The sequence below is a fragment of the Amblyomma mixtum genome, chromosome 2, assembly GCF_055824585.1.
Source record: "Amblyomma mixtum isolate Tamu chromosome 2, ASM5582458v1, whole genome shotgun sequence".
Lineage (NCBI taxonomy): Eukaryota > Metazoa > Arthropoda > Arachnida > Ixodida > Ixodidae > Amblyomma > Amblyomma mixtum.
The window spans coordinates 171,047,910-171,119,998 of record NC_143013.1 but is presented as its reverse complement, the minus strand read 5'-3'; the positions used below and the strand labels follow the sequence as shown (position 1 = coordinate 171,119,998).

Here is a 72,089-nt window from a genome sequence, read left to right as displayed (position 1 = left end):
GAGGAGTATTCCAAAAAAACTTGTAAATCATTTGATCAAAGTAAAGCACTTTGTGCGTACTTTTTTGAATGCAGGTTTCAGATCAGCTTCAAAAATTTTCATTTCTGCTATTCCATTTCGGCAGAAAAATCAAATACCACATTGAGGAGTATTCCAAAAAAACTTGTAAATCATTTGATCAAAGTAAAGCACTTTGTGCGTACTTTTTTGAATGCAGGTTTCAGATCAGCTTCAAAAATTTACATTTCTGCTATTCCATTTCGGTAAAAAAATCAAATACCACATTGAGGAGTATTCCAAAAAAACTTGTAAATCATTTGATCAAAGTAAAGCACTTTGTGCGTACTTTTTTGAATGCAGGTTTCAGATCAGCTTCAAAAATTTACATTTCTGCTATTCCATTTCGGCAGAAAAATCAAATACCACATTGAGGAGTATTCCAAAAAAACTTGTAAATCATTTGATCAAAGTAAAGCACTTTGTGCGTTCTTTTTTGAATGCAGGTTTCAGATCAGCTTCAAAAATTTTCATTTCTGCTATTCCATTTCGGCAGAAAAATCAAATACCACATTGAGGAGTATTCCAAAAAAACTTGTAAATCATTTGATCAAAGTAAAGCACTTTGTGCGTACTTTTTTGAATGCAGGTTTCAGATCAGCTTCAAAAATTTACATTTCTGCTATTCCATTTCGGCAGAAAAATCAAATACCACATTGAGGAGTATTCCAAAAAAACTTGTAAATCATTTGATCAAAGTAAAGCACTTTGTGCGTACTTTTTTGAATGCAGGTTTCAGATCAGCTTCAAAAATTTTCATTTCTGCTATTCCATTTCGGCAGAAAAATCAAATACCACATTGAGGAGTATTCCAAAAAAACTTGTAAATCATTTGATCAAAGTAAAGCACTTTGTGCGTACTTTTTTGAATGCAGGTTTCAGATCAGCTTCAAAAATTTACATTTCTGCTATTCCATTTCGGTAAAAAAATCAAATACCACATTGAGGAGTATTCCAAAAAAACTTGTAAATCATTTGATCAAAGTAAAGCACTTTGTGCGTACTTTTTTGAATGCAGGTTTCAGATCAGCTTCAAAAATTTACATTTCTGCTATTCCATTTCGGCAGAAAAATCAAATACCACATTGAGGAGTATTCCAAAAAAACTTGTAAATCATTTGATCAAAGTAAAGCACTTTGTGCGTTCTTTTTTGAATGCAGGTTTCAGATCAGCTTCAAAAATTTTCATTTCTGCTATTCCATTTCGGCAGAAAAATCAAATACCACATTGAGGAGTATTCCAAAAAAACTTGTAAATCATTTGATCAAAGTAAAGCACTTTGTGCGTACTTTTTTGAATGCAGGTTTCAGATCAGCTTCAAAAATTTACATTTCTGCTATTCCATTTCGGCAGAAAAATCAAATACCACATTGAGGAGTATTCCAAAAAAACTTGTAAATCATTTGATCAAAGTAAAGCACTTTGTGCGTACTTTTTTGAATGCAGGTTTCAGATCAGCTTCAAAAATTTTCATTTCTGCTATTCCATTTCGGCAGAAAAATCAAATACCACATTGAGGAGTATTCCAAAAAAACTTGTAAATCATTTGATCAAAGTAAAGCACTTTGTGCGTACTTTTTTGAATGCAGGTTTCAGATCAGCTTCAAAAATTTACATTTCTGCTATTCCATTTCGGTAAAAAAATCAAATACCACATTGTGGAGTGTTCCAAAAAACTTGTAAATCATTTGTTTTCATTTTCTTTCATCCGCTAAGTTAGGTTTTTTTCGCGTTGAGAGGAAGCCCGCGAAAATGGACAAAGCCCACGCGGTATTCCGCTTGCGCGCAGTGAGTGATATTTGTGTTCTAAAACCTCGAACTCGTGAACGTAGCAAAGGCGCCCACGCCTTTGCAGCTGGCGGGAACAGCTGCGACCTGGCCCCGCTCAGTGCGGAAAGCAGCGTTCATGCTAGTTCGAGGTAGCCTTATCCTGGCCAAAACAGTATAATTTAAGATCTAGCGCAATAGCGCACTTAAGGGAAATTAGGTTAGCGTGCCACAGGCACCTTATCCCCTCGAACAGTTTTAATATAGCGTTCCGAAAACGTTAAAAGCGATCTACTGCATGTGGAGGCAAACAATCCATTAAAAACAGTCGCCCTCGCCACTAATTTGCCAAAGTGTTAAATTTAAGCATCTTTTACAGACAGTTTATGGAATAACGTTTATTCCTGCCAGAAGAATGCCGAAGCAATTTTTCGACAATCGAAATTCTGTTAAATAAGCAATATGAACACTGTGGCGCCGTCTAGTCAAGGCAATGCTAAGCAAACCGCTTAGCACATGACCTGTTAAGCGCCATACACTTTGCATGTTTACTATCAATTGGCGTAGTAAATTATCTAAGTATATCAGACACCGTGAAAAAGCTCTAAAACGTTAAATTTTTGGCAGCTGTGTTACGTTACGAGCACTTGCAGGCTGTTGCAGCGCAGCTGAGGCTCCATTAGGCCGAGGAGCGCCAGAATCGAGGGTGTATCTCAAAGACTGGGCTGGATTACACCTTGCACTTTGTGGTCGAAGCACGGTCAGCCATGGCAAAAGGCGACAAGAGCAGCAGTTCCCGTCAAGTGTGCAGACTAGAACCGCAGCGACTGCTTATTGTTGTTGTGGCGACTGAGGGAAGGATGAAAAGGCAATTGCACGGGCCTGCCGACTGGCTGGAGCTGAGCCACCACCGCTGCCACCTGCAGGTAGAGGAGAGCTCCAAGATATGAAAGGAAAGAGTGAAAGAACAGAAGCGCGTCGCAACAACCGCGCCCGCCGAAGCGACGACGCCGGCGTAGATACCCCAGTGCCCCAATCCCTTCCCCGCTGCTTATTCGGCTGAAGCCGGACGCTTTCACTTCAAAGGACGCCGACAGGTTTTCACGCTAAGTGCGCAAAAGGCACAACACTAACTTCTGAAAATTGTGTGCGTACGCTAGCGCTGATTACCAGGACGGGTGGCAGTGCGCGCAAGATGCGCCTATAGTGTACGCACAGCTTAAACTGTCTAATTTCTTGTTAGCGTTTTCCACATGAGCACTGCGTACCAGTGATTCGGATAAGCACGCAATACTAAAGCTTCCTAATAATCAGCGTTTCTAGTCCCCGACTGGCGTTTCGCACCTGGGGTCGGACATCTGGAGTCTTTGCGCCCTGACGCCATACTTTGGTAGTGAAGTTAGTAGTTTCCCTGCGGCCGGACAGCCAAAATATCCGCCCGACGTCTACGAACGCTACTTTGTGCTTTCGCCTGCGCATCGCTATCGCGAACTGCCACGCCCACTCTCTGGAAGTGTGTGTTCCTTCTTCCTTGTCCTGTGCTCGGTAGCACTGTTTTTAACTAATTATAAAGATAGTTCAAGTTCCGCTCACCTATTGTTCCATGGTATTTTATAAACCTTGGCTGAAGTTAGTAGGGACATCTTGTAGAATTTTCATATTTAGTTGGCTTCCGTGCGAACTAAAACGGCCTACGCTGACATACCAAGCTTTCCAGACGAAATAGGAACCAGCAGGAAGAAAATTTTAATCGGGTATGTTTGTAGCAGTCATGTGATCAGATTTTCTTTCTTCATGAGCCGAGTAGGTCGTTGCCTTTGTCGCACATATTTTTGCCCTCTTCCAGTTGTTTATCGGCAGTATTTGTAATCTTCCGGTTCGGAAGAAGATCCTTCACAGAAAAAGGCTCTTCCCAGAAGGAAACATGCTGCGGGCAGAAGAGGCGATCTATGCATGGTATCAGTGCTTTACACCTGCCGTTACGGAAGCGCTACTACAATGGCACACTTGTGGAAGAAAGATCAAGAAAATCGGTTTGATTTTATGGCGTTTCAAGTCCAAAAGCCAACCATGATATGGCGACGCCGTAGTCGAGGGCTGCGGATAATTTCAGCCTCCTGGGATTCTTTAACGTGCACTGATAGCGCAGAGTACCCAGGCCTCCAAAATTTCGTACGGGGGAAAATGCCACCGCCGAGGCCGGGAGGGAACACACGCATTTTGGGTCAGCAGCCAAGCATCATAAGGACCGAGACAGCGCCGCGCCTTTCAAGGAAATTTAGGACAGCCTTGATTATAATACTGACAGCACCAACACCCATGAACAAAGCATAAGGTCACTTCTGAACAGTTTTAGACAGTGAAGCTAATGTGCAAACGCTAACGTTTAGCATGCAAAATAGCTCAGCATACCTAATCAGCACTATTCATTAGCTTGTAGTGGCCATTCCGACGCGGACCTACTCTTCTTGGCTGCTGAGTCGCACGCTTCGTCCGCTGGTAGATACATCTCTTGTCGTACTTCTAGAAATTCTCGCAGCTGGTTGTCGTACTGGAACCAGTGCGAGATTTTCTAGAAGCACTGAACATGAGCGCTGAAAACGCACTTTCTAGAAACACTAGACAAGAACTTTGCAATGCCGTTGCCCTGCAACAGCCTCGGGAGGGCACAGCAGTTCATAATTGGTAGCGAGGCGCTGGAAGTGGTAAGAGAATTCGCCTATTTCATCATTATCATCATTATCATCGTCATCACCCTGACTGCGGCCACTGCAGGGCAAAGATCACTCCCATGCCTCTCCAATTAGCGCTGTCTTTTGGCAGCTGCGGCCACCGTATGCCTCAAAATTCTTAATCTCATCCGCCCACCTAAGTTTCTGTCACCCCCTGCTACGCTTGCCTTCTCTTTAAATCTACTCCATTACACTTAAGAACCAGCGATTATCTTGCCTTCGCATTCCATGCCCCGCCCAAGCCCAATCCTTCCTCTTGATTTCGACTGAGATATCATTAGCCCACATTTGTTCCCTTACCCACTGTGCCAGCTTACGCTCTGTTCACGTTACACCTATCACCTTTCTTTCCATAGCTCACTGCGTTGTCCTTAACTTAAGCTCGACCCTTTTCGTTAGCCTCCATGTTTCTGCCCCAGAGGTGAGTACTGGTAAGATACAGCTGTTTTATGCTTTTATCTTGCGAGGTATCGTTAAACTGCCATTCATGATCTGAGAGAACCTGCAACATGCGCTCCACGCCATTCTTAATTTTCTAGTTATTTCTCTCACATGCCCAAGGGTACGGCCACTCAGTCCCAAGATGAGCAACAGGCCGCCAACTGTCCGCAGACTGAATCCAGGACGATACCGATGGCATAGACCTAGCTGACGCAGCAGGAGCTGAAGCTACATGAACGCGTGCGAGAAACACCCGGCCCATAGTTAACAAAAGGAAAAGGAAACGCCGGCCACATTCTGCCTTGGTGTCACCACCGCAGGCGCAACTAACCTTTAAGATGATATTTCGTCCGCAACTACAATACCGTGTCGCCAACACACCTCGGCAACGTTCTGCTGCAACGAGAATATGTTTTTTGTTTGGTTATGAGGCTCGAGTTTTACAGTTAATAGAATGACTGACACTGTAGTCAGCCTGTTTTTTACATCATTTTTTTTAAATTCTGGTGACGTCGTGCGATGCACGGCGTGGCTTCAATTTGGTGAATAACGTCTACAAACAGTTCTTATTCGTCAAAACTGTCACTGTCGGCTCGAAATTCGGATGAGGCATCTTACTGACCATGACTATGTACTGTTGCAGAAAGAAAAAAAGAAATCCCACTATGGGAGGCACAAAACACAAGCGAGTCTTCAACAAGCTAGTTTGGGCGCGCACTGGAACAAATGTGCTTATTCGTCGCTAGACGCTTAAAATAGTTAGGATGAATGCTTCGCTTACTGTTATCGGTGGGAGCATTGCGCGAGCAGATATTTCCTGTAATTTTTTATTTAGTCTTTTGCCAGTACAGCATATGCTGCAATGGTTGCTTGGAGCCTAACAGCAACGGCTTTATTTTGCGGGAAGGGCAACAGAGCTGGTTACAAAAGGGGCCTGGAAAGCGAGGCAGTAAATTAGCATCAGCGATAATTTTTTGCGCAGGTGACATCGCGCTATATCAACGTGCGTTTGAGGAAGAAAGTTGCAAATTACACAGTTTTTTTTCCTTCAGAGTCAAGTATCTCAGCTTATACAAGTCTTCAACATTCAGCCTTTTTCTTGGGAACCACAGATCTTGACAACAGCTTCTCCTGCTGCCAGGAGAACCTAATGCGGAGCCTCTGAACCAAAATTATGAAAATTAATGCAGTCAACTTTGTTTCACGGTATGTTTATTACGCATCACGGCTTGAAATTTGGAGGGTTAAATGATAGAAAACAAACGAAAAATGTGCTTTATTAATTAATAACTGCAGAGCCATGAAGAGAGCACCGAAAGCAGATTTCAATGGTGCCTTTCTGAACGCTCTAACTCTAGCAGACCCCGAGAAAAAGAATCAGCTACATCGAATAAATGCATGAGAGGTAGAGGGCCTACCGTGTCGCCTTGAAAAAACATGCCTTCTGTTCTTTTCACTCAAAAAGGAGGGAAACTGACATTGATACAGAACGTTCGTTACCGTTCCAGGTACTACCTATCATATGAACGTATTTTTAAATCGTTTTCCCTTAGCCATTTGTCCTTTACGTTACAGATGAGGCTATGACTTGAATACAGCGCTATTCTATGCTGAGAAGGTGTTAGCCGTTGCCTCTGGACAAAAACTGACTACATCTGGACGGTGTTGCGCCGTGTCTGCTCCGGTAGCGGACTCAACGGGTAGCGAAAAACCAAGTCAGAAGTCGGGCTGCAGGCACTCGGGCATCGGGGTTGAGGCCGATGCAGAGACGGGTCGAAGAAGAGAGAAACTTAGCAGAGATTTATTTACATGGTGATCAAGGAGATTTCGGTACTGAAGAATGAGCTCTGCGGCTCCTTTTAAAGAGAACCCTGGTCCCTAGGTCCCTGGTTAGGGAATTTAGCTTGATTAAAAGCGGCGAATCATTGTAGTTTAGGTCACGTGTGCAATCTTAGGGAACCGCCCACCAGGACGTCCCCGACACACTCTCGCCACATCCCGAAAAATGTTGTCCTGGCCGTTCTTGCAGAAGTAATGACAAGCACGGAAGAGATCCAAGTGGGGGCCAAGGCCCGACACGTGAGCTGCACAGTTCTCCGTGTGAACGGAATGCCGAAGCTTCTATCGCACTTGGGGTTCCGCAGAAGGCAAGAGGAGAAGTCTGTTCAGAAGCGCGAGTATACACGCGTCGTTGCTCGCTGTAAACAACCTCTGCCGCCTCCGCAGTGAATCACGCAGAGCACCGCCGTCGCCGCCAACGCACACGATACCATGCTGCTATGGCCCAAGTAGATGGCCGTGATGAAACTTCCCAGGCAGCGGACGGCCATCTCCACGCCGCGGTCTCGATGCACAGAGGAATTTGAAACGTAAGAGCACCGCCAGCCCGTGGGACCAGCCTGAAGGAATTTGCGCAGACAAGTGGATGTCCATCTGAAACCCACTGTCTCGAAGCTCAGAATAATTCGAAACGTAACAGCTGTCATTGCATAATTTTCAGCAGTTAGTTGAGCAACTTTCTAGTGAAAACTCTCAGCTGCGCGCGCGCCTGTCTGAACTTGAAGACAGGCAGCGACGCGATAACCTTCTGTTCTATGGCATACCTGACACGCAATCAGAGTCCTGGGCTCAGTCAAAAGAAAAGCTAGTCAAGGTTCTTTCATCCTGCTTGGAAATTCCGTCCTCTGAAATTTTGATCGATAGAGCGCACAGGCTCGGTGGGTTCGCATCGGAAAAATGTCGACCAATTATTGCCAAATTTTCATCTTTCAAGGTAAAGCAGAGAATACTGCTTGACTGTTCTAAGCTAAAGGATAAAAAAATTACGCTAAGCGAGGATTATTCTTTTGCCACCCGTCACGCTAGAAAAAAACTGCTCGAATTTGGCAAATCCCAGCCGCTCACTTTCAAGCTTCGCTTCATAAGCTTTACATAAAAAATAAATACTACTCCTACAATCACTCCGATGACTCCGTTCATGACATCCCAAGCGCCTTCCCGTTGCTAATCGACAGTTCTGAGGACCCTATGAATGATACCCACAGCGTCTCCGCGCCACCGACCGAACCTGTTACCGATTAGCAATGCGCGAGGGGCAGTGGAACTAAGTCCCCGGCCATTACCCCACTTTCTTTTTTGTTCGCAAATATTCGTAGCATAATACCTAAACGCGATGATCTTTGTTCTGTAATTGATGCTTGCGATGCTGACATTGTATGTCTCACTGAAACCTGGCTATCGGCGAAGATAGATAGCTGTGAACTTCTTACCTGTAAAAAGAGATATAGCATTTATCGGTGCGACAGGGGTTCTAGATGTGGCGGAGGCGTGCTTGTAGCTGTTGCTGATACTGTTGTGTCTTTTCCGATCCATTTTGTAAGCGCGTTGGAACTTGTGCTGGTTGAAATTCGCACATGCTCTAGGAAATTGATAGTGGGCGTTTGCTATCGTCCGCCGTCTACCTACCCCACCTTTGTAAGTGATCTTCATGATGTCATTCATATGATTACAGTCCGTTATCCGAGCAGTCCCTTTATTTTACTGGGCGATTTTAATTTCCCCAACATAGTGTGGTCTAATGTGAGTTCTTATTGTGAACCTTTTTCAAGTGAATGCGACATGTTCTTGAATGTGTGCAGTGATTTTAACTTATCCCAGCTTGTAACGCAGGCAACTCGAATCTCACCTACTGCGTCTAATATCCTCGATCTGGTACTCACCACATCGCCTGATTTTTTCCTGCCCATATCATACTTGCCAGGGTTAAGTGATCACCTACTCCTTCATTTTGCTTTGACCTGCGCAGTTCCCCATCAACGCAACCACAGTAAATATATCCATGATTACAAATATGCTGATTTTGGTGCTATTAACCATGAACTGTCTGTTTTTCTTGACCATTACTTGCTAAGCTTTCATGATCGCTGCGTGAATGCTAACTGGAGCCTGTTTAAAGAAAAAGTTGCTGCGCTCACTGAAAAATATGTTCCACGCTTAGTCATCACCTCTAACCGTCAATCACCATGGGTCACTAAATCGTTAAAACGGCTCTGTAATAAGAAAAAATGTATGTTCCGCTCTGCTAAACTAACCGGTTCTCAGGAACGTTGGACTGCTAATCAGGGCGCGGCCCTTGAATATAAAAGTGCACTGAAGGATGCCAAAGATTTGTTTTTCAATGACACATTACCTTCCCTTTTGATAAATAACCCTAGGCAATTTCGGAGCGTAGTTAACAAGAAAGACAATTTATCCATCAGCCTTAAAGACTCCAGTGACCAACTAATTCATCCTAATGAATGTGCAAATGTTAATGAATGTGCAACAGTGTATTCGTTTCAGCTTTTTCCAAAACTCAGTGTTCGGTAACCCCTGCATATAACAGTGCTGACTTTTTACCGATGGATTCTATTATCTTTGATCCTGCTGGAGTGGAAAAAATAATCGAAAAACAAAAGGTTTCTTCATCATGTGGTGTTGATAACATTAGTTCTAAGTTCTTGATTAAAACCGAAGTGTACAGCGCAATAATACTCTCTAACCTATTTCAGCAATCTCTTGAAACAGCATGCATACCTGATGACTGGAAGGTCGGGAAGGTGATTCCCTTGCATAAATCTGGTGATCAACATTCTCCGCATAATTATCGACCCATCTCACTTACCAGCATTCCGTGTAAAATTATGGAGCATGTTATTTACTCTCACCTTGCATCGTTCCTTGATTCTAATGCCTTTTTTACTGACAGTCAACATGGATTTCGGAAGAGGTTTTCTTGCGAAACACAGCTTTTAACCTTCACGCATGATCTAAACACATTCCTCGACAGGGGTTCCGTTGTCGACTGCATATTCCTCGATTTCTCCAAGGCGTTTGACAAGGTCTCTCATAAACTGCTTTTTTTTAAACTTAGTAAACTTAACCTCGACCCTAACGTTCTTAGGTGGCTGCATTTGTTTCTCACTAATCGTTCACAATTTGTCACCGCTAATGATCCTTCTTCCTTCACTTCTCCAGTTGGATCTGGAGTGCCACAAGGCTCTGTTCTAGGGCCTCTGCTTTTTCTTATATATATCAATGACTTACCTGACAATCTATGTTCAACAATAAATCTTTTTGCTGATGACTGCGTCATATACCGCGACATTAACAGTGACTCTGATATAGCTCTTCTTCAATCGGATATTGATCATGCTCTTGAATGGACTAACAAATGGAACATGGAACTAAACAGAAAAAAGTGCAAGTACATGCGAGTTTCTCGTCGTAACACCGTATTGCCTTCATATCGTCTTAATAATTGCAGCCTTGAGTCTGTGCCTTTTTATAAATATTTAGGTGTCTTCATTTCCCATAATCTTTCTTGGAAAGTACACATAGACCATGTAAGCAATAACGCTAACCGCATGCTGGGCTACATACGCCGTAACTTTAATCTTTCTTCTAGCTCCGTAAAACTGCTTCTCTACAAGTGGTTGGTTCGTAGTAAACTAGAATATTCTGCATCTATCTGGGACCCCTATCAAGAGACACTAATATACCAACTCGAATCTATACAGAACCGCGCGGCCCGTTTCATTCTCTCGAATTATCACCGTAACTCTAGCGTCAGTGCCATGAAATCAAGCTTATCACTCCCACTACTATCGCAACGTAGAAATATATCCCGCCTTTGTCTATTCCATAAGTGTTACTACGATAACCCCATCCTTAAGAGAAAATTTATAACGCCACCTTGCTACGTTTCAGCTCGGATTGATCATCGTTATAAAGTTGGTATTCTTTCATGCCAAACAAATCACTTTTACATCTCATTCATCCCCAGCACATCGGCACAATGGAATCACCTTCCCCGATCGGTCGTCGAAATAAGTGACCATTCTGTGTTTAAATCGGCTTTAACTAACATCTTGGTAACATAGTACATGTAATTCTTGCACCCTGCCGTTCATTCTTTTAAGCTTATGTGGTAGTTCAAACAGATCTGGTCTTTTTTTTCCCCTTCACAAATTCTGCTGTTTAAGGGAATGACAATGTGTGCACCAGTGATTTCCTGCCATTTTCAACAACTTCGTCGTGTTATTTTTTTGTTTGCGTGGTATGCTTACCTTTATTCTTTGCTCATAATTCCGTGTTAAATGACTGTTAATTTGTTTGATTGTATTTGCTGTAACCTACTGATTTGCGCGAGCAATATTTTTGCCCACATTTTGTATTACTTGTGACTGCTGTTCTTTTGTCATTTTGTCTATTGTACCCCACTCCCCTCTGTAATGCCCTCGGGCCCTGAGGGTACTGATATAAATAAATAAATAAATAAATAAAAATTACGCTTACACTTTTCATTAAGTTGCAGAGTTGAACAAAAAGCCGTTATTCTCAATTTTTAGTGGCAAATAAGAAAACGAGGAAACAAAATTTTAACGAGATAGCGCAAGGCTCCCGTTCTGCCAAAAATGCGCCGTCCTCGTCGGCGGCGTTGGGACAAGAAGAGCAAGTGACCCACTTGACATCCAGCGAACGTGATCTTATAAGGTCATCACATCCCGCTAACCATGGCAGGTGGCACCCGGCTCACCGGATTGTGAACAGACTACCCACTGTATCAGTCGGAAGTTAAACTAATGGCCAGTCGCGAGATTTTGCTTGGGAAAAGCAACCTGTCTCTCACAAGCCCCACCGGTGGCATTTACGGTGGCTATGTTTGAACAACCACCTGCCGCGGCAGTGGTGCATTGCTTAACTGCTGCGCCACTGCGGAGTGGAGTGCTTTGATGACTCACCGTGACCTATGAACGTAAAGTCTGAAATGACCAATTCTTCATATTTGCGCATGTAGACAGAACATAGGCGACCGAAAAAGATTACTTGCGCGGGAGGGACCTCTAAAGCTATTGCATTTTACTCGACGGTAGGTTAAGTCTGATGTGATGGCTAAAGAACAGTGCCCTGTCTGCGAACCGATATGCAGAGATTATCCCAGAACCTGCATGGATGCATTAATGCTATCGAGTATGATCTTCAAGGTGGGGCTTAACTGTCCCTGCAAGGCTTCTTATTGCGCTAGCACTTACTGTGAGCATTCCCTGGATTTAGCCGTAGCAGGTTTGTCCATTGTCCTGCCCACCGGGCATGTCAGCAGCCTGCCACAAAACCTATTTATTGGCTTTTATTTGCACTTCCTAAACACACGTTGTAGTAATAATGCACACATCTTTTGCAGGCCTCGTAGTAGTTACTGTATGGGCCTTAAGCTTCTTTTCCATGTTCGTCCTTTCATAGCATTTCTAACTGCCATTGCTTTTGGACTGCCCTGAAATATAATCAGCTGATTCTCATGTTAAGTAACCAATTTCAGAACTCGGTTTAACCCTTTGTTGCATGCGGAATAATTACGTGCGCGAACTGTGATTCTTTTCTTGTTTCGTGTCTTTCTGCATCAGAAAAAAACGGAAAAATTTTTTCATCTCTTTCAAATGTTTATTTTGGAAGATACAGAATGTCCACTACAGTGGACAACATGAATACCAGCTCCGGTTGGGGAAAGTAAAAATTTTTATGTTTGCCTTTTCTACCAGGCAAAGTTCTTCCAATAACAAAAGGGCACTTTACTCTTCATTATGAAATAAAAAAACAGACACTTTTGCCGTCAATGCACAAGAACACTTTGCACTTCCCGCAGAGGTAGGTTGTCTCCCGCTTGCAGCCATTCATTTTGCACCTTTGTGCTGCACACGTTTGCTGGCGGGGGAAGTGGCTTACGCTGTCGTACCGCACGTCTGCGGACACCGAGCTTGCTTTCGCAGGCGGCCTTCGTTTCGCTGCGGCTGAGCATGCTAGTGCATTAGAAAAATCAGTTTCATCAACCGTGGTCCTTGATTCTGCCTTGATCAGTGCTATCGCCACCGATAACTTGAAGTGGCTTAGCTGCATCTTACACTCTGCTGCAACACAGCGGTATAGCAGCCATGCGTTTACGACAGCCAAATCGGTCAGGTGAAAAATTACTCTTTTGTACCATTTTTTTGTCTTGAGGTGGGTCCGGTACATAGAAAGCAGCATGTCTTACTTGTCGACGCCGCCCATATTTTCATTGTACCTTGCGATTAGTGCAGGGCTTTCGACCTAAACGTGTTTTTATTGTTTTCGGTCAAACCGCCTCACTTTTACAAGTGGGTTGACACCATGCACATTTGAGGCCACCATTACAAGCCTGTTATCGTACCACTCACAAACGATGATGCCATGCTCTCTATCGACTTTGTAGTCGAACGAGCCCCTGCCTTGTTTTCTCAGCTCTTTTTCAGACCTCAACGGGCATTTAGCTGCACTGTTTCTGCGCAGGGTGCATGTCGCATGCAGTCCCTTATTCTTTAGGTGGGCCAGGAGCTCTGGGGACGCAAAGAAATTGCCAAAAAAAAGGAACGTACTTGGAGGTACAGCTCTGGCAAGGCGCAGCACTACGCGTCCTGACGGGCCAATAGTCTGGGGTGCGTCAGGAGGGTCGGACTTCAGGTAGTCTCCGTGAAACTCTATTTCGTGAACATACCCGGACTGAGCGGCCCTTACCCAGACTTTGTATCCCCATTTTTTCGGCTTGTTTGCCATGTACACCTTTAGCGAGTGCCTTCCTTTGAAGGGGATGATCTGCTCATCTATTGCCTGGCAAGACTCTGGTTCAGCCAAATTCTTGAATGAAGCATTCAGTTGGTCGATCATTGGACGAACTTTCTGGAGGCGATCGAAGCCTTCCTCAGAACTCTTCTTTTCTAAAGCAGCATCGTTGAGGTGAAGAACTGATAATATTTCCTCCCATCTGTTCACCGTCATTGTGTCAGCAACCATGGCCTGCCTAGTGTTTGAGGACCAGTACGAACTCCTAAAGGAGATGTCGACTATTGACATGAACATGCATATGCCCCAAAAAACCTCCATATCATTCTTTGTTATCACCTTCATTTTTGGACGATTAGATATTCTGTGCCTGTTAGACTCAAATGTTAGCAGCTCAATGAGATCCTCACCATACATGAGCTTGAACATTTTCAGTGGAGTTTTGCCTTCAGCAGCTGCAGCCTTAGGCTTCAGCTCGTTGTGCACTTTGGTTCAATGAGGAATATCTCTCTTATCCCAACGCCATACCTTCGGCTTTTCCTTCTGAATGCGACGCTGTTTTGGTGCGCCCTCGCCTTCAGCATCGCTGTCAGTGTGAAAGTCTTCCTCCTCACTCGCACTGCTATCGGTTATATCACTCCATCTGTCCACTTCTACTTCGTTCTGACCATCATCTTCACTGTCAAGGCGATCATCGTCACTACCAGATGGCAAGTCTTCTCCAAGTAGCGCATTCACCTGGTCCCGTGGCAACGGGACATCCAATAGTTTATTGATTTCCGCATCGGTTAATTTCTTCTTTGAAGCCGGAATCCTCCTAATGAGAACAAAGTAAAGCTGCGTTAAAAACTATATAGAACATAATAAATAATGCACTCAAATCTGACCAGCAGCAGTAAACCATTACGAAAAGCCTCACATGGGCATGTCGTTTTCCCGCCATGCATGGTGTCCACCACAGTGGACATTTGAAAGAAGTTGTTCGGAAAACCGACCTATGTTTTACTCAGTCGTAATATCAATGGCGCGTACCTAACAGTATCTCTTTTCTTGTTTCCGCATAATTATACATCGCAAATTAGGGAAATGTGCGAATGGTAAGCCAAAAAGTGAAGACAAACGTCACTTACCCGCTCGAGCAGGGGGCAGCCATCTTCGTAGCAAAATTTCGAGGCAGCCGCAGTATGGTGGCGCCATTTAGCGCATCGAAAACGTACCTTTTTTGTCCACTGTAGTGATCAGCATGCACAGGAGCACCTGGCGTGCACTGAACTTTCTCTAAAAATCGCAGAAATTTGTCCACTACAGTGGACAGCATGCAACAAAGGGTTAAGCGTATACGTAACGCAACATTTTTACAGTTACACATAACTCAACCAAGATTGCTAAAATGACAATCGCCTTTGACGACCGCCCTGTTACGATGTGGCCCCAGGTTTCTATGCTGTTCAGAGTAGCGCATTCGATTGTTTCAGAAGTTTTGAAGAGATGTGTACTGAGAGGAGGTGACAAATTATACATATTTGTAGCTCAACCAGGACAGAAACACACAGAAAGAAAAACAAACACGAGCGCTATGGAGCGAGGAGGTCTTGGTATCTAAAATTCATGAAAGTGTACCAGGTTGCTCAAACAAGTTATCGGCAAGGATGTTATTCACGACCGATAAGAAAAAAAAATTGACGCACGATTACGATAGTACGCAATTCGAAATTTGACCGCAGCTCGATATCTTCGCCACCGCGAGCAGTATAAGGGTTGCCACCCTCCAGGATCTTCCCGTGAAAGCCATCTTCGGGTTGTCTGTTACTCAAATCTCGACGTTGCAGGTGGCCTTTCGCTCTGCTACTACCTGCCATGGCTGGCAGGAGGTTGTCACGCCGACAACGCCGACGCCAGACGACCACGACGGGGATTTAATGCAGGAACGAGTGCCTCAGAGCTGCGCTCTTCAAATGACGAACAATATGTCATGCTTAAACCAGTAGCGAAATAGGTGCGCTAGCGCTTCGATTTTTACTTTGGTTTTGGTTTAAGTTCAGAGCTTGGTTTCCAAGGTCAAGCAAGCTTCAGACAAAGGTGAGTAAAGTCGGTGAGTGAGGGCCTCAGTGCTAGTTCAATAAAACGGGAGCGGGAACTGAGTCCACCTTATGGGTATGATGCGATAGCGTTAATGTGTTAGTGCCCACATTATTGGAATAGGTCATTCTCTATTTACATTCATAGATTCCAGGGAATCCTCATACTATTTCAGGCGCCGTGGAGCAGTGGTTCAGCGATGTGTTACTGTCTTGCGATATGACAGGGTTTGCCACCGGTAGGGCTTCAGAAGCACAGCTTTCTCTGTTGGAGCAACCTCTCACGACAGATCATCAATTTTTCCTGCCACCTGCCACGGTGCGAAGTTTCCTCACAATCCAGTGGGCAGTTTCTGATGACGTCACACGGTGACGTGACCTAGGTGGCCCACCTTGCACTCAGGTGACAGATGGAGCCAGACAGACAGGAACGAAATCGTTGAGTGCGGGGATGAGTGCTAACCCACTCAGAGTAGTCCGTTCAGTGTCTCTTACCGACATTTCCCCGCCGCCGTTGGCCCATGTGTTGTACTGTAGACTGGCTCCCAGCCCTGTGAGACCTCGTCTCAACTTGTTGGGATAAACGCCAGGAGGTAACCCAGTAAACCACTCAGCAGCTAAAAAAAATGGCAGTGGCTTAGCTCTGGTTAAGCCTGGATATACAATCGAAAAGCTGCAGTTATGCTTTGTTTCACGTCATGGCTGTCGCAGTTCGCGCACAATGCACCGGGAGCACCACGATGACGGTGCAGGCAAGCGTGTTATATAGTCCTTTTTGCGCGTGCTTAGTAACTGTGGCAATCACGCGGCTGCAACACAAGGTCGAATGGTGGCGAGGAGGCGAGCGCTCAGTAGTAGCGGCGGTGAGGAGGCGGCGCACATGCGCAGTAGCGCGCAGCTGCGCCGAAAGGTCAGGGTGCGGAGTCAGCGAGGCGGCGGCTGCGGCCACCTGCGCCGCGCGGGACGTCGCTCGGTTTGGCGCTTGCGCAGCTGTGGCCATCTTGGCTCCGACGGCTCACGCGAAGCGCGGCTGTGGTACGGGTAGTGAAGCTTTTCGCTTCACAAATCGAGCTGCCAGTGGGTGAAGGAACACTTCGAGTGGACGGGTGACCTCTGGAAAAATGTAAAGTGGCAATCAAAGCTCTTGTTCCTTGGGAGTGGTGTAAATTAGTAAACGTGTCACTGAAAATTTGCTCTATGTAATCCTAGCAACCAATTTTTCATTGCCGCGATGGCGTAGCGGTAGAGCATCCGTCTCGCGTGCAAGAGGTCTGGGGCTCGACTCTCGGTGCCGGGCAATTCTGTACCGGGTTAAAAAAAAAAAACTCGGCGTGTTTATGGAATTTCATTACCAGGCCTGGGGTGCGGCGTGATCTTCGTTACTAGAACCAACAGCGCACTCCCTCACTAGAAGAGAATATGGCCACTCTGCTCTAGTACAGGCCACAACCTTCTATGAACAAACAAATTAACCTTCGGCCATCAGCGCCCAGCGGCTGCGGAGCAATTGACCAAAGCGGTGGTCAGACCAGTGACGCAGCAGAGGCTGCTAAGAGTCTCGAACTCCGGACAGATCGCCATTGGAAACTGTACCTGGCAAAGTTTGACGCTAGAACCTTATCTATTGAGGCTAAGTTAGCAGTGCTGTTTGCGGAACTAGGGGGTGTTAAATGGGATTAGTAGGACAGATGAGACGTAGAGAGCCCTTAACGGCGGGCATGTACTATGCTATCGTGGATTAGCGGACAGACAAGAACTAGGTGTGGAATTCCTCAGTAATCAGGATATAGCTGGGGACATATATGAGTTTTATGGTATTAACGAGAGGGTGACAGCTTTCGTAATTAGGTTTAAAAAAAAGAGGTACAAGCTGCAGGTGGTGCAGGCCTTCGCGCCTGCATCAAACCATGATGACCAGATCGTTGAAAGCTTCTATGAAGACGTGGAATTGGCAATGAACAAAGTAAATCACAGCACACTGTACTGATGGGCGACTTCAATGGCAAGAAAGTCAAGAAGTAGGCTGGAGGCCAGGCGGTAGGTGACTATGGCATAGGTTTTAGGAATAGCAGGAGAGATTTATGGTAGAGGTTGTAGATAGAAATAATTTACGGATCATAAATACGTTCTTCTTGAAACTAGAAAACAGGAAGTGGACGTGGAAGAGCCCCAATGGTGAGGCTAACAATGAAATAGACTTCATACTATGCGCTCACCCTCGCACCGTGCTGGATGTGGAGGTCCTCGGAAAGGTGCCCTGTAGAGCCCACAGGATGGTAAGATCTCATATTACCTTAGATTTAAAGAGAGAACGGAGGATCTAGTTAAGCGGAAGCCCATTAACGAGTCAGCGTAAAAGAGAAAGTAGAGGATTTCAGGATTTCGTTGCGGAAGAGTTAATCCGCTTTAACTGAGGAAGACGACCGTAATGTTTTAAAAATGAACGATAATCTCATAGCTGTTCTTACGCCGTGTGCCGCAGAAGTAGGCGGTAGGATGGTTCGGCAGGACACCGGCAAGCTGTCTCAGGAGACGAATGATCTAATTAAGAAATGCAAAAGCTCATGAGGGCGTCTAACTCTACAGACAGCAAATCCATCAAAATGAATAAATAAGCCCAAGGTAGCCGACATAAGGAAGTTTAATATGGGGAGAATCAAGTATGCTCTAAAGAACGGAGGCAGCCTAAAAGCGCTGAAGAGGAAAATTAGCCGTAGGTAGAAACCAGATGTATGCGTTAAGAGACAAAGAGGGCCATGCCATTAGCAATATGGTTAAGATAGTTAAAATAGCCGAAACGTTCTGCACAAATATATATAGTAGCTACTGCAATCAGAACGTTAATGAGAGAGCCAGTAGCTCACAGCAAAGGGAGATCCCGCCAGTAACGAAAGAGGAAGTAAGTCAGGATCAACGGAAAAGGGAAAGCAGCTAGTAAGGATCAGGTAAGAGCAGATTTGTTGAAGAATGGCGAGGAGATTGTGCTAGAAAAACTAGCAACCCTGTATACGCAATTCCTTGTGACCACGACAGTACCAGAAGCTTGGAAGAACGCTAACCCTATCTTAATTCATAAGAAAGGAGACGTCAAGGACATGAAACATACAGCCCCATCAGACCGATCACTAATAGAGTCAGGAGAACCGTAGACTTCAATCAAAAAATTATCAGGCAGGCTTTCGTAAAGGATACCCGAGAATAAAACATATTCAAACTATCAGTTAAGTAATAAAAAATTGCGCAAAATATAACCGACCCCTATACATAGCCTTTATTGATTACGAGAAAGCATTCGACTCTGTGGAAACCTCAGCTTTCATGCAGGCATTGTGGAATCAGGGTGTGGATGAGTGTTATGTGCAAATATTGAAAGATATCTATAACAACTCCACAGCTACCATAGTCATCCGTAAGTCAGCAATAAAATTGTAATAAGGAAGGGTGTCAGGCAGGAAGACGCAATCTCGCCAATGCTATTCACCACCTGTTTACAGGAGGTTGGGTATCAGAGTTGAAAATAATAGTTGAGGATAAAAGTTAGTGGAGAATAACTAAGTAATATGCGATTCGCTGATGACATTGCCTTCCTATGCCACCAAGAACATGTACTGCAAAGAATGATCAATGAGTTAGAGATGCAGATCACAACGGTGGGTCTAAAAATTAACGCGCAGAAAAAGAAAGTAATATTGAATAGGCTAGCAAGGCAGCAGCAGTTCTTAGGCGGTGGTGAGGGGCTGGAAGTAGTAGGGCTATATGTTTACTTAGGGCAGGGGCACTGACCGCTGGTCCGGATCATGAGAGGGAAATAACTAGAAGAATGAGAATAGGGTGGAGCGCACATCGCAGGTTTTCTCAGATCATGAATGACAGTTTACCAATAGCCCTCAAGAGAGGGGTATACAACAGCTGTATCTTACGGCACTCACCTGTGGGACAGAAACTAGGAGGCTAACAAAGGGGGTTCAGCTTACGTTAAGGACAACGCAGCGAGCTATGGAAAGGAAAATGATTGGAGTAACGTTAAGTGATCGGAAGCGGGCGGAGTGGGGGAGGAAACAAACGCGCGTAAATGACATCCTAGTCGAAATCGAGAGGAAGAAATGGGCTTGGGCAGGGCATGTAATGCGAAGGCAGGATAACCGGTGGTCTTCAAGGGTAACGGAGTGTATTCCAAGAGAAGGCAAGCGTAGCAGGCGGCCACAGAAATTTATGTGGGTGGATGGGATTAAGATAAGCAGTTTGCGGGGGTACGGTGGCTGCAACTGGCAAAGGAAGGACAGGGTTAATTGAAGAGACATGTGAGAAGCCTTTTCCCTGCAGTGGGCGAGCTAGGCTGTTGCTGCTGCTGCTGCTGCTGATGATGATGATGACGAATTTTCCGCGTTTAAGCATGGATGCGGGAGCGTCATAGATATTCTGGGTTCACAGATTTGGTCCTCTTCGCCGAATTCAAAGTACCATGAATAAAGATGCTTAAATAGGAATTGCAGAGAAGGTCACGTTTCCATGGGCACCCAATATTTTTACCGTGGATGTTTGTTTCTGCAGTGTAATGACCCTATGAACTCCTATAGACTTGAGAAACTATAGACATAGAAGAGGAGGGGTAAACTTACATATCAGCCAGGCCACTCTTCTTCTATACACTTGAACACCTCTAAAAAACTAATGCGTCATCTGAGGGATATAAAGGGCAGCACTCAACGAGAAAGTGGGGAGGATGCCTCGACAGCGGAAAAACGTAGCTGAGACGGTCATCGAAAGTTGGTGGACTTCATGCCTCATCGGTGTGCAGCGGTAAACGATGCGAAGAGCTTCCGTACTAGGAACTGATTGTGTTAGGCTATTGTGAAGAGCTGTTCTCTTAACTGATGCCTTAACATGCATTACCCATGCCTTCAAGTTACGCTGAAGGCAGCTTAGTTTATTCGTTTCGAGATCAAATTGCGGCTCAATATTTTGAAAGTTCGGTGCTGCTGGTTAAAAATTCTGGTGATTTCCTCCAGCATAGCTCTTACGCGAGTGTTAGCTCGATAAAACAGTTATACGTAAAAAACTCAACATTATCTTTATGTCAGCACAATAAGTATACTGGCAGCGAAGCAAAATGTTTCGAAATATGGGTTCAGATCCAACTTTTGCGCAATAAATGTGTGCTAGATGAACTAAACTTTACATGACTACCTGTATTGGCGTTTTTTGTGACCTAAGGGGGCCGGTTCACTTGATGTGATATCGCGCCGCTACGAATGGCTCCCTCCGGTTCATTCTAAAAAACTGCGCATGTTTTAAAATTTCGTGCGTGTAAAGTGCTCTTTCTGACGGTGTCAGGAAATAAACATGCTACAAGGAAGAAAACGCTTTCTCGTGTTGGAAGACGGCCGGAGTCAAAGCTGTGCGGCAGGCAGTCTGCGCGTACTTTCAAGAGATTTTTATGTCAATGTCTTCGACGAAGAAGGCGCCTTTGGAAGGGCAGGTAAGCAACGCCCAGGAGTTGTCAAGTTTTCATCTTGATTCGAAGGAAAGGAGCTAAAATTGTTGCCCTCACCACTGCTAGAGTTGTAGCAGATGAAGCGAAGCCGCATCTCGTTTCCTTCTCACCTATGAGCATGTGATGAGGAAAATATGAATATATATTTCTTAATGTGTCAACAGGCTAAAATTGCGAACAATGTGATCTATTTTCTTGCGTACAATCCCCTCGCAACAGTCAACCATGCCCTGAGCTCTCAATTATTAGAGAGGAGATAGAAGGCATGCAATGAATGCAGAGCCACTGTGATAAAATAGTTTCCACTTGATTGCATTCGAATGTTATCACTCGCCCGTCTGACTGACTGATCACAGTGAAAGTGAGTGCATGCGTTGATAATAAGTGCAAAATGAATCACAATCACATGGATCTGGCATGATATCATCCTACTACCATGACATTATAGAGGCCCTACATAAGCAGGGCGCTTGAATTTATTGTGCACTATCGACTTCATAAAATACATGCACAACCACTTCGGATGTGAAAAAATTTATTTGTGTTTGCGATTCTAGGACTCAAAATCATGAAGCAGTATCAAAAAATCCAAACTCTCGCTTTTATGCAATGCGCCCTTTTTCTGGTCAACTTTTGTTTCTTTCGGCAGAATCAAAGTAAGGAATTAGAAGAGCAGGGAGCTCCTCTGCTTCAGCCTTTCGGTCGTCCTGAGGACATTAGTTGGTCTCTCCTCCGCTAGTGGCGCTGATCGCATTAACGGCAGGGCTTCGAACCACAGACTTCCATTGACCCTGACATGCAACCATAATACTGCTATCCAAGTGAAAAAAATTGTTGGAACTGTTTCATAACATCAAAACCGTCGAAATGTTTTTGATTACGGACGTATGGCATCGCCTTCATGCTTTAATAACAGTACTTTCAAGAACTCTTCTAAAAACGACAGCTTTGAAAGAATCAGGCAGTAGACATTGCCTTACAGCCCATTTGACCCTTCGCATTGTTTCCTATTGGCTAAGGCTCACAAAGTAAGTAAATATAATAAAACATGTTGCAGGGCTCATTAAGTATGGATTGATGGCAGAAAAATAAGTCAGCGCTTCTTATTTAACACGAGCGCTCAGACAGACATTACAGGATGGGCGCTGTCTCCAACTATGTTTATTGAAACACACACTCATTACAATGATTTGGAATGAAGGTAGTGAGCGCATGCGCATTTATGACCACAGAAAAGAGGAAAACGTTGTGGATCGAGGGAAACAGAAAGGATTTTATCGCCTGTTTTATAGCATGCTTATTTGACTTCCCCGCAGGGAGACTGGAGTGGTGAAGGAGCAAGGCGACCCATTCACAAACATCCCTTCAGTTTTCCTTTCAGCAGGTAAAATCAGGCTGCTAGAAAATATACCACAACGTACTCCTTACTGTCCTTTACCTACAATGTTTTATTTATATTTCTTATCTGTGGAGTTGAATGCGCATGCGCCCTCTGCCTTGCTTCTAAATCAGTGTAACGAGTGTGCGTTTGAATAAACTTCGTCGCAGTAAGCGCCCATACAGTCTTGTCTGTCTTTGCGCTTTTCTGAAATAAGCAGTGTTTAATTGCGGGTATACGAACTAAGCAAAGTTATTTGCAGAATTTTATCATGGTAAAAATTAGGGTCGCATATATGTAAATTTATAACGTGAAATTTATATGTACGATGGTTGTTACGTGAGGATTGTTACGCAGTAGACCCGCGCAGAGCAGTGGGTCAACCGGGAAGAAAGTGGAGGGCGACTGAAGAACTAGAGATCATTATTTCTTTTCTTTTATTTACGGCCGCCGCGGTGGCTCAGTTGTTATGGTGCTCGGCTGCTGACCCGAAAGACGCGGGTTCGATCCCGGCCGCGGCGGTTGAATTTCTTTGGACGAGAAATTCTAGAGGCCCGTGCACTGTGCGATGTGCACGTTAAAGAACCCCAGGTGGTCGAAATTTCCGGAGCCCTCCACCACGGCGTCTCTCATAGCCTCAGTCGCTTTGGGACGTTAAACCCCATAAACCAAACCACTATTAGTTTTTTTCTGGTTTGGGTTTATTAAGAATTTATATCACCGGAAGTAACCGGACGTAGCAGTGCATCATTTTCAAGCGGCACCTTATCCTCCGCATGTTATTTTGTCTGCACTGAAGTATCTTCTGGCGGGCTAGTTGGTCTGAATCGTTCATATTTAAAACTGCGCGAACAAAACAAGGAACGAGCAAGAACACAGTAATACACACAAGCGCAGACTTCCAAGTTTTATTCGAAGAGATTGCCGCAGTCTTTTCATAATCTCTGTGGATACCATCTACACACCCCAAACCATCCGTAACATTTAAAACACGTGCGCTTATCTGCTCTGAACGTCCCAAACAATCCACGATAATGCCCAGGCGCCAAGCAGCACACAAGTGACTCAGAAACAAGCGCAAATTTTACCTCAAAAAGACGAAGATCGCGAGCCGCGTGCCTCACCCACGACATGTCGAACACGCCAAGAACCACAGATAAAACAACGAAATGAATACATAAACATGGTAAAAGGCAAAGGAGAGATCACTAACACCTGAGCAAAAAATGCGAAACCAACAGGAACGCTGAAAAACAACTATGAGGCCACTAGATTGGAGCTAAAAAATAAAAACGAACTAAAAAATTTAATAATCTCATTCCTCAATGAACAAAATCCATCTAAAACATGAAAGATGTGTAAAATTAGAACCTAACCATAGGAAGCTAAAAGAGTGACGCATGAAGCGTACAGGACTAAGAGGAAGGCGAACATCTAACCATGACGGTATGCATTGCTCCCTTCTAGAAACTCGATTTCTTTATCAGACGGGCGAATTGACGGCGTGCTCACACATCGATCTGTGCTCTTGGCAATAAGAAAGGCCTCAATTATTTCTCTCTCTGTCTTACCTCCCGGTTTTGCAAGGAATTCAGCATCTTCTAAAGCGCTCCACAGTCGCGTTTTTCGCACTTCGCGCAGTGAATGGCCATATTGCTTCCTGATTTGCTTGACAAATTGCGCTCGTGCTCACTCGCCCTTTCATTAAAGCAACGCCCTGTTTGGCCGATGTACATCTGGCCACTCGATAAGGGAACTTGATGAACGACTTCAGAGGCGCATTGTGTGTACAAGGTGCTGTGGCTTACTCTGCACTCTTGTCGCCTACCTTCACTATTCATCATGGCGCACACCCTAGACAACTTACGCGGTGCTGAAAACACAAGCCGGACACCATATCTGCCTGCTATTTTCTTTAGATTATGCGACACACGATGGATGTCTGGTATAACGCATACTGGTTTCTGTTCCTCTTCTCTGCTTCAAGCGTTGTGTCCCTTGTGTCCCTGGACCCCCGCACGGTCCCACTTTATGTCGGAACGTTCATGTCGTGTTTGGTCATGACGTCGGCACCCCGAAGCACCGCAGCAAGCTGCGATGTAGGGTCCAGAGACGAGAGCACGACCTCCCAGTCCTCCCAACTTGATAACGCGAGCTGTCCCTGCGGGGGAGGATCAGCAGGGCAGCCGAAGAGGATGTGGGAGAGTGCGGCGTCAGGGTCGCCGCACACGGTGCATGCAGGGAAGTGCACGAGGACTTCACCCGGATTTCGAGAAGATGCCACTTAAAAAGCGGACTTGGGAGGGGGACTTTTTTCAATAATTTTCAGCTCTTCAATTTTAATTTCTTCGTTCTTAAAACCACTACAAAATTCCTTTCCGATCTTTGAGTTACCCTCTTTTAACTTGCTCACACTGTTAATTCTGGCAAGTAGTTATAAGCTCAACTTATCGGCCGACTTTCTTCTCGAAAAGTCATGCCGCTGGATAATGCATCATTCGTTGTACATGCGCTAAAACCTAGCAGTATTTAACCTCACAAAAAAAGAAAAAGGCAATTTTAGAAAAGTATAGCTAATGATTGTTATTAGCGGAGCTGATAAACCTGTACTCACCCCAAATTCGGAAATATAGTCGCTGCGAAAAATCGCCCTCAGGAAGGACTGACTCGCTGATCTAGTTTGTGGTTGATGTGTTGCGTTAGCATGAGCCGTTAAATGGCTCCGCGCTACTAGTTTGCTGTACAGCCATGAAATTTATGAGCGTGAACACGGCATCGCGTGGAAGATAGCCTCGAGCCCTACTCGTGGCGATACGCGGCGGCTGCTTTCGTAAACAAAGTGGAAAGGGAGGTCTGTCCTTCGGCTTGCCGGAAGCTGGCAACGCGGCATAACCCTTTCCACCACGTTGCGGAAAGCAGCCGCCGCGTATCGCCACAAGTAGGGCTCGAGGCTATCTGCCATGCGCTGCCGTGTTCACGCTCATAAATTTCATGACTGTGCGTGTACACATTTATGAAACTTAGTCTTCGTTGCTTGACGGTCAAGGTAACTAATAGACACATCTAATTTTCCTCCTTTCTACACTAAGAGCAAACACGTGCACTACTGTTACGAGATCTGCAATTAACAGCACATCAACCTAACTGTACCAAAAGTACGCTTAATATTGGTAAAAAAAAGCGCATAATTTTTCATCCTGACCTTCTCGGAACACTTAACTGCACCAAAAGAACGCATGATATTGTTAAAAAAAAAGCGGATCATTTTTTATCCTGCTGTACTTGGAACACTTAACCAGTGGATGTGAAATATACAAACCGCTAAGCAGATGTTAAAGTTACCTAAAAGCCCTCATTCTTTACGATAGATATTCAGGTGATTTTCACCTCATACGTTACAGTTATTAAGATTGCTGGAATGATTCTGAACAGCATAATTTCGAACTTTATATTATATTTTAAATGCAACTTTTTCTATTACATTGCGCTGCTTTTGTTGCTTACTATTTTGTATAGTCGACCTCTCGCATTCACTGTTCCACCTGCACAAGCTTTTGTATCTTTGCACGTACTTTTCATTAGCTATAATGCAGCTTGTATAGGCAACGCCATAGTTGTTGATTTAGATTTTGTTACAGCTGCTATGATTTTTTACGTGCTCCCTTATACTGAGGAGCCTGTATAGCCGTTGACGGCGCGACATCCTTCTGTATAGTTCAGTGCATGTTCTGTACAGTACTGTCCAATAAACCCGTCAGAGAATTGGCACTCCGACCTTTGTATCCTACCTATGTGTGCTGTGTTACAAGCTTTCCTATACTGTGTCATTTCCAACAAATCTGGACAAAAACATTTTTCAGTGAGAAATAGTTCATGAACTAAAACAATCCATACATCCAAGATGTCGCTATTACAATCACTATATCTCGAAATTTCCCATCGGTAGGCTGAGATTTTTTTTCTATTGACATACTTGATTTCGTCTTAAATGTGTTGCTTTGGTTTTCTATGGCAGTCTTAACTGCTCAATGCGAACGGTAGGAAGCTTTTAAAGCAAGGCTTCGCTCTGCTTGAGGACTGCATAACAGCACCTTGAAATATTCTGATATTCAAACTTTCTGCCCAAGAATGCTGCACATGACACTGCACACTTTAAAGACAGAGTACTGAAGATGGAATTCCGTTCTCTGCACGCGAAAAACGAAGCCAATCAAAAACGTGGCCCCACGAGGAACAGCTGAGCGCTGCTAAGCTTACTACAGTTTCACTCATCACTGTCATAGAAAGAGACGGGAACATACTATGCTTTACTGCAAGGACTGATACACAATTCAAAAGAGCGGATTTTATAATAGAGCGGTGGCAATTTGGACAAGGGATAAATTAGGCAGGATACAGAGGGAGCTCAAGCGCGAGAGTGCATATCAACGTGTAATTCTGGGTTTCAACGCTAACGAGTTCCTTGGAAGATTGACTCAGGGGAGAGGCACTTTCGCTATTTTTAAATAAACGTATGGCGTAATTACCATGTCCTTTCACCGGAGAAGAAAAAACTGAACCCTGGTACACCTTCCTGCTTGCAGGAGTGATTGTGCCGCAGCACCATTTTTCCGCGATAGGTTATAGTTCATCGTAGCACAGATTGAAAACCTTCGCAGTTGCACTGCTACTAGGTTCTTGAGCATCATTGCATCGAAGAAAAAGCTTAGAGCAGGGATGAAACGCGATACTTCCATTACAACTATTTTGCAGTATTTAGGCATTGAGATATAAACTTGTCTAATGCTGTTGATGTACAGTGAAAAACGTGAATAATAAACTAGAAAAAAATGATCATCACACCAGGTCGCTTTAGAAGCATATATTAAATCAACAAAGCAAAAAATGTCTGAAAATCAGTTTGTTAATGTTCGCGAGCTACGAGACCACGACTTGATTAGCTGCACTCCATAAATGTTTTCCTGTGTACGTGCTCTCGCACGACGATAAAAGTGTAATTACATGTTCACTGCCATGCTTCTTTTAGCTATAGAGATAATCAGCATGTGCTAGACTTATCACCAAATAATGCTGTAATCAAGACGACCGGCACAGACCCTGCGTCACCGTATCTGCGAAAAGTATTAAGTTCGAACTGCGTAAACAGATGTATTGGCAACGTGATTTGAGAAAAAAAAACAACAACAACAGCGAAGTGCTTCAATAGGCCCACACGTCAGCACTACCTTCACCCCTAGTCCAAGTTCCTGCTTAAGTTATCTCCGCTAACGCCCACCATCTTCCGCTGACGCAGCTGACAGGCCTATATAATTTTCTGTTGAGCGAGACAAAATCGCACTTCTAGCGAAGAACGCATCGTCGCGTCTGCAACGCTATGGCCAACTACGGATGTAAGTTCCACCTCCATTTTTCTGCGCTCTATTTGTATACTAGTTAACTACGCGGCCTAAATGGTAAGAAATGCAGTTTTTGAATACGGCATTTATTAACTTTTGCCCCCTTCATGCCTAAGTTTCTCTTTGCCATGAACAGCGCAGCATGTTTTGCCCTCGTCTTCATGTTATTCATGCGCTGGTGTAGGGAAGACCATAATACAACATTTTGGGCGAGTTGGTTACCTACATTCATTATTACAGCGCAACGACGGCAGAGAACAAGAGGGGGACACAACAGCGCTGTTGTGTCCCCCTGTTGTTCTGTGCCGTCGTTGCGCTGTAATAATGAAGGAAGACCATGCTTTTGCAGGTCTCTATCCTCCCTCCCAGCTTACTTCTCCTTTTATGCCTTCTTGCTCTCTTCTTTCTGTCCCTGCTAATTTTCGGAGAAACCTCCCGGGGAAGCTACCACGCTATCTTTCTCATTCTCTAAGTTTGCATTGCGAACTGAGTAGTACTATTTATAATGACAATGGCTAATATTCAGACGTGGTCACCCTCAGGAGGGCGCCTCCTGATGAGGGCGTCCTCAAGTCATGAGGGCTTCAGTCGGTGAGGTTAGGGTGAGGGAGGATTAGCGCAGAAAAATTGCTGGCAGTGAGGGTGAAGGAGGGGATAGGTGGTGAAGTGAGGGAGGAAAAGATAGACGGTTTGAGCTAGAAGGTGTGTAATAAAGTTCGTGCTTATCCTGGCTTAAAGGGGTTCAATCACACGAAAACAGCGCAAACTTCACGAGGACGCAGAAAGGGGAGACGAGACACAGGCGCTGTCTCCCCCTTCTGTCTCCCCTTTCTGCGCCCTCGTGAAGTTTGCGCTGTTATCGTGTGAAGGAAAACCAACTAGCTCGTGATGTGTTCTTAAAGGGGTTGTGAGAAGAAAATTAAACTGCCCGGTTTAAATGTTTACTCCTTCGAAAATATTGGACTCGCCGATTCGGAAATATTTCGGCGCAGTATTGAGTCTGCATTTAATAAAGTCCGTTTGAAATCGTAGACTTCTTCTGCTCATGAAACGATCATGCGATGCCGTCGGCCGGCACACGCATTACTCGACTACGTCATCTTAAGACTTTTAGAAACGTAGACATATCTAACTTTCGTTCTACATTTATGTATTTCAAACCACACATGTAATTACACAAAAAACTCAAGCATCCTTAGCCAGAGGCTAGTCCTGGACACCAAAATGAATCCAAATAAGTCTACTGACGATTCAGGAGGGAAAAAAAATAGATATTTGTCGGTGTAGAATGAAACAATTGCAATACAAATCAACATTATACAAACTGAGACAGTATCGTATGACATACATATTACCAAAGAAAAAGAAAGGTCCTTCTACATTCAGACTGCCACGTTCAATAGATTGACAGTAATATGCCATGCCGCAGACGCATAATGTCGCTTTATTGAGACACTTCTATGCGAAGGAGAAAATTCTTCAATGCTCTAAATGTATTAGGTGAAGATATGACTGTGCATGCATAGCATTCCAAATTTTCACACCACAAGAACGGAGACATCGATGACCATAATGATTGTTAGATATTGGAAGCAAGAACTTTCTTTGAGTGGCTGAACGAGAACTGGACGGAGGGGCCTTGTATGAAACTAAACGAAAGGTGCTACGGTTGCAAATAATATTGTTTACAAAAATTTTTGAACGATAGCCTCTTAGGTTAGTTAGTGCATAATGTTATTTTCTTTAAGGAAAGGCCGCGATGGAGTTCTAGGTGCCACAAAATTGATCATTCTCAGAGCCCTTTTTTGCAGCCTTAACACTAGAACAATATACGATGGGTATGTAAGGCGCCAGGCCTCAGTACAGTATGCCAGCTGCGACTGAAACAAAATGAAATGTAATGTTTTTAGCGTATTAGTGTGAAAATATTAGGATACTTTCTCCATTGTATACCAAGAGTACGACAACTTTTTACACAGGGCATCAGTGCCAGGTGCCAGTTGAAATCTTCATCGAAGATCGCTCCAAAGTATGAGATTGTGTCAACCTGCTGGAACTCATCTGCTCCAATATGCAAGCTGCAGGGTGATATGCACGCCGGCTTTTTCGGTGATCTGAAAGTGATATATTTCTTTTTTTTTTCAGTGTTCAGAGATAGATGGTTAGATTGGAACCAGATTTTAATGCATTGAAGCTCCTTATTAAGCACGGTTATATCATCCTGTATAGATTTGGCAGTAACTACCATAGTCGTGTCTTCCGCATACATAATGACATGTGATTTCTCTGCAGACACAGGAAGGCCATGTAAAGGGAAGTTTGAAGTTTGTTTCATTTACATTATAGATGTTGGTAAGTCCGGGTAAAAAAGTGATCACATCACTTGAGGGACCCCAGGACCCCCCTTTACATGGAATACAGCAGCAAACATCGAAAGATCGGTCGATAGCTATAGACAAAACTGTTTGCACAGACACATTTATGCATACAAAATAATTTATACAACACAACAAAAAAAGAATATACTTAACAACGTTTTGTTGCTTATTTAAAGGCAGCTTTAATTTCGCGCAAGCTGCTTTTGGAAATATCGACATTCATGGACTGTAATTGGTTTAATAAGTATGGCATATTGTAACGTAGCATCTGATTACCGTAGTTGATGCGGCAGAAAGGAATTAACCATTTTTCTGTATTGCGCAGGGTATAAGCCGGTAAAGTTTTAGTGAGGCAGGTCAAGTCTAGAAACGCTCGATTATTATATTGCGCAGATTTCTTGTATCTGGTTGCTAAGTAATATCGGTACAAGCTATGGACTGTAATAATCTCGTAGTGTGAAAATAAGTGATCAGTAGGGGCATTGTAGTCAATATTGGCAATGCAACGGACAGCTTTCTTTTGCAGCATGTAAATTTTATGCATATTTGTTTCTGTTGTAGTGCCCCACACCAAAAAAAGAATACCAACCAAAAAAAAGAATAGGCCCCAGAACCGAGCCTTGTGGGATACCAATGGGCACTGTTAGAAAATCTGAGTCATTATCGTTAATTTGGACCAGTTGGGTAAGATCGCATAACTTCTTAGGAACGGCAATGCCAAACCTTTAAACCAAGTCTTTCAAGTTTTTTTTTAGGCAGAATAACATAATTCACGCTCTCGAGAGTTTTTTTTTATATCTAGGAACACGCCTACTGCTACAGAATTTCTGTGAAGTGCGTCATTGACGACTTCGGATAGGGACAAGATTGCAGTAGTACTAGATTTTGACTCCTGAAAGCTATGTTGATCAGTGCTAAGAATGTCATATTTCTTCAAAAAGTTCTTAATACGTTTGGCAAGCAGCTTCTCGAAAAGTGTGTTAAAACAACTTAAGACAGAGATTTGTCGGTAATTCCTTAGATTATCGGCATTTCCATTTTTGTATACTGGGAAGACTTTCGTTTGCCCTAAAATAATAGCTTTATGCAAAAATTTAGAAAGTAAATTAAAGTTGTTTAATGATTTGCAAACGTAATTGTCCTCAGTTAAGCTGCAGCACGGGATCATAGATCAATCACTGACCTGGGACCGGTTTCGGTTTCCGTTCTGCTTCTCAATCCTCCGTGACTCCAGTATCAGCGGCCCTATTGCCTTGCTTACATAAACCTATCAGGGTGATGCCTCTTGACAGCGGTGGTTTGAATCAGGGAATCGAGCTGAGCAAGGTCAGCCCATCTCGACGACTCTGTTTACACGAACTCGATATGAACGAGGCAGCTGTCGTGGCGCGCACCGGCTCTGCGCTTCTGTTCTTCGCTGCAGAAAAATGCTTTCCCGAGCGTGAAAGAGGATCAGGCATAATTTGCGGAGGGGGCTGCGAGTCAACCCACCTCTTGCAAAGAAGTTGAGTCGAGTCAACGACCGGGTTAGGGAGGTCCACGGCCGGGGCTTCCGCAGGCAGATGTGTCGGGGGTAGTGATGCAAAACTATCGGAAAATTGACTATCGATAGTATCCATAGTTTTTTTTTTAACTATTGATAGTGCTGCTATCGATAGACTATCGACAGTATTATCAATAGTCTACTATCGATAGTATTATCGATAGTCTACTATAAATAGTAATACTATTGATAGTAGAATCGATAGTATTACTATCGATAGTGTTGCTATCGATAGTACTACTACCGATAGTACCGCTATCGATAGCAAGACTATCGAAGTGAAACTGTCGATGGTAAGACTATTGATAGCACCAATATTGATATTATGCATTTGTTGGCCAGCGATATAACCAAAACATTTACGATACCTGATTGGAGGTCTCCGAGTAAATTTAGACCAGCGGGGGTTTTTAACGTGCAATGAAACAGTTCGGAAAATACGTGGAACTGCGGCCGATGAAAGAACAAACAGCACAAGTTGTGCTGGTTTGCTGACGCAACCGCTGCAGAAATGGTTTCCGCACACATGCTTCGCAACTAGGACATTCGCACGCTAACATTTTATCCAGCAACTTTACGTAGGGAACGTCTGCAGAGCTCGGTGACGCGTAGGCCGCGAAAACCGGCGAGTCCTGTCAGATACTCATACGATCACCTCCATACCACACTCGGGAAACCAAGTTTAGGACGCAGTGGGTACACGTGGTTGATTTTATAGAATCGATAGTACTATATAGAACAAGTAGTATCGACACGGCTATTCATAGTACTGTTAATAGAAGTATCCATAGGACCATCGATAGTACTATCGATAGTACTATCGATAGTAGTACTTTCGATAGTAGTACTATCGATACTACAATCGATAGTCTTTCTTACTATCGATAGTTCGATAGTACTATCGATATATTTGCATCACTAGTCGGGGGTCTCCGCACGATTGCTAATTGCCGGGCGCATGACGCGCCGTTGCGAACGGCATAACAACGACTGCCAGCAACTCGCCGCTTGCGCCCAACCGATGTCAACGACAGGCCGCACGCGGCACGTTGCACTGACCAGGGGCAGAATCCGAGCGCGCAGAGCGCCAGCGTCGTCATGGTGACGTAGGGGCGCGTTTCTCGGGGCCGGCCTGTCATCCTGAATGGCGGCCGCCGGCGTCAAAAAAACGCGCTAGTATCATTTGTTCATTTTCATAACAAGCCCTGGGAAAGATTAATGTCACAAATCAATCATTTTTGAGGATCGTTGGTCAATACCGAGTAGGTAGTAGTATTGAATATTGCGAGAGAAGTGAATTTCATCCCATGGCCGCTTTATTTGCTGCGTGGTCGCGGCTCGCCTAGCGTCTGCTAGCTCCGTTGCGAAGCGTATCGCAAAAATAACCATATTTTTTGTGAAATCGTGCTGTTGACAGCAAAGCGACGCCAAGAGTAGGAAATTTATTATAACGCAGGGTACTTCCGAAGCGCTGTCCACTGTGGCTTCGATGCGAAACAGGTTGTAGGCCTAGCGACGACCAGGGCAGCCAGGCAGCAGTGCAGTTCGTCAACCGGCGTGCTCGTATCCAGCGCCGTTGCCAAAAGTGCGCTACATGAGCAGGGATGCTTTGCAGCCGCTCTAGCACAGCAGGCAGTCTTTCTAATAACATCGCTATTTTGTCTTTTCTGGTGCGAACTTCACTAGGCAAGCAGCGCTGAGGCGCTGGTGTGCGGTGGCAGAGTCAGCAAAAAGCGATTGGAGGATTGGTGGTTGAAAAGCAGAGATGTGGCATAAGGTTAGAATAGTAGGAAACCGTAGGCAAAGTTGATGGAGAATCTTAATGAGAATTGCCAACACAGTAAACAAAAAAAAAATAATAAAGAAAGAAAAGCTGAGCATGGTGGCAATTGCCACCACCCCGTTTCAAAGGGGGCGCTCCTATCCATCCATCCATCCATCCATCCAGAGTGTTACACCGGCTGTGGGCAGGGCTTGAGTATAGCGGCAAAAGATGCTTGTCGCTCCGTGTGTCCCTGCTTGCAGTGGGCGGCAGTTCGCAAGCGGCGACCGGTGCGGCGCGCCGGCCAAGTTTTTGCACATACGTCAGCCCAACAGCTAGCCGACTTCGTTCTAAACAGGCGACGGTGGAGCTCACGAACTTGCTCATAAAGATCGGCCATTATTTAATTACCTGGCGTGACGTCATTTTTACGCCAAATTCGAGTCTATATGGTGGTGTGACCTCGGTCAACTATGGCTCAACACGCCTCGTTAAGCCGCCATGTTGTGTTGACGACAGAAGCCCCATATTTGCTGTAGAGTTGAGGGGGACGAGGGCTGGGAAGTGAAGTGAAAAACATTTATTGTCCAACAGAATGAGACTACCTCATCCAGACCTCCCTGTCCTATACCCTCAGTTGAGGGAGGAGGAACAGGAGAGATCCGGCCGCGTGGGGTAGTCGCGTCAAACGCTGGCCAGGATCTCTTGTATCCCGGCGGCCTCTTCAGCCAGTCGGACGGCGGTGAGCTGGAGCTCAGGGTCCGAGCTCCGGAGCAAGGTCTCCCAGGCGTCTCTACTATTAATGTTCTTTGCCCTGCCTGGGGATTGGCTACACTCCCATATTATGTGGTCGAGGGACCCTCTCACCCCGCACTTCTTGCATTTATCGTCCTCTATTTCTGGAATCATATGTTTGCATAGAATTGGGTGTGGGTAGACATCTGTTTTTTTTTTCGCTATTCAGTAAACCCGGACGATGAAACGAACTAAGGAATAGTATAGAATGAAGGGTCAGAATTCCAAATACACACCTAGTTCAAAATTTTCGGAAAACGTTTCACGACCCCTTTAAGTTTCCCGTTGGGGCAGCAACTGACTCTAAAACACGCAGGGGCGAGAACTAAATAAAAACAACTAAACAACAACTGTAACGGTTGGTTGGTTGGTTTATGGGGTTTAACGTCCCAAAGCTACTCAGGCTATGAGAGACGCCGTAGTGGAGGGCTCCGGAAATTTCGACCACCTGGCGTTCTTCAACGTGCACTGACATCGCACACTACAGGGGCCTCTAGAATTTCTCCTCCAAAGAAATTCAACCCGCCGCGGCCGCGATCGAACCCGCGTCTTTCGGGTCAGCAGACGAGCACCACAACCACTGAGTCATCGCGGCGGCTAACTGTAACTGTGCATTTGTGCGCGGCAGCGGCACAAATGCCTTTTTGGACGACCGTTGTGTACGGACCACTCGGTGGACAGTCCTCTTTATGCCGAAGGATGTTCAATAGAGGCTATCCTCCCCCCCCCACCCCCGGGTGCTACTACACATGCGATCAGCAACGTCTGTAGTACATAAGGCTGCATGGTGGCGAACGGGGTGCTTGAGAACTTCGTGTCGAACACCTCGGCACCGTACTCATTCGTTGCGCATAGGAGGTGCCCGAATATCACGTTCTTTTGCCAAGAGGGTTGAGGCTGTTTCCTGACTTGGGGCCCTCCTTTCTCACCGTTCTTTTTTTTTTCCTTGGCGTTATTCAAGTAAAGTTCTAAGGAGCTGGACCCGAAGCTTCAGCTCGATCGCCTTGCACATTTAAAGAATTAGAGTGCATTCTATGGGGTGAAAAAGTTCTTCACAGATAAAACAGAAATTTAATAGTCTTGATCTCATTACCTTGGCCGGGTATGAATTTTGGCAGAAATCATTTCCGATGTCTATTAAAAAATGGTTGTTGATTTGCGTAGTTCGGCCAGATGCGAATTAGGTGCACTACTAGTTCAGTTTTCCCTTCGGTTCCGGTGTTCAGATCCAGCGTTCACGGATGGCAGTTGTTCGGGTAGAGATAATGGGTTAGTGTCCATAAATGCGGAGCTGTTAATTCCTTCCATTCATACATCCCTGGGAGCGTTGCTACCACTCCTGGCGCCGTGGTGCAGTGGTCAAGCGATGCGCCACTGCCCTGCGATGGAAGGTGCTGCCATGGGTGGGACTTGGGTTGCTTGCGTTCGGTTGCGACGTTTTCTCATGGCTGGCCTTTGAGCAGAACTTCCACTCGTGTGGGGTTTCGTCCCGTGCTTTGTTCTTTTGTTCTTTGTTCTGTATTCTTTAGCACACACTTCATACTAACGGAGTGTGCATCGATGGGCAGTTCGGCCCGATTAATTACGGCAGTTTCTCTTTTACTGGCAGCTGAGAGAACTTTCAAACTGAAATTATCCCGGCACTCACTTCTGATTGCCCACTCAAGGTGGCGTGTGAAATATTCCGCGCTTTTCAGAGCCCGCATTCTTTGCCGCAGTTTATTTTAGCCGCTTCCGGGAGAAGTATTGGACTGGCCCAAGTCTCGCAAGGGACCAGCAGGGCAGAGCGCAGTACCTTGGTTATTTCTTGCGACCATTCCTGGTTATATTTAGAAATTTGGAGTGCTAAGATTAAAAGATCTATGCGGCTGGACGCAGGTGAGAGCGGACGCAGTGAACAATAATTTACAGGTACACATAGTGCGCCTCAGTAACAACGGCATTCATCGGTTATAGAAGAATACAGCTCGAAAGTTAAAACAGCCGTTTGTGAGGACTGGGGTTAGAGAGGGCTGGAGAAGTGAGGTTGAGGGAGGACGAAGAAATTTTACGCGGTGAGGGTTAAGAAGGGCAGGAAAGTTGTGCATCGTGAGGGCGAGGCTGAGGGAAGGCCAAGGATTTATTATTGCGGGTGAGGAAAGCAAAGCCAAAACGAGGCCATTCGCAAACAATTACGGGCGACAAAATTTGCTTTGGATAGTACTGAAACGATTGTTATTTTAGGAGGCTACACACTCCAATCGAAAAAAAAAATCTAAGGAACATTACGATTCTACACAACGCTAAATTTGAGAGCAGCTCTGTCGATGTCTCAGGCTTTGTAGGCTCATTGCTTAGTCGTAGGCACGTCTGGCGACGATATTGTAACGCACTTGTTGACGAAGGGGGCTTTAATACCAAGTGCGAAGAACGAGAAGGCCACGCAAGCTAAGGCAGCAAAGGCGACAGATTACACACGGCGCGAGCCCTACTTCGTCGTCGTCAGCTATGCTCCACCTGGCAATGCTAGGTGGCAATATTAGTCCGATAGTAGAACTAGTTGATGAATACGACGATGTGGAATGCACAGCGAGCGAGTATCTGTATTTTAGTTCGAAAGCAGTATAGTAGAAGAAGACGACTATGTCAGTGCGCTGCGCGAGTTGGCATTCCAGTTCAACACTGGGCGTGATCGGAAGTGTATGACTAATTGCGTGTCCTGGCAGTTCGCTTTGCTTATGAGTACTTATTCTGTGTTTCACGTAAAACTTTACACAAAGGATTGATATCTATGCTCTTTCCGCCTCCATTGGATCGCTCTCTCTACTCTAATTGTACTGGCAGTGATGTGCTGAGAGGAGTACGTAATATGCCGATTTCGCCTTGTAATAAAATGTTTTTCTTTAAACTTCACTCTGAAGTTCTTCATGTTGAAATGCGGGTTCACAAAAAAAAATTCTGTTTCTTCTATTAATTTTCGTCTATGTGATGCACCTGAAACCATCGAACACGGCTTTATTGGCTGCTTTATTTATTATTTGTTCCCTGCTGAAGTGGCCACCATCATGATTCACCGACTTTTCAAGACCACCATCGAGGAAGCCCATTCATCAATGTAATTTTTGTCCATTTTCTTATTAATGTATAAAATATTTTTTTTGCCGTGTTATCCCCACTCTTCATGTAATGTCCCGAAAGGGACCTTTGAGGAATAATAAATAAATAAATAAATATTGGCTGCCAACGCGCGATATAATTTTCGGACATTCTACAAAGGACACTGAAGAAAGGCTACTTTGAATTCTCTCAGTGTGTTACCTAATGGCCACCGAACACGACCACGAATCCTTTGACATGCTTTTCCTGCTCGGACTGCACAGACTGGAAAACGTGCATATTGGACTGGCATGCTGAGCCTGTCGTCCCCTCCAGCACATATATATCGGCCAGATGGTGCGCCAGCTGAAAGACAGTTACGAAGACAATGACTACCAACCGCACTGGTTCCCGTTATGGATGTCTTGCCTTGCCACCATTTTACTTAAGTTGCGCTGAGCATGTGTTCTAGTTTTGGGGAGTTGTGTTTGCATTCAAATTGCTCGGCTACTAGCTGATTACGTTGCAGATAATGTATATAGCTCTTTTCTGCATATAAACGCATGCAATACACACCATGATCAAAAATAAAAACAAAAAACGTGGTGATAGCCTGGTGCTTCTGAGCAGTGGCCAGCGAAGGTGATCTTTTCCCGGCGCAGAGGGTTCTAATCCCAGGGGCGGCAATATTGATTTTTTATTGTTTATTAACGCTATGGCAAGGTTACAGTGACGGCGACGTCGCGGCTCAACCCACGAACGGGCACTTAAGAGCTTCGCTCTGAAGTCAGAAAGCGTCCTACAGGGGTCAGACAAATTGAGCAGCCACATCCGTAGTCTCTCATGTTGTCAACAGCCCTTACTTTGGGACCAACTGCAATTGGACAGTAGGCACACGTATCTCCGGACTGAATAAACGTCCCTTGCGAGGAATCTGTGGCGTCGTAAGTCCTAATCAACTATTTTGAAAGTCACAACGCACGATGCACGTGGTTGCGGTTCGTTTCGCACAAATGAGGCCAACCAGGCTAGAGCTCGAACATCGGATATGCCAATCTACATTTAGAAACAGCGCGCTCAAATTCCCACCGTCAGTTACCGCAAGCTTTGTGAAAACTTCCTCGCAGCGAGCATGTACCGGCCACCGTGCCACTGGGTGTTGTGCCATGGGGACCACATACCACACAACGCGGTAGCCGGTGGTGACGACCGGGGAGGCGAGGTCATATACGTCGGACGCGCCGTGCACGAGGGTGACGTGCTGCCGGGCAAGGTGGTCCGCTCCCAGGGCCTTTGTTACGTTCCCTACGATGGGAAAGAACCTCGCTATCCTGACTACCAGGTAAGCACACTGCCACCAGTGTCTGTTTCTCTCTTGACATTTCATGTGCATGTGCATTATACGTCCTGTTGACGAGTGTTTGTACGATAGTGATTAGTTAAAATTAAAAAAAGCAGAGCGGCGCTCACCTGTTTCTTGTGAGACACTTCGTTATATGGGTTCCGTTTAGCGCGTGCGGAGAGCGAAATCACATGTTCAATAGTCCGAGCTTAAATCATGCGAATGCGACACTGCACACATGGCTGCAGTACAGGTTCGGTAGAGTGAACACCGCTTGAGCTTACGTAAGAGTGGCTGCTACCGAAGTACAGCAATGGGTTAACCTCGAAACTGCTTTTGACACCATTATGTGCGAGAAGGCATGCATCAGGCATCTCAGAACATTGGAAATTAGGGGCTGTCTCTAATTTACAGTCTCGTTGAATATGTTCTTGTAAGTTAGTAGTAATTGCATCAGAATATATCCGCGCAAGGCACAACGCTCCAGGTCCTGACTAGTCAAAGGCTCTGACCCCAAAGCCCAAGAGGAGGCAGCGCCAAATCAAAGTGCGGATCAGGTTTATTGTTATAAAAAATAGAACCAAGTATTGACAGAGGTAAGGCGAACGAGGTCTTACAGTCAGGGGCTCCGCTGGCTCCTCCTGTATAGAGTTACTGAATGAGTACCTAGAGTCGCGCGTTTCTTTTTGCTGAGCCGCTCACGCCTATATTGTCCAAACGCAATCACATGGTTGAAAAACATTCATGAATTGCGGAGAAGCCAACTAGTTTGCAACGTTTAGAACCAGACCTTTGCTGGTGGAAAATCCGTACAAGTGCTGTTATCGAGCTTTTTGGCATTCTTTCTTTCGTCCCAGAGTGCATGCTCAATGGAAACGATGTTTTCTTATCCATAACACGCAGTTTTACCCGAAGTGTTTGCTAAGTGTTAAAATAAAACGCTTGTAATTTGTGGCGTTTACAAAGATGGCGCCACTCGTACACCTTACGAATTCGTAAGTCATTAATGTAGGCCTCGGTGCCGCCGCGCGTTACTGGCAAGCTGTGACTTTCAATGCAACGGTAGTCTGCTCAGAATAAAGCAGAATCGGCAGCCATGAACAAGAGGACTGAGCCTGACGTCGCTCTAACCTGCTGCTTTCACTAATAATTTTAATTTGATTGCTTTCTGCGGCAAATCGGTAGACCTAAGCGCAAGTCTAGGTGCTTATACAGCAACTCCACTCCTGTAAAGGTAGTAGGTATATAAAAAAAAAGTAGCTATATAAAAAAATGAGTAAAGAATGATAGAGTTCCCTTTATTTGCAGCAGCCGAATAATTAACAAAGACGGTATAAGCGAAGATACCAAAGTACGTACTTACGTACGTAACTGCTACGGCTACAAAAGTTACGTAACTTTTGTAGCCCTAACTGCGTATCCAGGAGATATAGAATACAAATTACCAAGAAATGAAGGGCAGAAAAAGTAGTACGTAAAGTTGAATTTGCAAACAAATATGCAGTTGACATCCAGAGCAATCAGCTTAATAATTATAATATTCTAGTTGACAATCACCTGAATAGCTTTTGTGATGAGTACGTTTAGGTAGTCTTGCATATAGAGCGTTTATATTTTTCACTTTAACGGAAGATAACAATGAAAATGATGCTTTTCCCCTTAATTAGGCGTACTTTTGTTCGAATTAGTTTCCTATTAATAGCCGATCTCACAGCAATACTGTTTGTAAGGTCTGACTGTGCAATGGAAGAAAATTAGATGTGTCTGTTAATTACCTTCTGTATAAAAGTATGAAGGTTTTGCTGTGAATGGAGCATCGACTGAGCGTTTTAATCAGAAAAGCTGCACGTTAGTAACCGGATTGCTTGATTTTGAACTACTTGTAACAAATTGAAATGAGTAATGGTAGCTCCGTAACAAATACGCGGGTGTTACAAATGGATATCCCCTGCGATTAAAACAGTGAACCGCAACCCTTCCTCCCATCATACCCCTTTCCGCGGTCCCCTTTTGACCCGGCGATTTGGAATCTTATCCTAGGCGGACTAGTAGTGCGGCGCCATCTAACAGCTCAACTTAACGCAGCTCATCACCCACCAACTGTATTGAGAGTCTGGCCGTCCTGAAGATGCTTTTTTACAGCGACTAGATTTGCTCATTTCCCGATGGAATAGGTTTGTCAGTTTTCAGTGAACAAAAATCGCCAAACATAATCTGCTAAAATTTCCGCAGTCCTTCAGGGCTAAACAGCGTTAACTGTGAATGCACGTACAAAACAAGACATATTTTCCAACAGCATGACTATTCGAGAGGGAAGACCGTCATTGAGCTGAGCTTGAAATTACTTGCGAGATTTAACAATCCAAGCACTTTAAAAGACGGTTTTTCATATATCGGAGAGCTGTTTTTAATTTGATGTCTGAAGAAAAAAAAGGAAAACGGAAGAATATAAAAACCACTGGTAAGACGCTTCCGTAGGCGACGTCGGACACGCTGGGAAAGGTAATTGTGCGCTTCCAGCAACTATAACGCTTAACCTTACATTTTTGCCGCTGTGTTGGAGCAATCAGTGGTGATTTACATAAGTTTCAGCAGAAGAAAAAATGGTAAAAAAATGTTTTGGTGGCGAACAATTCGAAAGTTATTGCGAGTGGCTAAGCTTTGAAATCTCCTAGATATGTGAAATGAGGAGTTGAGTTTTGTAGCTTTTTCTGCTCTGGACAAAAGGTACAGCCTTTGTTAAGCTAGACAGCAACGGCACCAGTAGCCTCTTTCCCCTCTCGCCGATTACTACCGTGTCCGTCGGAAGTCTGGAGGGGTCGAGAATAGAGAGAGCGCGTCGCGCGCTTCGGGCGCTCTCCAAGGCCGCGGGAAACGGGGAGCAGACCACGAACAGCCTTGTGGGGAGCAGACCACGAACAGCAGGGTCGGCGACCGTTTCACATTGAAGAGAGATGAGCTGTCAAGTGGGGGTGGGGGACAATAAGGTCGGCGAATTCTGAAACCCCCGACGGTCTACCTAAGCAGTGGACGAAGACGTGAAGTGCCCAGCATACGATCAGACCAACCGGCCATTCCGACCTTTTAACTGCCTTTGTCAAAAGTTTGGAGCCCAGGGGGTTTGCTTCTGAGCCTCACTGTGTGGTTCGTGACGCATCTCCAGCGCTCCAAATTTCCTCTGGGTAAGAAGATTTCTGGTTCTGCCTCCTTCGATGCGTAGGACTTCCCAGAATGCTTCAGGAGTCCCACTGCAAGGCTAAGAAGTAAACCCCCTGGGCTCTAAACTTTTGACAAAGGCTGTACCTTCGTAATAAATGCATGAGTGTCCGTTATGCATAGCGGTATTAAAAAGCCGTCATTGTAGTTAACGTCGAAACTATGCTTTTCAGGCACTCGTCTCCGATGGCGCTTCGCTGGTGTGGTTGCCGGCTTCTGATGGTGCAGTGCCGAGCGGAGCCATTCAAGGTGGCGTGACTGCCTCTGGAGAGCCGCTGTACATTGCCCGCGCTCGCCACGATGGCATGCTGCTTATCGGCAAAGTCCACCCGTCACTGAAGTGCGCTTACATTCCCTACCTTCACAAAGAGTACAAGTACACCGAATACGAGGTCCTCGCATGCAAGACAATCAGCTTCTGACAAGGCACGAAGCGACACGACGCGATTGCTGGATCGCTCGCAAAATATAAAAGAAAAAATGCTACATTGATTCACTTCGCATAGCCAAGTACTAAACAATGGAATGTAAAGAACCTGTACAACAAATCGGAGTATGCGGCGCGATAAATGTGGAATAAATCGAATCGAATAAAACGAATACAGAGAACTTATGGCTTGTAATTTATTGGTCGCTGTCGATTTTTTCCCCTTTGGTGGAAGCACTGCTCTGCGCTAGCTTTATGCGCAACAACCCAATTTCGAACGCATTAAGAATGTCCGGTTATAAACATATACATGTGAGGCACATTTTTCACACGACGAAATTCTCTGAGTAAATCTCCTTAGCTCCCAGAAAAATAAAGAAGAACATATGTTTGATCGTAAATATGAAAAGTAAAACATAGTAAGGCCACCAAAAGCGACATGAGTTCGGGTTTAAATATACCCAAAGATGACGAACGCTTAATGTCAGTAGAAAGTGGATTCCTAATAATTCCCGATTGAAATGATTAAACGTTTGCATTTATCCAAGGAGTGAATATGCAGCATGCGATTATCATAAAGAAGGGAAAAAGTACTGCTAGAGTATGTGTTGGCAGTTATGATACGGATTGCCTGATTTTGTGCGTGTTGTAAAGAAGCTAAATGGGTTTCATAAGTGTTTCCTGATGACGCATTTCAGTGGGCAATGTGGCTAGAATAAAACCGAATACAAGGAAAGTAATGTTTCTCGATGGAAATATTCTCGTGTTTTGAGTAGTATGCGAACGTTATATGCACATTTTTATTTTAAGTGCGCTATATGTTGAATGTACTTCAAGTGCGAATCGAAGACCACACTAAGAAGTGCACATTATTGTGCGCACTTTGGTTCAGAGATGCGCCCAGACAAACATGGCAGGATGGGAATTTGTAGATGAAGGAGGATCCCAAACCATTTTAGATTAACAAGAATAACCAGCACTTTTTCGCCACTTTTCTACTCATCTGATCTCATGTGCTAGCAAGAATACTGAAGGTGTGATGATGCCCGTTTCGCCTATGTTTTTCAGTACTTCAGTCTCCCTGTGAGCAAGAGGAACCAGATTACGAGAAAAATGGCTACAAAATACTCTTTCTGCTCCTTAGTCTATAAATTTATCTTTGTGGTCGAAATAACGTAAGTGGTTATTCTCTAATTTCTAAATTAATGTAACGACTGTGCGTTTTGAGCAACGAGAGTGCCTTTCAATAATTTTAATTGGAGTTCTCGCCCGGCCTGCATTGTCTGTCCACGCCCACGTCTGAAATAAGTAGTGGTGATTTTCTTTTGTCGAAGCTATGCGTCACCTGATAGCCCCGAAACGTATTTTAATAAATTTGCTTATTTTGTGAGCCTCGCCCAACAACAAAAAATGGGTAGTGTCAAATAGGTGGATCGGCAATTTCTTCTTTGGGAATCCTTGCACGCTGACGTCTTTAGGAGAGTTCTTAAAAATTCTGTTATTTAGGCACGTAGGCGGTGCCAAGCATCTGTAATCATGAAAGAATGATTTTGATGCCATGGTTTTTACTGTGTTAGATGTTCGTGTTATGATTTTTTCAGGGTCACAGTAGGCCCCCGGTCAAAAGCCGTGCCGCCATCGTGAGGATCACTGGCGTAGGGGAGAGCGACTAATGTTCTTGAATTGACCGAAAGGTTGCAGCAGAGCAGTTCTCTCCCTTCTCATTCTTCCATCTGCCCGCGCGCCCCTTCTTATGCTTCTCCCGAAAACTGGAATGTGATGGCCAGTACCGAAAGCGGGTAGCGACTCCGTCCGTGAGACGTTAGCTTCTCTAGGAATTTCCCTGCTAATAAGCAGAACCGGAGAGAATTAGAGAATTATTCGTGGGAGTGCCTAGGTTCTGTTTTGAAGTTATGAGGTAGGTGTGGAATTGTCGCCCATTGACAACTCTTGTTTCTGCATTTGTTGTTTCTGTGTCTGCTTCTTTGCACTAAAGTGATTCACTGGCCACAAATAGGACTGATGATGGCAGCCGCAGGTCTAAAGTGCGGAATGTTTCCGCGTCCATTGCTCTACCGCGCACAATTTGTTTCCATTTGTCCGACATTATTTACTTAAATTGCGCCGGCTATTCATGTGCATCTGTTTCCTCAGTGTAGTCTTGCTTGACGTTTTCAAGCATTTAAAACGAGCATACTCCATACACGGGTGTCGTCCGGGGTGCTGCAGCCTCTTTTCGCAACACCACTAGCGTGGCATTCTGTTCGCTGAAGTAGCAAGTGGTGTACTAAACTTCCAAGATACTAATCTTGCAGAATGCTAAGTCCAAACAGGTGTTTACGCTGGACGGTATCTGGGAACTTTGCGCTGGCACGTAGATTGTGATCGATGTTGCTAACAAATAAGGCTCTTTTCTTATGACACCTGAAGGGCAATTTCTTCTCTGCTGTGTCTGCGGCGGGAGCCTAATTTGTCTTCGCGGGTATGTAGGTACGCATGATTATAATCCCATTCGGGAGTTGTGCCACTCAGACTTCTGCACTTGCGTGCTCATGATCTACGAGGGCACAGTCAGCTGCAGCTGCTCGTCTCCTCTCGTATTCGACCACTTACAGGTATGTCGCTATGTTTAGAGTTGGGCGTTTGATGGCAAACACAAAGTAACACCCTTTGAATTCGTGAGGTTTGTAGGGCTTCACCCAAGTTTATGTGAGGCACAGTCGCCAAGTCTGCTACAGACCAATGTCTCTTGCAACACTCATGGAGTGCGCTCCTAGTTACCATATCTTGACGGTTCTTCCGAACATTTGGTTTTGCATTAGCATGGTGTTTCATTCATTGGGGACGCTTTCGAGGTGGTGCGACTTAAATGTTCTGAATTCTTCGGCCAGTGCCTTAGTGAGGTTGCCTAAGTCAATCATTATACAATTGCCGCCTGCCAGGGTGGACAGCTTGCTCACAATATGGCACCTACTTCATCACAACATGCCACGGTGGGCAGGTTATGGTGAGGTCGCCAGGTCGCTTGACCACGCTAGACCAACCTGCGAATTTTGTCTCGGGCATTGGCTTAGCTTTGTGTGACGATAGCTCTAATGCTGGCGCATTAAATACGCAAATGCTTAGGTTAAAGCGATTACTAAAATTCACAATGTCAGACACAAAGCCGAAGCTACTGCGGAAGTCCATCTCTCTGTCAATGGCGCCGAAGAGGCTGTCGCTCCGCTAGGTGAGCGCGCCGGGCAGCCTCTGAGCCTCCCACATTCGCTTGTGCCGGACGAGCAGACAAGTGCACATTTAAAGGGACACCGGAGAAGGCGCCATGCAAGTATTCTTCTCGGTAAAGAGATAGAGAGGGCTGTTTAATGAAAGGCAGATTTTAGCTAGGTGAATACTCGCTTGCATGTTACTGTGCGTAGGGGAGGGAATAGGAGAGTAAAGCTAGAAGAAGGGTGGTAGAAACAAGTGCGATCATTGAAGAGGATTGCAGCGCTATAGTGCACTGCATGATGGCTACTTTGCATGAGACCGAAGTCATGTTCTGTGTATGTACAGCGGGGTGATCAAGTGTTCACGCAATTTAGAGCTTGTCTAAAATACCAGAAGCGTCTAAGTAGGCAAATAAGAATATCATTGCACGTCGCTGCTGTCTGCAGCAGCCTAACGGACCTAAACAGAGTACACTGTGAGTGGCACTCGGGTGACGGACTCCATGTATTGTTCATAGTGCAAACGTTCGCTGACGTACGCTGGACATTCGAAGAGAATATGAGGCACACACTGAATTTAGCTGCAGTTGTCACAATATGAAATGTCTGCTTTCTTGAACGGCATCGATGACTGTTTGTAAATGCAAGATCAAGACGAAAGCGATGATAAATTGTTTCTAGATGGCGCGGAAGCCCGAGTAATAACCTTTATTGGATCTGTGGGTCGATGGAATGGAGAAAGGGGTAATGATGACTTGGCGAGTTCCAGAGGTGGTTCTTCGCATCCTGGGCGTATCGTTTGACGAGTTGGGACGCATCTGATCTCGTGAAGAAGATGCGCTTGTAGTTACGGTTCTGTAGACCTTTGCAGCCGCTTCGTCCACTCTCTCGTTGGCCAGCATTTCGCTGTCAGGTGCAATGCACTGAAAAATTATGCAGTGGCATAGAGCAACAGCCAAGTGGTGCAGGTATCCAATGTTATGGAAAACGGGCTAGTGATTTGTTATCTTCACTAGGCTGGACAAGATTTGTAGCGGTCCCTGCGAGTCCGTGAAGGTTACGCAGAATCCTGCGTTATGGCGCAGGATATAGGAGAGAGCTTTCTATTCCGTATCGCTCTGCTGTGGCGGAGGATATCCTACGCTGTAGTCGCCAGTAAAGCATTTGTCCTGAAGAGGACACATAAAGGCCGCATGATGCGGAGTCATGAGTTGAGCCATCAATGAAGATGTGCGTGCGGTGCGAATACTACTGAACTAAGTAACTTAGTTCAGCCCAGCTTGTAGCAGCGCAGCCTGCGGCGTGCCGTTCTTCACCGTGACACGCGCTATGAACTGGTTGATTACATGAGTTGAGTGTTTCCGAGGAGGAAAAGTTGAAGCTCGTAGATTACGTGGCTGACTGATGGCAGAAGATAAAGTAGCTGCACAGTTAGAACAAAGTCGCAACTGCTGTGTGTTATATTAACTCGGCGCTGGAAGTGTTTATTCCCTTGTGTGCATGACGCATACATGAGTTACAATCATTACATGTGCGGCGATGACTTCGAACGGTTGACTTCCTGCTTCGGCAACTGTCCCCAGCGTGTGCTTGCCAGGACCTTGAATATTTCTCGTGTTATTCTCACACAGACGGTTTTAACATGGGGTGTCCAAGAAAGGTTTCGTCTGATGACATTGCCGAGGAATGGTTGAGTCCGTGCGTAGGGTTGTAGCTTTCCACCAAAAAGGAACGTACATTTAGTGATTTTTCGCCTGGTGAATGCCATGACAACATTTTTTTCCGGGGAAGGATGCAGTCCTTAGGGAGCCATGTACGTTGACAGGCTTAAAAATGTTTTCTGAAGAAGCCTCTGCGTGGCGTGGAGCGAGCTGGATTCGGTCAAGATGCAGATATCTGCATAAAGCGCGACGTGCACTCCATGTGGTAGGTTTCATGTTATTTTTATTAGGATGATGCTAACAACAGGGGCTGAGCACACTACTCTGTGGTACGTCATTCTGTACTTCATGAGACAGTGTTGAGCCGTTGGGGGTGTTCATAAAAAATTGTCACTGTTTTGAATAGTTTTCGATCCACTTGTACAGCTTTCCACCAAGCCCAGGACTGGCCAAGGCTGCGGTAATGGCATGGTAGAAAATAGAATCAAAAGCAGCCTTGATGTCGAGAAAAACAGCGATGGGGGTGCGCCCAGCATGTAGGTATACTTCAAGTGATGTAACGAAGACAACGACATTGCCAACTCCAGATCTCTGCTAACGAAAGCCGTTCATTTCTTGAGGCACTCATTGGAGCTTTGAGAAATTATGTTACGTGCTTCTGAATGATACGCTTCATAACTTTGCGTACAAAACTCAGCAGGGCAATTGGCCCGAAAGATGAACAGTTAGTTGGCTTCTTTGCTGGTTTCAAAATGGAGCCAATTTTAGCTCACCAGTTAGCCAGGAAGAGTTGTAATATTCTAGCAGGCGAAGCCGGCAGTTTCGAAGTAGCTTTCCAAGAGCTTCATAGTTCACCTGATCGTTCCCCAGAAACGTCGTTCTCTTGACTTAGCCATTGCCGTATGGAGTTCGATTATGGTGAACGGTTGGTCCATCGCAGGTACGGCAGCCTGTGGGAGGTACGATTGACAACTTATGTTTCGTGTCAGAGGCAGTGAGCCCGCTTATAGAAGCCTGCCGTATTCTTCCGAAGATTTTCTTTAGAGATTTGCGTTCAAGCAGACTGCGGCAGAGTGTGAATCTGGTGTGGAAGCGTGCGCACACCTCGAGCAGTGCATAAAATTCAGGCAGCCGGTTGTCGTACATCCGATGTTGAACATAAGTCTCGCCACCTTTGTTGACTAAGTGTGTCTAGGTAGCGCCTAATGCGTCTTTGTGCCTGTCGGCAGGCGCGGAGATCCTTAGGGGTTTTCGTGCGCAAAGATTTCGGCACGCCTGCGCATCGCACTAAGCATTTCGTATTGCTCGTCATTTAACGGTACTTTGTCACTTTTGGCTGTGATTTGTGTGCTAGATTCCAGGAAGTGAGCGAATGTGAAGACTAATTCAGTGTTCTCGGTAGCAGCTGTAATTTCCTTGCTGACTGCCTTCTTGAAAGTATCCCAATTTGTAGACTTTATAAATTTCCTCCTTGGTGCCATCTGCACATTTCCAGCGCATATGCGAATTGGGTAATGATCACTGCCAAGTGCTTCAAGGTTAGTACACCAGGAGAAATTTTGAGCAGCTGCACTTATTGCGAATGTCACATCAATGCAGCTGACAGTCGTCACACCACAGAGGTAGCTTACGCATGATGCGGAGTGAGGACTATTGCAGTTTGGGCATTTTGCTTGAGCTCTTCGCGTACATTCATTTTTGAGCGAGGGCGTGCGCATACTTAACAGCTAAGGGAGTCGGTGCAATGTCTAGAGATGTGTCGATGTCTCTGGAATATGAAACACTGCGTTGCTGGTCCAGCGTATTCAGTTAAAGGGTAACTGAAAAAGCCTAGTACAACCCGTTTAGGCAGGAGGAGTCTTGGGGGAATTCCACCAGTATGACGGTGCGGCGACGTATCTCTTTGATGTTCCCACCATTTTCATGAATGCAAGCGGTGAGCCTCCTGGCTGAGATAACGCCTTACTCACGGAGGTAGTGATGCAGGTTTTCGTTTGAGCAATTCAGACGTACCTCCTCAATTTTTGCATAGCTTACCGTGTAAGAGCATGAAACGCGGGCTTTTACAGCCACTTCCGCAGTTCTATCACTAGAAACAGACAGTTAGCGGCAGGCAGCGTAGATACCGAACTCATCAAGCTGTCGTCCTTGTTAACACTATGTGTAAGCAACTTTTCTTGGGCCGACATCACAACCGCCGTGGCCATGACATTGGAGTTGGCCTTTCATGAGTCGCTTCTTCTTTTGTGGGCCTGAAGATGACAGGAACTTCATCAGCACTTTTTTTCTTGTAAGACACGACCGTAAATATGGTGTGGTCGATGTCCTCTGCCCTATCGCCGAAAGAATCTCCAGTTGCATGAGGTTCTCGTGCTCTCAAGTCTGCATCTTTGTGGACCATGGCTGCGGCTACAGTGGAATCTGCGGTGTCGTGCACCAGATGAAGACCTGCTGCTGCTGCCACTGCTGCTGTGGACGCTGGGTTGTCGTTTGCCAGAGTTGCCATGAGTGCAGCATGGGGTGCAGCCGGCGACGGGGCGAGTCTGGGCGGGTACGGCGAACAGCAATAAGTATGACGCCCGACGCGCTTTTAGCGCTGAGCTAGGACCGCCAGATAGTCGTACGATGGATGCGCAGCACAGATTTACAATTGCAGACCACAAAAGCACAAAGAAGTCTAAGTTAGCGGCTCCGCTCAAAGAGACAAGCCCCTAATCATACCTCTTCCTCGTCTTCCCGGCAAAAATAATTGTTTACCTCTCTTTGCCTGTGTTTACATCCGTTCCGCAGCAAAAGACGCATCTATCTGCGAGAAAATTGGATTCAGTAATGTTTCCCGCTGGCGATTAAAACACGGGCGTCCTTAGCGAAAAGATCGATCGCCACCATTTCAAGTGAACTGCCCTGTAGCGTGGCCTCTGCGATCAGCACCAAAGAATCAGCATTGACGCCACCATTTTAATTGCGAAATCAGCCGCTAGTGCCGATGTATGTACGTACCTCCTCTTCTTTAGTCGCCTCCGGCTTATGGAAGCTCTGTTTTCGGGAACAGCGCTCTCGGTGTGATTAGAACGCGGTACCGTAGCGATAAAAGCCAACTTCTATTTGTTCATAGTGCACATTTAAACGCTTGAAGTGAACTGAGCGAGCAATTGTACGGCGAAGGTACTTCAGGAAGTGCCTATCGACGGGGAGTGCGCTTGTCTTTATACAGAGGCAAAGTATAAAGCCGTGCGTAACTTACGCACGCTTTGCATGTAGCATTGTGTGATCCCTTTAACCTAAGCGTTTGCGTTAAAGTATTCAGGCGCAGGTTTTTGGTTTGAATTACAGTACAATTAGCGAGGAGGCAACAAAAAACGCATGAGGAAAGTGCAATCTTCTGGACAGCAAGTACACCTATCGCAAAAAATTTGCAGTGACGTATGAGCAAATTGAAAGGTTCTGCACAGTGCAGCTTTTGGAGAAAAATTTCAGCCTAAGGATTTTGCTTCTGAGTTGTATAGTGCGGCTCTCCAGAAGCCCTCCATGCAAGTCCATATTTTCAAATGTATTACGAAGAGGAAGTTTCCATCACTTCCAATGGGTTGGGAACGCTACTGACCCAAAAAGAGCCACACCGCTGGCCAGAAGCAAATAGGTTGTTGGGCTGTATGTTCTAGAAAAGGCGGCACGTGGTCAAAGAGTTTCGCATTTAATGTGCTGAACATGTGTTGATCAAAATTGATGCCATGGTTAAGACAACTATAAGCGAAATTAAGAAATCGTTTGGAGTTTCTGATGCTTGACGCCCAGAGAGATGGATATTCCAGAGTATTAAAGTCTCCCTTTCATATCATACGATGTTTGCATTGAATCCTCGTTTTATAAAGAGCAACCGCAGCTGAACGTTCTATTCCTCAGCCTTAGCTCCACATACTGTGCCATCCGCGACATGCTCTCACACCCATTTTCCGCATGCGTCGTCCCTCCCACCACTGCTTGCACAGTACTTCCGAGAACACATGGAAGGCCGAGCTGAGTCTTCTCTCTCAGGTGCCCACATTACCATTCCTGAATGGCAGTCATGCTAACGGCCAGTGACAAGGTTCCAGAGCACATAAGCCTGCCCGTGCCAGTGATCTAAAATTCCGTCCGTGTGGGCTCGACCAGGCACTCCGAAAGAAAAAGGGCCACTGAAAGCTTTACCGCACTAGGCGAATTTCGCTGCCTCGCGGATAGATTTTCCATCGAGCTAGGGGTGAGGTTCACGAAAAGCTCTTTTCCAAGCAGTTCATCCGAGAAGAGTGGCACAGCAGGATGCGGAAAATTTTGTAGCAATTACAAAACTGCTTAAATTTGTAGCAATTACAAAACTGCTTGTTGTGGGCGGCACTGTGAATTGAACCTAGCCCCTCCCAAATGAAAGGCGGATGCGCTACCACAGGTCCACCACCTCTGAACATTACCTCCCTGCTCCGCTTCCTTCTGGCCAAGCTTCTGTCTCGCATTAAGGAGGTGCTGGGTTCGATTCCCAGAGCTGCCGGGTACCCACCGGTTTTCTAATCTGCAAAAGGCTTCCTCCGGCCTGGTGCTGGGCTCTTCGGGGGTGAAATGCTTGTAAGAGGCCTTTGGCTACATCTCTCTTTGTCGGTGGAAAATCTATCTTCGAGGGACTGACATTCGCCATGTGCATTAAAGTCCATGGTATGACCCTTTTTGGAGCGCTTGTTCAAGCCAATAGTAACGTGACTTTAAAGGGCAGGCTTTCCTCCCAACCAATGCACCTTTCGAAACCGAGCACCAAACGAGGCCGTGGCTTGTACCAATTTGAAAAAAAAAATTCAGAGAACCTGGCCGCACTGGGAGTAGAGTGCACCCCCTCCCGAAGCCGAGGCAGATGCTATGTATGCTAATGATGTCCTGAAATTAACACAAAAGCAATAACCTTTGGGGACAGCTCCATGGATCCCTCCTGTACCTATGCTACAGCATCCTGTGTTGGAAAATGTAAAGAAATCTTGGCCACATGACTCAAACTGCCGATTTGAAACGATCTTTGCGCGACGGTTATGCTGAATTTCTGTATAAAGATTGGCTGATGATATTGCCACGTATCATTGTAGTGTTTGTTCGTTCACGCTCAAGGCTGCAGGAAAGGGCTGTTATCATTTTTGTTCCTGACGCGAGAAGCGACCAGTCTAATCTCGATTGATCGCAGCCATGAAAGGCTGCATCTAGGTTTTTCCAGATTACTGTAGATGATCTTGTCCTGCTATCTGGAAGTTTCCTTGCCGGCTTTAAATTGAGCGATGCCGCGAGCAGCGGGCATTCGTAGTTCGACGATTGACAAGCACGCTTGTTGCTTACACCGCCACCGAGTGATTCAGTTATTTTGCGGGCGCAAGTCAGCCCAAATAAAGAGCTTCGTTTGCAAGTCTTTCTGGTGTCTTCCTGACCGCTGGACTGCCGTCATTACAACGTGACATCTGGTGGAGGTGCTGGGTAGCCTTCCAGGTACCGGACAACCCGTGCAAGTCGTAACGCCAGCCCTTTGAGTTATTCGCCGGAAGACCTGACTCCAGTCTACCACGCAGTCTCTGGAGCATCCAGCCATGACTTACGCCGCAGCAGTGCGCCGTCCTGTACCTCGACGACGGGACCCAAGCCCCTACCGCCCTTAGCCAGCTGCGCTGGAGCGTCGCCCTCTCGCCCCAACTCGCCCGTCCTACGAGCGTCGTACACGGCCGAGGAAATGCGTCGAGTGGAGAACACCCGACCAGCGCCGAACACAATGCTTCCACTGCGGATAAGCCGGTCACATTCTCCGGTACTGCCCATACAGGAGAATGGGGGCATCCGAGGGTTCCCTTACGACGCCCCACGACCCCGACCCTGCCAGCGACCAGCCGAAATCGAGGATGTTTTGCGTCGGGGAGGATACTCATCGCCGAGCCGCTAATCGCGTTCTACGTCGCCATCGTCACCGCGCTAAGTATCTCCTAGCCGAGGCTACGCAGTGCGTGGATGCTTCCCCAGCCCCCGAAGGCTAAACTGAATAAAGCAGCCTCTGGAGGTGAGGTTGCTTCTGAGCGCAAGAACTAAGATCCTCCATCGACGAAAACAGAAGACTATGCGCCCTACGACGATGACGAACCCTACGACAACGACGAGCCCTACGACAACGACGAGCCCTACGACAACGACGAGCCCTACGACAACGACGAGCCCTACGACAACGACGAGCCCTACGACAACGACGAGCCCTACGACAACGACGAGCCCTACGACAACGACGAGCCCTACGACAACGACGAGCCCTACGACAACGACGAGCCCTACGACAACGACGACCCCTACCACAACGACGGCCCCTACCACAACGACGACCCCTACGACGACGACGACCCCTACGACGACGACGACCCCTACGAAGACGACGACCCCTACGACGACGACGATCCCTACGACGACGACGATCCCTACGACGACGACGATCCCTATGACGACGACGACTACTACGACGACAAATACTACGACAAAAACTACGACAACCCCGACGACAACACCGACGACGACGACGACACTGCCAGACTTGAAGCTTTTACCGCTGCCCTTACACCTTATTAGGAACGCTAAAGGACTCTAAGTTCTCGAAGCATTCTCCGTGTTTAATTTCATTTTAAAGCATCGAGACGATGCTTCTTTGGAAGGGGGGTAATGCCACGTATCATTGTAGTGTTTGTTCGTTCACGCTCAAGGCTGCAGGAAAGGGCTGTTATCATTTTTGTTCCTGACGCGAGAAGCGACCAGTCTAATCTCGATTGATCGCAGCCATGAAAGGCTGCATCTAGGTTTTTCCAGATTACTGTAGATGATCTTGTCCTGCTATCTGGAAGTTTACTTGCCGGCTTTAAATTGAGCGATGCCGCGAGCAGCGGGCATTCGTAGTTCGACGATTGACAAGCACGCTTGTTGCTTACACCGCCACCGAGTGATTCAGTTATTTTGCGGGCGCAAGTCAGCCCAAATAAAGAGCTTCGTTTGCAAGTCTTTCTGGTGTCTTCCTGACCGCTGGACTGCCGTCATTACAACGTGACAATATGATCTACAGTGTTCGTAATGCAAAAACCGCTACTCAACATATGACTTCCCAAACGGTTAGCTTTTTGTCATCTGCGGTTGTTGCCTTCGTCCGGCGCTAACTCACAACGCCGACGACGACGCCTGAAAAACCGCCGCCCGTGTACTGTGCGATGTCAGTGCACGTTAAAGAACCGCAGGTGGACGAAATTTCCGGAGCCCTCCACTACGGCGTCCCTCATAGCATGAGTCGCTTTGGGACGTTAAATCCTATGAACCAAACCAACCAAGCTTGGTGCTCGATGGTTCCACGCGGGCTGATGTTAACAATACTGACTGTGTTACTGACAGATAAGCATATATGACACGAGGGGATGCACAGACGCAGTCACACACAAAGGAAGATCGAATGCTTGATTCGCATTCATTTACAACCGGCAGCGTGGTTACCTGTGCCTAACGATGCTCGAGCCCCGCCTTTGCTGCTGGCACTGCAATCGAGATTAGAAACTATATATTTTTTTTCATTTTCTAACAGTGCGACAAGAACCAGTGCATCAATGACCACGCATAGCTTGGTGACATCTAAGTTGGGGGCCACAGCTGTTCACTTTTTCTAGAACTGCGTACACTCTAGGTTCACCTGTGCCTCTAATTGCGATTGACGTCTGGGCATGCTAAAGTGCCGAGGGAAGTAAAAGTGAACGCCAAACAAAATAAAAATAGTTTAGTTTAGTTTTTCGGTGTTTCGCGTCCCAAAGCGACTCAGGCTAAGAGGGCGCCGTAGTGAAGGGCTTCGGAAATTTCGACCACCTGGGCTTCTTTCACGAGCACTGACATTGCACAGCACACGAGCCTTTAGAATTTCACCTTCATCGAAATTGCCCCGCCGCGGTGGCTCAGTGGTTACGGCGCTCGGCTGCTGACCCGAAAGACGCGGGTTCGATCCCGGCCGCGGCGGCCGAATTTCAATGAAGGCGACATTCTAGAGGCCCGTGTGCTGTGCGATGTCAGTGCACGTTAAAGAACCCCAGGTGGATCGAAATTTCCGGAGCCGTTCACTACGGCGTTCCTTATAGCCTGAGTTGCTTCGGGACGTTCAATCCCAATAAACCAATAAACCAAACCTTCATCGAAATTCAGCCGCCGCGGCCGGGATCGAACCCACGTCTTTCGGGACAGCAGCCGCGCGCCGTAACCACTGAGCCACCGCGCCGGCGTAAAAAAAAAATGTGTGGAATGCGTTCTGCATTTATTATTAATTTTTCTCGGAATCATCCCGGCTGTCATTTCCAAGGAAATGTATTGATTTTTTTTTGATGATCATAAGTGACAGTACTAATACGTACTTGCGTGCTTTGAATGACTTAACAGGTGCAGCTACAGAGCCACTTCGCAAATCAACTTGCAATAGTCAGGCCTACTCTAATAGCTGAGTGCTTGTACATCAAAACCTCTCCAGAATCACCTGCATACGCTCCTATGACTCTATAGCCAGTGGCCATAGCCGCATAATAGCAGCTATAGCCAGCTGCAGCCACAGGATCTAGCTAACGATCCAACACAGGAGGTGGTCTCTGCGTTACAGAATAGTTTCAAAAGCCATAGAGCAGCCTTCCGCCATTGAAGTGAGGCTTTCTCTTCGCGCCGTCTTGTGGCGCTTTCTGGTGGTTTGAGGGCAGTCTCTGTATCTGACGCACTTGGCAAGATCAGCACTAATAAAAATTTGAGTGAAGTAGGTATGCGGCCGACTTACCAAGCAGCCAAAATATCATTTCGTGGGCACTCTTTGGAACAGGATGACCATTAAGCTAAAGGAGGCGTCGCTATTAGCTCAGGGCAAGCAACGAAGGAACCGGTACCTGGCCTTTCCCCCGCCCGCCCCCCCCCCCCCCTCCCCTCCCCTTGTCATGGCGTCTCTTCAGCCCGAGTCTCTGAAGTTGTCCTCGTCTTTTCTCAGCGAGGAACCGAGCGGCGAACGAAGCACAAAGTGCCACAAATTCTTTCCCGAGGCCTTCATTGCGGCGTGCTGTGAACAGTGATCCGAGCATCAGAAGCAGGCGTTCTACTATTCAATAGCAGCGAGGTTATTCATATTTACCTCGTTATACATGCGGGAACAACAACGCGATGATTTTTGCAGTGTGGTAGGAGTGGAGTTATCAATAGAATGGGATGTAGAAAAAAATGCACTTAACCTAGGTGAATGCAACTGCAAGTGCTCTAATGAGGAAGATGGGCAGCGGCAGCAGAGGTCACTGCGCTAATGGTCGGAGCTCAAACCACAATTTTGGCTAGCTCTCCTTAGGCTGCTTTCTCTTTAAATCCCATTAAAACTTGTATGGTAAGCGAAGAAGCTGGTGGCGTTTCGGTATGGCAAGACTGGCGTCGCAGGAATTAGCAATGTGTCGACTGTGCAGCGGACGATGCGGGCAAAATCAGAGAATGGGTAGGAAGAGAACATGAGTTCGAGCAAGGAGTCAAGCTGAATATGGCCAAGTCATTCACCACGAAGAAAGAAGCAGTGGCTTAGAAAGGGTTGGAGACCAAGACCATGCTGTAGCCGGCTTGGAGAGTGGGCACAGCGAATTGCAGAAACAAACCGTTACGAGAGATGAAGACGACGGCGCCGTCAGGTGCAGCGAGGCAGAAGGCAGGGATAGGCACAGAAGATCATGGAGGAATCTGGATGTCGTCAGCAACAGACAGTTTGCTGCACGACGAATAAGCGTCAGGCGAAGCAGCGCTGCACGAGAGAAGTTCGAGCTCGGCACGAGCGCAGTCGATGGCGGCTTCATGGTGGGACTGAAGGTCCCGACTTAAAATGATGACATGCGAGCACGATGGGAGCACGATGGATTCGATAGCGTATAAAGAACCGTGAACGATGACCCTGGCTGTACAGGCAGCGAAAGGCGAGATTCACTGCGCATTAGTTATATGAAGCGAAAACCCAGATAGAGGCGTCGTTACTTTTCGAAGTTAGCGGCACAGATTCTTGCTCGTCACAGACACAGCAGCGCGAGTATCGACAAGGGCCAAGGCGGTGAGGCGCTGCACAGAAACGTCGACGACATGCTCAGGGCACAAATGAGGCCTTAAACTTGCCGCCGAATGCGCAGTTCTTGGCTCGGGAACTGCGGCAAATATTTTTCTTAGGGCGTAGGGGAAGGACGACGCAGCGGCGAAACCGAGCGGCGCCACGGGGACGGCGGAAGGCGGTGCGCATACGGGCGGCGATCGGAGGCATCAAGCTTCTCGAGAGACGACGGACGTCGCAGGGGCTGCGGGACGACGTAGACTTGGTTCGTGGATCATCCGCGGGCGGTGGCATACGGTGACGACAGAGACGCGCAACGTAACCCGGGACAGCACATGCTTTACAAATCGGAAGGTTGTCACGGGAGCGCCAAGGGTTCCCACTAGCAGGGGCGGTAGGGTGACGTGATATGTGGAGCAGTTTACGGGGAAGTACTCGCTCAAGCTCTTGTAGTTTGTCTGCATGTAGGTGCGCTAATAAGTATAATAAGTACGTCTGTATGGACAATACTCAGAGCTGGAAGGTGCGTAGCAGTCCGACAGACTCCACAAAGGCGGTGCTAATGCCCGCAGGCACATTGCACCTCGTCTACGTGAGCCGCTTCGCTGGAGTGCTGGTCACTGCTAGCCACGCGTTTGTCTCGTTTTCTAGACGCTCTGCCCCGCAAACCCGAGGCCAAAGCATGGCCGATAGAGGACGAGCACGGACTTACTTACGAAAAGTAATATCGCTAGTAATTAATTACTTTCCCTGGAATTACAGCTCTAAAGAAATTCATAACATCACAAAGTTACCAGTTATCAGCAGGAGCACAGAAATACAGCCCGTCTTGTTTTGGGAACAACTGTTGTTCCGCCCTATTTGCCCACTCATATTGGTTATATGGTGCCTGATAACGACAGCGTTGCAGTAATACTATTTGCGCGTAGTGCATCATGTGACATGCGATACGCTTTTCCTTACAGTGCACGTTAGTATGCTGTTGGTGATGACATAAAGACTGCACTATGTGACACGACGAGCACGAGAAAAAAAGGCCGCCACCGTCTGAAAGACGTTGAGGTAAGGAGCGTTAGCTGTTTGGTTTACTAGAATTGATATGAATAGGATTAAAGAGTGGCACACCAATGAGAATATGAGCGTGTACGTTTATGGTCCGATATGATAAGCACAATCACAAACATTTGAATTGAATATATTGCAACCAACTATCATACAAATCACTACTTAATATCTTCGCTAGCACCTCCATCAAATTCTTCACTTCATTGGTAAGACGAACGGTCTTCTTCCATAACACTTCCGTCGTCACCCATGAATTCAGTTCTTCTTCTCGGCTCTTCTTAATTAGCACAAACGCCGTCCTGCGATCAGTGAAGTAGATATTGGACCGCGACGTCATCATGGATGGGCACGCGGCAGGTGGTTGTTTCTACAATGCTATTGTAGATGGTGCTACAAGTTTCAGTGCGAGATGTCCTGCTTTCTAGTTGCTGCCACAGATGGCGGTGTGATCTCACGGTGGTAGCAGACCCCACGAAATCTCGAAACGCGATGAGTAGTTGCAGCCACAGATGGCGCTGCGATTTCAGGATGGTAGACCCCACGAAATCTGGAAGCATGATGAGTTAGAGGTAATGCTTTTGAAATAATGGTCAGGCCACCGACATTTCGAGACGTTCAGTCGCGCTTTAGACTTCAGTGTGATCGCTGCGTGCTTACAAGCACTGGGTGGAGGTCCCCAGTTTGGGACCCCAGTGAAGGTTTTCGCCGCCCGGGAGCGCCCGGCTAAGGCTTGTTGGGCCTGTAAGTCGTGGCAGCCGAGCAGTATCTCTTCCCTGTACTACCGGGTTGGGTTGGGTATGAGGAATAGCCGAGTTGGCGGCGCAAACCCACACCATGTGATAGGTGTCAAAAGACATCGCCCTTCAGTGCGGGCAGCTTAGTTGTGTAGGCGCGCAGTTGTGTAGGAGTGTTTTTGTGGATATGTGTTTGCGAGCGTAGTTCTTGCATCATCTTTATATTGGACCTTTAAGCGGTGCAAAGAACGTTTGCTCTGATTTTATCAGGCATTTTGGAAAGTCGCTCTTTCACATGTTCATGGGCACCACCGCGGTGGCTTAGTAGTTACGGCGCTCGGCTGCTGACCCGAAAGACGCGGGTTCGATTCCGGCCGCGGCGGCTGAATTTCAATGGAGGCGAAATTCTAGACGCCCGTGTTCTGTGCGATGTCAGTGCACGTTAAAAAAACCCAGGTGGTCAAAATTTCCGGAGCCCATCACTACGGCGTCCGTCATAGCCTGAGTCGCTTTGGGGCGTTAAACCCGAATAAACTAAACCAAACATGTTCATGGCGGTGTTTTTGCTGATTAAGTACCCTGGTGTGTATTCTGGATGCCTTCAATAACTGTGATTTTGGTGGGGTGTAAATTCAGCTGCTGTCTGGAAAATAAAACCGGTTGAAAGTTTGCGCTCTGTCCTATTGTCTCTTTTCTTCCTAATTATAATAGAAGGGACCCTGAGAAACCGGTCATTTTCTACAAAAATGTCTCATTGTCCTGTACCTTAATTACTTGGTTGACGCGTTCTACAAGAATTCAGAAAACTAAAAAAATAGAAAGCCGTATGGGTCAAACAACGGAATTCAGAGCCGCAATCATTCAACCACAGCAACCCGGCGCAGTGACTCAGTGCTTGTGGTGCTGGGCTACTGACCCAAAAGACGCGGATTCGATCCTGGCCGCGGCGGTCGAATTTCGACGCAGGCGAAATTCTAGAGGCCGTTGTACTGTGCTATGACAGCACTCGTTAAAGAACCACAGGTGGCCGAAATTTCACAGCCCTTCACTACGGCGTCCCTCATAGCCTGAGTCGCTTTAGGGCGTAAAACTCCCATAAACGAAGCCAATCAAATACGGCGACCAGCAGATAGCATCATACATGGGCGAGCAGCGGCACAGTGCAAAAGTCGTCACCGGAAGCGGTGCACTTGCCGAGCCTGCACGAAATCATTGCTTCGTTCAGATGAAAATGCCATAGAACACGCGAAACCGTGAAGGCCTCGTTTCAACGGGAGTGCTAAATGAGATGTGTTACTACTTTAACACTGGCCAGGACACTTTCTACTCAGAAGGCATGAAATTTATACTCCGCCGGCTAAAAATATCGTGCAAGAAATGAGCATCTTCAATTGATTACCCGGCTCCAGAATGAAATGAAAATGTTACGCGGCGGCCAGCCGAGGAATGAGGCGTGGTGAACGATGGCTATGAGATGATTTAATGGCCGCTGGCCTAGCGCGGGCGCTCCGTCCCGCGCCACTGCCAGCTTCGTCTTCGTCACACTACCCGGGGCCTCCGAGCGATCGTCCCGATCGGTGACGAACAGAAGGCGAAATGGCGATGGTCTTGAGTGATGGATCGAACAATATGTAGATGATGGTGCAGTGCTGGCCGCCACGATGAGAAAGATGAGAGAATGAGTCCTGGTCCACGAAGCATCCGGGCCGTAGGGTGCCAGGAGCTGACGGCCGAGGTCTCTGGACGCACCGAACGGCAGAGGCAGGGGGACGGTGTCTTCACGTTTGGGTCGGTGGGGTCTTGGGTCCGTCGGGTCTTGGGTCCGTCAGATCTTGGGTCGTCGTGTAGTGTGGTCCGGGCGGGGGACGGGGCTGGGGTGAGCGTCGAGGTCGGTTCAGGTCGGGCGGGCTGGGGTACGGCCGGGCGGCGCGGACCAGGCACTCACGGCCGACGTCCACGGCAGGCGCAGGACACCGAAGCACCGGGACCAGGATGGCGATGAAGGGACCCCAGCACCTCCACCAAATGTTACGCTGCGGCCAGCCGAGGAATGAGGCGTGGTGAACGATGGCTATGAGATGATTTAATGGCCGCTGGCCTAGCGCGGGCGCTCCGTCCCGCGCCACTGCCAGCTTCGTCTTCTTCACAATATTCATATGTTTAGAAGAACTTAGAATTGAATTCCTTGCTAAAATATATTAACCACAGCCCTTTTAGCAAACATCCATATAGTTTCGGTTCCACCTTTATTTATCTTGGTGGTCCATTTTGAATCGACTGCGTTACCAGTTGCTCCTGCGCGTGAGCGTGCACAATGCTGCGTCTTCAATCCTAAAGACTCGCAAAAGTTTCCGCCTTTCCCTTCGCAGCTCTACGTGGTGGAGATTTCTGGAGCCCTTCACTACGGCGTCCCAGCCTAAGTTGCTTTGGGATGTTAAACCTACATAAACCAAACCAAACCAAACCTTCGCAGCTATCAAGCTAATTGAAGTGACATCTGAAAAACGGCACATCAGTTCAGGAGCCGCGCCAATGCAACAGCCGCTGTCTAACAATGGGACAAACGGAAAGACATCAGGGCCGACATACTAGACGTTTTTTTTGCGGGTTTTTAAATTGAGTGGCGATTATTGAAGATACAGCTAGTATATCAAACTCATTCGTGAGTGCGTTCGTCCCTTTCGTGCTTAGGTCAAGTTGCACGGCAGCGTTCAAACCTACAGCCTTGGCGAGAACATTGACTCCGTGAAAAATTCTCATATGTGCTGCAAATTGCGTAAAAAAGACAAAAAACTGCAACTGCGCCGCAAATTGCCATACGAAGGATCGTCACGCAAAACCACGTCGTTTGGTTCGTTCCACAAGTTGTTCGCCGGCACATTCATTCCTCGTTTAAGATTTTTGCTACATTGCAGTATACCATAGGAACGCTTGTTGCATGGATGTTTCTACAGTCACGAGATAGAAAAGTGGTGAAGTGTCGCTTTTTCTAGTTTTCTGGTGCCAGCAATACGCAAAGAACGTGAAAAAAGGAAGGCTGCACTCTGTAATGGAACACTTGAAAGACCACAGCAGAGAATTTCACAACAGGCACCGATTCTATCAGATGATTTGGCCTGGTGATCAACGAGGTATATAGATGCGAAAGGCTTGTTGTTATGATGATCGGTCATCACACAAACTTAAAGGGCGCGCTTAAAGTGCGAAGAGGCTTGCGCTTAAAAGTCTGTGCAACGACAGGCCTTATTGCGAAATCTTTGTATGGTGACAGGGCGGTTTGTTATCTGCGGAGAACAGAGGGCGAGATGGTTTCATTCAAGTTATAATTCATTTTCACTCTTTTTTCTCATCTATAATGCCCTTGGCCGTAGTCCTTCGGAGGTATTTACCTCACAAAACAAACCATTTATGAATTGATAGGAACTTATATTTACTGTACAACTGCTACTTAGAACAAAGACTTATTTACACTCGTATATGTTTGTTATAGTCACCATGTCGCTGTTCTCAGTAGACTAGACCTGATATTAACTGCACATGTGCTGCTGTCTGACCAACTACACATTGTGTTTCTCTTCATGAGAGCTATCTAATGAAAGCCTGGCGCATGCTACCGCCATTCGATGGTGTAAGAGAATTTGTATCTTGAAATACATCAGGTATGTCTTGAAGTGATGCCTATACCCTTCTCAGGCTGCGAAATGAAATGCAGCAGACTCTGAGGCTCTTCTCCGAAAGCTAAATCATTTACAACGCTGAATGTTTGATTAGGATAAACACATAAGACCTATTTTTGTTTAAAGGCTCAAATAATAAATGCTGGTAGTTCGTGAAAAGCCTTAAACTCTAATTTTTTAGAATTACTCTTGTCCCGCACATTATTTATCTTGTGCTTCAGGCCTCCCATTTCAAGCTTATCACTGCATCTACTATAGTGCTAGTGATAATACAAATTACGACCTGACAATCTAAAGATTAGATGGCTTCAGTAGCTGCAAACGTCCCAGCAGCACTAAGGAGTTTTTCCATTTTCATTAGTAATCGGCCGCCGCTGCGAGGTTTGAACCCTCGAACTGCGGCTTAGTCAAGGCCTATTGCTCCAGTGCAACGTTTCTGCATTAACGTTGTCAACACAAGCTCAAACAGCGGACGTCTATGACACTACCGATACGTAGCTCAAAAGCGTGATTGAGGTGTCTACTGACCCACGGAGCAAGTTTTGCGCGTTTCCTTTTGTTTCGTGAATTTTGCTCACAGAGGGAAGTTGATGAAGACGACGACAGGCAGTGCACAGCGCTAGAGTGTGGCAGTTTAATACGAGGTGTGATCGGCGGCCGCCACGTGCATCGAAGTCTCTGTGATGAAAGCAGCGTGCAATGGTGCGAGGAGTATATGCTTCGCAGGATCGACCTCGTGCCTGGATCCCTTTCCTCGATGCATGCGTTTGTCTCCCAGAATTTTGATGAGCGGCCAAAGTGAGAGCAGGATGTTGGTGTGATTGTTTATGACGGGTTTAGGGAGGCGCACAGAAACGCACCCTGACCCCTTCTCTCCAACAGGAGGTCGAACGAGCGGTCTCCGCACTGCAGCCTTCCATCGTTTTCCTCCGCTGGGTCCCTGGGCATTCAGGGATTGACGGCAATGAGCTGGCCCATCAGCTCGCCCGCGACACACTTTTCCGGGCACCGTTGATCCCCTGGCCCAAGCCCTCGGAGGACGGTGGGAGACTCACCCTTCGCCGCACCATAAAAGAGGTCTACCTGGAGCTCCGCCTCGACAAACGCCTTTACCCTCCCCCTCATCCATCACTCACGGTGCCGGAGTCTCGCCTTCTTCGGCACATTGAGATGAATGCAGTTATCACCCCGTCCCGCCTTTTCCTCTATCGCTATCGATCGGACCCTTCCTGTCCCAACTGCCCCTGTATCTATGCGGACCTGGCCCATTGCCTCTTCTATTGCCCGGCTGCTCAGCAGTCGGGTTCCTTCCCCCCACCCTCTCTATCCATCACCACCTGGCTCGACTGGCTTGGCGCTGAAGGGGAAGAAGAACAGCGGCTTCTGGTCGCCCAGGCGGTCGAAATGCTCGGCCTGTAAATTATGGTCGATTAAAAGTCTTTTACTACTACTACTAGGGAGGCGTCCTGTTAAGTCGGACTTGAAGCCTGTGTACTTCCATGCCATAAAGAAAAAAACTGCGGGCAATAGCAGAGTGCTCTCGCGTAATGGCGAGCGAAGCAGACCGGTGCACGGAACCGCATGTTTGAAACCCAGTCACGGCTATATTTATTAAGGCCAAAGCCTTTAATGGCTCAATGTCGTCCGTTCACAAAGCGCGTCACACGCGTTTAACTCGGGAACTAAAAAATGTAGATGAAACCCAATGGTTACTTGAGATAGAGCACAAAAAAATAAACCCAGGAGCCAAGTTTGATGATTCCAGATTAATTAGTTAATTATAAGCAAAATGTCCAAATGCATCGAAATAGCGTGGACGTTGATATAGCAACAGGAATATTGTGACGTCACATCTACCGGAATTCGTCATGGCACAGTGAAAATTGTCACAGAATGGTCGGAAAAACGTCGGATTTGTGCCAAATTAAATGAAAATAATGTGTAATTAAGAGTAATTAACACTTAATATCCCCGAAAGATGCGCAATTTGGGTATCAATATAGCCACAGGAGCGGTGTGACGTCACATCCACCGGAAGTCGTCACGGCATAGTGTCCTCGGCTTTCGCCTCTCAACACTTCAGTTGCCAAAGTGTCCGCACAAATTTTTTTATTCCTGCAGGAATCTGAGAGGCTTCCCACATACCTCATTTTTTCAGGATTGCAAGTGAAATAGTGCTTTCGCAATAAAAAAAAAGCAAATAGGAATGTGCTGATTGGCAGCCAGAAATCTTGCGGATTGAAAAGATGGTGTTATGATTCTTTACGGTACTGTAACAAACAGTGTTTATGAGTAATTAGTAGCGTAGTACGTCCTGGAGTGTAGCCTAGATGGTGGTTGGTGATTGGTAATCGATAACTGAGATTGGTACTCGCTAGAGTTATTGGTAATTATGACTTTATTGATGACCGTTATCGGTAATGCGATTGTTTGGTTTGTTTTATTGGGGTTTAACTTTCCAAAGAAACTCAGGCTATGAGGGACGCCGTAGTTAAGGGCTCCGGAAATTTCGACCACCTGGGCTTCTTTAACGTGCACTGACATCGCACAGTACACGGGCTTAATTTCGCCTTCATCGAAATTCGGCCGCCGCGGCTGGGATCGAACCCGCGTCTTTCGGGTCAGCAGCCGAGTGCCGTAACAATTGAGCCACCACGGCGGGGCTGTAATGTGATTGTGTATTGGTAATCGATGAAAAATGAGAAAAAGAAAGAGAAGCGCCATTGCGTCTGCTCTTAAAGCGAAGCATAAGTGTCCTCCTAATTTTTTGTGACGTGCATTTCGCCCTCTTCTATTCCGCATAGAAAAGCCCCACCCTCCGCTCAATACCCCCCTGTTGCGCCCCGTCCCGTCCCTGTGAGAATCAGCCCTTTCTGGCACGGCCCGGAGCGACCAGTGTTACCTGGTTTTGGTATTTAATTCGAACACAAACGTAGGCATAACAAGTTGTTTAACCGCCAAGGTGGCTCAGGGGTTATAATTTTGGGTTACGCAATCCAAGGCTGCGGGGTCGAATGCCGGCTGCATTGGCAGCATTTCGATCACGAGCTAATACCAAGCACGTCGATGTACTTTGCTGTGTCGGTACGCGTCGGGAATTCTTTGTGGTCAAAATTTATGAGGGGCCCACCGTGGGACCTCATTCAGCCCGGCTGAGGCTTCGGGAAACTCCAGTACCTTAGAAAGGTACCGTTAAGGATTCAGTAATACCTATTCTATTAAGTGACAGTTGATTGTTACCAGCGCGATTAAAACGTAGTTGTAATGAGAACAGTAATTTAAAGTAGCGGGTAAAGTAGCTGGTTACAGATGCACACACGCACACACACACACACACGCAGGCGCGCAGACACTCATACACACGCACACAGGCACATGTGAGCGAACACATACATACAAGACCTCCCTCTTTGTCTTTTTGTCTTTTTTGAATCATGCCTTAGCCACTAACGGTGGCAGGTATCTGCTTTTCTTACGCACACACGCATACATGTTTTCTTGGTTCAATAAATATTAGAATGAACTCGACGTAAATGTCATGGCTTCATTCTGTGTAACAATTGTGCATTTCACGACGTAGTTGCTATAATTAATAGCAGAGGACATAGACTACTGTAAATTGAAAACTGAGAACACACCAACTGTTCTCCCTACAACAAGTGTTGATTATTGCTAATCCTGATGTACTGACCACGGTGCGTTTCATGCGTGATGAGAAGTGAATCACTATGTCTCTGAAACCATGGCATCTAAAAACCATGACTACTTTGCTATGATGATTGCTATCAATCAATAAAATTAATAATACAGAAAGCAAGAGCTATTTTCTTACTAGCAGAGCTGTGTAAGATGATCTCTATTATAACGAGACGCGGACTTCTATTCAGGTGTATCTACTAAAGAAAAACTGCGCAACAGTGCGTATATCCTCGATTTGTCATATAGATATACAAATTTAGGTAATTTTTACGATGCGTTTTGTGAACACCGGTAGAGACTTCACCAAAGACAATATTGGACACACGCCAGCTGTCGCCGCCTTCAATTCCGCGCTGAAGCGTTGGCTGCAGACAGGTGGCTTCGTACACGATCCCTTGATGCGATTGTAAACTTCAGAGGCTGCACACACACGCACACACGCGCGCGCACACACCCTCACACACGCATGCACACACACACGCGCGCACACAAGCACACACACGCATGCACGCACGCACTCGCACGCACAAACACACACGCGCACACACACACACGCACACACACGCACGCACACATAAATACACAGACACACGCACGAACGCACACACACACGCATGCACACACACACCCGCACACACATATGCACGCACACACAGGCACACAACGCACGCACGCACACGCACATACGCACACACATGCACGCACGCACGCGAACGCACACGCACGCTCACACACGCACACAAACGCGCACTTATGCACACACAAACGCACACACACGCACACATAAGCATGCGCACACACCCGCACACACACACGCGCACACACAAGCACACACACACACCTACATGCACGCACGCACGCACACACACGCACGCACACACACACACCTACATGCACGCACGCACGCACACACACGCACGCACACACACACATGGGCTCATGCACGTACGCAAACGCATGCACGCACGCATACACAACATACGTACACACATGCACACGCACGCAGGCACGCACACGTACACGTACACACGCGCGCACACACACACACACGCACACATATGCACACGCACACGCATGTACGCATGCGCACACACACACACATGCACGCACACACAGACGCACGCAAGCACACACACACAAGCACGCGCGCACACGCACACGTACACACGCGCGCAGACACACACACGCACACATATGCACATGCACACGCATGTGCGCATGCGCACACACACATGCACGCACACACACACGCACGCAAGCACACACACACATGCTGCACACACACGCGCGTGCACACAGACACATGCTCACATACACCCACACGCACACACACACGCCCATGCACACACACGCACGCACACACATACACACCCGCACACGCACGCACACACGCACGCACACGCACACATGCGCGTACGCACACATGTACGCTAGCACACATACACGCGCGCGCGCACACGCACTCACGCACACACACGGTATTTCTCTCTCACACACACACACACGCACATACACTCACACACACACACACAAACGCAAACGCACACACATGCACACAAGCACATACACACGCAGACACGCATACACACGCACACAGGCACATGTGAACGAACACATACATACAAGACTTCCATCTTCCTGTGCCTTGACGGAAACTGTTTTTTTTTAATCATGCCTTAGCCACTAACGGTGGTAGGCATCTGGTTTTCTTTTAGGTACCTGGCAGCGATGTAAATGGCAGGGTTAAGAACGCCAATTCCGGCAAAAGCGCTGAGTTTATCTACGGCGGCGGCCTTCTTGTTAGAAATTACCCGGGGGCTATAGTTGTAAGCAAACCTCGTAGCCACTCTCAGTGTGAAAGCGTGGTAAGGAGTTCTGAATTCTTTTTACCGACCAAATGTTTTCAGGTACGCAGAGCGCACTGCGCCTCAAGTGGTAAGTGGTTTTAAAAAAAAAATTCGCTTTAAGCGAAGGCGCAACACATCATCGTAGTTAACAGTCACTACGCCAAGGCTGTGCGTTTTTCAGCGACTATACGGGCTGCTCGATAAGAATGAGCTGATGTTTACTCTGTCACTAGCTGCACGCATCAGCCATTACGCAGCATCTGTTGAAGTTTGCGTGGAAAGTCGCGAATTCGATCTTCACAACGCTGTGTTATGGATAAAGTGTGTTTTTTTTTGCATGTCATAATATTCTACCTAGTGTGTGACACTATTGTGTTATCTTAGCTGTTTTATTTAGGTATTTAAAAGCCTCTAACCGCAGCGCTGAAAGGATTTGGTGCATTGGAGGAAGCACATACAATTCATATGCGTCATAGAAGTTTATTAGCGCAAAGAAACAAAAAGGAAATATGTTCATTATGAAAAAAAGGAAGAATAAGGCAAAAATCCAGTGCCCTTGTAAGGATATAAACATATTACGAACGATTCCGAAATGTCTTATGAGGATAGTATTCAGTTACTCACAGTAGTAATTTCTATTGGCTGATGACGTGCTCAGTGAGTGATGATGACTGAATGGCTGGTGATTTTTCATTGTCAAAAAGAAATCTAGAGGTACACAGTCGCCGCCCCTTGCAAGCACCTTAGGCGTCTACATTTTGTAGTAACAACCGCCCACGAGCGTGAGGTGAAAGAAATGAAATCAGTAATGGCTAACGTTTTGTTCAGCTGGTCCTGTTGAGATACACTATCAAGAGGAGGATTTACTTTGCATGCGCCATTTAGCTAACCAAGCACTTACTGAATAATCAGCCAGTACTGGCGATGACCATTTCAGAACTGCAACCATCGCCGCTGCAGTATTTCTCGACGACTTGGTAACGTCGGGTGTCTCTGGGCTTCCTGTGGACAACTAATAAGTGAATTTCCTCAACGCTGTGGTATGCAGGCTTAGAAAATATGATATACATCGACAAAATCAGACACTCCGCAGACTTCAAGCTGCAGACTTCACCGATGAGGGCCCTTCCGAAGGTGAAGAGTTCGGCGGCGCTACATCCGCACTGAGGCACCATTACGAGACATGCATAGACGTCATTGCCATGCGTCGGCTTCCACATGCTCTAAAGCAGACCGTAGAACACCACGTCACCATTTTATGGAGCATTTATGGAAGAGAAACCGCCCTCAGAAACCTGGCGGGCGACCTGATCTGCGATCAGCTCATGCGGGAACGTTAAAACAGCCATTAGCCCGAGCACCTCCTTATAGAGTGTTCTTTGCTTACCCTTTCGCAGGCCAAGACGATTGCGAGGCTGTTCAAAGAAGCATCAAAGGAAGCCAAAGCGCTATCATGGCGGTATGCTAGCGATCAATGTGTTCAGTGCAGCATACGTGCATCTACTTGCTTTTTGGAGTGGCACTTCCTCCACTGGCTAGTTCTGAGGCAGATGCAAATGGTGTGTAGGTCAAAGAGTCCGAGGTTTACCAACCAGAGCATGGTACTGCTGCCGCTCCTGGCCGATCTTCGATCTGCTGCCTCGCCGATCGTTGCCTCTCCGGCTCGTATTTTTTTGCACAGATTTTTTTAAAGGATCTAGTTCAGCTTACCTTGCAGGTGTCGATCCACGTACTGCTATCCTCGTCAGAAAAATCACCGAAACGGGAGATTACCACCTTGAGAAGTTTTGCGGTCGCTACGATTTTATAAGCCTAAAGAGCAGTCTATATTGCTGTCAAATAACATATGCTACATTGGCAGTGAATAGAATTTCTTCAAAAGAAGACTTAGGGTGAATCCTTTAATCATTTACTTTTTATCATGATATCTGTTTTCTTTCCTCTAGGAGGCCAGTGGAAAATAATTCCGCATACGCATACGCACAGTATTATTTTTCGCTGAGCCAAGAAAACATTGCCGTAGCTCGGATTTCATGACAAAACTTAGCGTACAAGCTTGCCTCTTAAGAGATTGTTGTTGCTTTCTTTGAGGACCTGTATCAGTGCTCATCAAAGATGTCTTGAAAGAAGCATTAATTTCAGTTATAGATGGCGTCCAAAGGTGCCCTATCCTGAACCCAACAGTCTTCAGAGACAGCCTTCCCTTCAGAGCTCAGGACTGCAATGTTGTGCTGTCCGCCTTTCCCATCAGTGGAGTGAACTGGGTGCTGTACATCACACAACTGATCCTTAAGCAAGGAGAGCCCATCACAAGCTATAATGAATTCAACAAGTGTGTCCGCTGCATTGACCATGCCAATTGTCAAAACTGGGAGCCTCAACTACCCGCACGGTTGTTCCTCACGCGCACGTCCCTCCATCGAGATAAGATGAACCCAGAAGCGAAGTATATTTGTGTGGCTCGCAACCCGTGGGACGTGTGTGTTTCCTTCTTCCACCGCGTGACGGACTTGTCTGTATGCCGCTTTCAAGACGGCACCTTTAAAGAATTTTTCCACTCTTTCCTTGAGGACACCTTTGGTGTGCGCCGCTATATTGATATTGCAGGCGCAGGTTACCCTGTGCGAAATGACCTAAACGTTTTCTTTGTAACTTACGAGGAACTTGCGAAGAACACTAAGAAAGTTGTCCTGTCGCTGGAAAATTTTTTGGGAGAAAACTGTAGTACTCGTTTCAAGGCGGACCTTGAGCTCCTCAGAAAATTCTTCTCTGGTCCACACCTGAGCACGTGAAGGATGTTATGCTGGTAACCATGAGGCAAAACACGAATGGAAGCCAAATGACGAGTCAGATAGGATGCAATGGAGACCATAGAAAATACAGTATTCTGAGAAGTGCTAGGGTGGGCCATTGGCGGGAGTATTTGACGACGGAGAAGCTCAGGCGCCTGGAAGCAAAGACAAAAGTTGAGGGCGAAGGATACTTTCTTAGATTTGAGGAGGGAAGCTAAAGCGCAAACGGCTGTAGAGGCCCATCAGTGTTCTCAATAGTGCTTATATTTGTTCTTTGATTAACTCAGCCGTACTTTAGAACGAACTCCCTGCCAGTACCAGGTGCCACATTTCCAGATTGCTTTATTGCTAAAGAAATCCACCACAACAAAAAATTGTGTGCCTTTGTTTTATTGTTCCAACACTTTGATTTGAATTAACGAACGCTGTTCCGAAGTGTTCGAATTTGTTTAAGAAATTTAAAATCCTATGATATCATCGCAGGCGTGATATGCTCTGCAGTAGTGATTATATGTGGAGCTTTATCCAGGGTAAGTAGAGCTGGCGCTCGTGCCGGCATAGCAGTATATCGTAAATGGAAGCGCTTGCATTCATGTTCTTTCCAAGGACAAGTTTTCCCAGGTAGGCATTTGTTATTAGGGAAATATGATGGGGGATTACGGGGCGATCGTTTATGGTTGGACTTGACTGAAAAGAAATGCAAAGCCTATCGGCCGGTGCCGCTTAAGCATTTCGGGCCTAGACCATTTAAAAATAAAACAGAAAGGATAGCTAAAAATAATCTCTCAAGGCAGCAGCTGGCCGTTCG

General features: G+C 46.4%; 1 protein-coding gene across 1 annotated transcript; it reads left to right on the top strand.

The window, feature by feature from the left end:
• Positions 1-38,642: 38,642 nt before the first annotated feature.
• On the top strand, positions 38,643-42,490 carry LOC149361597 (pfs47 receptor-like). The gene is made up of 2 exons (XM_089569544.1): positions 38,643-38,852; positions 42,242-42,490. The coding sequence occupies exons 1-2, from the start codon at positions 38,643-38,645 to the stop codon at positions 42,488-42,490; spliced, it is 459 nt and encodes a 152-aa protein (XP_089425670.1).
• Positions 42,491-72,089: the final 29,599 nt, after the last annotated feature.

Bases quoted from the DNA above. Each gene is read 5' to 3' on its own strand.
- LOC149361597 (XM_089569544.1), top strand. From the start codon at position 38,643: ATGTACCGGCCACCGTGCCACTGGGTGTTGTGCCATGGGGACCACATA. The intron at 38,853-42,241 runs GTAAGCACACTG...TATGCTTTTCAG, and splicing joins CTCGCTATCCTGACTACCAG to GCACTCGTCTCCGATGGCGC.